Source organism: Ovis aries, chromosome 9, assembly GCF_016772045.2.
Source record: "Ovis aries strain OAR_USU_Benz2616 breed Rambouillet chromosome 9, ARS-UI_Ramb_v3.0, whole genome shotgun sequence".
In the NCBI taxonomy this organism is placed as follows: Eukaryota; Metazoa; Chordata; class Mammalia; order Artiodactyla; family Bovidae; genus Ovis; species Ovis aries.
The window spans coordinates 36501360-36573212 of record NC_056062.1 but is presented as its reverse complement, the minus strand read 5'-3'; the positions used below and the strand labels follow the sequence as shown (position 1 = coordinate 36573212).

At 43.8% G+C, this 71853-nt stretch overlaps 3 protein-coding genes across 3 annotated transcripts; 1 reads left to right on the top strand and 2 right to left on the bottom strand.

The window, feature by feature from the left end:
- Positions 1 to 20316: 20316 nt before the first annotated feature.
- PENK (proenkephalin) lies at positions 20317 to 24755 on the top strand. The gene is made up of 3 exons (XM_027972971.3): positions 20317 to 20483; positions 20917 to 21057; positions 23777 to 24755. The coding sequence occupies exons 2-3, from the start codon at positions 20920 to 20922 to the stop codon at positions 24428 to 24430; spliced, it is 792 nt and encodes a 263-aa protein (XP_027828772.1). The 5' UTR covers positions 20317 to 20483; positions 20917 to 20919; the 3' UTR covers positions 24431 to 24755.
- Positions 24756 to 51584: 26829 nt separating this feature from the next.
- On the bottom strand, positions 51585 to 58475 carry LOC132657170 (uncharacterized). Its single transcript, XM_060393425.1, has one exon. It carries the CDS (start codon positions 58473 to 58475, stop codon positions 57447 to 57449), a length of 1029 nt encoding a protein of 342 aa, XP_060249408.1. The 3' UTR covers positions 51585 to 57446.
- LOC132657169 (protein NYNRIN-like) lies at positions 53782 to 56127 on the bottom strand. The gene is given in 2 exon segments (XM_060393424.1): positions 53782 to 54347; positions 54350 to 56127. Coding segments are annotated over 2 exon segments (2337 nt in total). The 5' UTR covers positions 56121 to 56127.
- Positions 58476 to 71853: the final 13378 nt, after the last annotated feature.

The window sequence follows — 71853 nt, the reverse complement described above, 5'->3', positions numbered from 1 at the left end:
TGATGATAACAAGGTGTCTGTCAACTTTTGAAAAATTAGAGTCAGGAAACCCAAAAGGAAAGTTGAAAGAAGACAATTTAGGTTATATCAAGATTTGACACGTCACTGAATACCTGCTAATGAAAAAAGACTTTATTTTAGCTCTCTTATTGTCTTTATGAATAATACTTGTTAAAATCACATAACATTTTCATAAGAGCATCAAGAGCATGAAAAAATAACCTTGTTTTCAAGACGGAAGAGACTGTGACAGGCAGGTTCATTCTCTACAAGAGGCAGAAGCTCCTGCGTGCATCTATTTTCTTTTAATTTTCTAAAGCTTTACTGTACATAATTCAAGTGGAAGCAGAGAGAGAGGCTTTAAAATGTGCCAATTGTTGCTATTCTGCCAGAAGTTTTAAGAAACGGGGTGCAGTAGAGCCAGAGAGATACCTTGGGAGCAAAAGTGAGAACGATTTTCTGATTTGAGTATCTTCCTCGAGGGACTGAAATGCAATTTGTCAGGATAATAGACCACATTATTTTCTGTGGTCAGCAGACGTGACAAAGCTACATGGACAAATGGCTTTTTAAACTTGATTGGATATTTAATAATGCTAAAGTTGGTGATCATTTGGAAATAATTGGTGATTATTTTATGGATAGCCATGAAACCTCCCTGGAGGAGGTATGGCAACCCACTCCAGTATTTTTACCTGGAGAATCCCTCGGACTGAGGTGCCTGACCCTTACAGTCCATAGGGTCACAGAGTCAAACACAACTGAAGTAACTAAGCACACACATGAAACCTCCACATCCTGGAAGACTTGCTCAAAAATCTTCAATGTTAGTACATGTTTATATCCAAACCAGGGGCCAGAGCTTGGAGTACTGGCCACCAGGAGGCAGCCTAGGGTCCAGAGGCCCTGGGTTTCAATTCCATCTCCACCTCTTGTGAGTTGTTATTACTTGGAGCAATTACATAGCAATTACACGACTTCTCCAGACCTCAGTCTAGTGTGTGATGCTTAATAAAGAAACAAAACACTTGGTGTTGTTGGACTTAGCATCTTATAAATCAACTGAGGGAGAATTTCCATATTTACAACTTTGAGTTTTCCTATCAAGACATACAGCTAGTCTTGCCATTTTTCACTTAAACTGAAACCTTCAATTAAATGTTAAGAGAACTTTAGGGTAATGGCTTCTGGCTTTGGCAGAAAATGTGAGAAGAAGGCTTTCTCATCCAAGTTAAGTCCTTTACTCATCCTTTGTGCTATGCTGGCAAAATAAATCACTCAAGTTAAATATCTCCATAAACATGTGAGTTCTTGATGCTTAATGGGCCAATTATCTCAGCAACTCCCAAATAAGTGAAGCATTGAAATGCTGGCAATTAAATGATATGTTTCATGGGAACCATAGATACTCCCAGGTCTGAATGCCTGATTGCAAATTATCCAGGTTCCTAGTTTTCCTTTGTCTCCCTCCTGTTCAATGCTGGGAAATCAGCTATCTCCACACCTCTACTAGGAGGAGAGCAAATTGAAACTGGAAGAAAGGGTCACCCAACTGACTTCATTCTCTGTGAAGTGCTTTTTAAATAGCAATGGAGCTACTCTTGAATGCTGTATTGCTGATTTGGGCCAAAGTAATAAAATATAAGAAAACAAATTGTGGCATAAGAATTAAAAAGTAAGACATACATGTATATGATAACATTATATGCATGTGATAGAGTTATACATCTGTAATACTCTCCCCACAAGAGAAACCAGTGGAAAACTACTGCTAACAATAAGACAGTTGAGTGCAATTGATATTTTTTTTAAATAGCCTTCACATATAAAACAAAACTCAGCCAAGATATATAACAGAAAAGAAGGTCTAATTTACACTTAGAAAAAAAAATGAGCATAAACTTAAGATTAAGAAACATAAAATCTATGTAAGGAAAATCATAAAATATTCCTAAACACTAATAAAGTTAACTGAAAAATGGAAAGACCAGCAGTATGCCTCAAAAGGAAAACTCAGGGCTGTAAACATTTCAGTTCTCCCTCTGCTGATTTATCGCTTAATGCCATCTCCATAAAATATCAACAGACATTTTTCCTGGAACTAGACAAGGTGGGCATCAAGTTCATATAGAAGAAAAAACAAGCAAGAATAACTACAAACACCCTGGGAAAGGAGCCCAATAGGTCAGGCAGAGTGGAGAAACTATTCTTGCCATACATCAGATGACATTATAAAGTATCGCTGTGGTGTAAACGATAAAGTCTAACTAAAAGCAGCATGATGTGGGATCACGAATGTGCAGACAAGACTAACTGAACAAAACAGAAAATCCCCAAATAGACGCAGTTGCAGGTGGAAATGTAGAATGTACTTGGGAAGTACAGAATCTCAGATCGATGGGAAAAGAATATATTTCTTAATAAAGTGATATTGGACTAGCTGAATAATAATATGGAAAATGATAAAATAGTATCTATTTCTTTTACATTGGACACCAGGAAAATTCCAAACAGTTTAGATATTTAAATGTAGGAAGTAAAACCACAGAAGAAAAGACGAAAAAGGGTGAATTTCTTCATTGCCTGAAAATGCACAAAGCTTTCCTAATTATGATTCAAAACACAGAAGCAACAAGGGAAAATATTGATCAATTTAGCTACTTAAAATTAACATATTTGCAGAACCAAAGTATAAGACAAATGACAAAGTAGGGAAGTAGATTTATAACACCTATCACAGACACGGACAGAGCTAATAGTCCTAATGCATAAAGAGATTCTAAAAGTAGAGAAGATGAGGAACCTGACAGACAAACGGGCAAGAGGTAACAACAAAAAGAACTTAGAAAAAGAAATGCAGATGGTCCTTAAACATAGAACAAGATGCTCAATCTTGCGTATAGAAAATAAATGTAAATTAAAATCTACCCTTCTGGTGAAAAAAAACAGTATACCCACCACTACCTTGCCAATGTTGCATCAGTAGTTATGGCAGGTACAAGGAGAAATAAACAAGTACAAAGACCTAAGGAAATGTTTTAAATGGTTTTTTTTTTTACATGCCAGATGAATGCTTAATTCAAATGAATTCAGAACTGGCCAATTTCAAGCCTGCATTGGTTTCATGAAGTCCTACCCCTGGACTGCTCAATCTTCCCAAACATGTTTTGAAAGCTTAGAGAATCCCTGATTAAAATTCTTTCATGGTTGTTTCTTTTTCTTGGCCTTTTCATAACTGAGATTGTTACTGTACACTTCTTGCTTATTCTGGACCTACAACTAGACTTTTCTAGGCTCCCTGTGATGGTGTCTCTACCAGTAACCACAAAGTTGAGGGCTCCATCAACCCTGCCCCTCGAATGGCTCTCTGTTTGGAGCAGAAACAATTTTGACCTAGGTCTTGTCTACATCCACTGGCACTATAAAATCACACAGCTAGCAACAGATGTTATGTCCACGTGTCTTGCATCAGACAAGTCAGGTAAGGCTGTGGAGGGATATTGCTGACTCTGGTAGAAGGTCCTCCCAGGATGCCTCCCACTCCATTGCCAAAGGTGAGAGGCATTGTCAACAAAGCACCAGAAATGGGATAGTACAAACAGGCAAGAGGAAATATTTTCACTAAAAACACCCTACCTCAACTGGACAAATCGGGAATGCAAGGGCCATTTCCTGAAATACCCACTTCTGTCATTCCATCTGGCACAACTAATTGGAGATTTTCAGGATAAATTGGCTCTTTGGGACATTTAAAAGCAAAAATAGCCAGTTCTGTTAATGGAAGATCAGGTGTTGGGCCTTTCAAAACTATTATTCACAGTCGTTAAGACAGTTCCAGGAAAAGTACCACGGGACAATGTGGTGCCCGTTAGCCCCAGCTGCAAGATCGAACTGACAGCCATAGCACCTCAGGGTCCCCCAGCTGCTGCCACCAGAACTGAGGCTCCCAGAGTCTCTGCAGGGCTCCGTACAGAACCCCTGTCCAGGGCTCAGTCTTGGGACCAAGAAAGAGAAAGTTAGTCATTCAGTTGTGACTCTTTGTGACCCCATGGACTGTAGCCCATCAAGCTCCTCTGTTCAGGGATTTTCCTGGCAAGTATATTGGAGTGGGTTGCCATTTCTGTCTCCAGGGGATCTTCCCAACCCAGGGATGGAACTCGGGTCTCCTGCATTGCAGGCAGATTCTTTACCATCTGAACTACCAGGGAAGCCCCAGAAAGACAAAGAGGAAGTAAGATTTTATGTGAACTAAGGGATAGTCTGATGGTCCCCAGCTGATGCTGGGAAAGACTGAGGAGCAAGGGGGTCACAGAAGATGAGATGATTGAATGGCATCACTGATTCAATGGACATGAGTCTGAGCAAACTCTGGAAGATAGTGAAGGACCCGGAAGCCTGGCATGTTGCAGTCTCTGTGGTCGCAAAGAGTCGGACACAACTGAGCAACTGGACAACACCAGCTAGATGTGTTTGTCGCTTGAGAATTTCTTCTCTTCCCGAGTACAGGAGTTTTTCAACTGTGTTATCCCCTGGGGTGGAAGGAGGCAGACTTAAACCCACCTGAACAAAGAGATGTAAGAACAGATTGCCGGATGGCCTCCTGCTTGGCAGCTGAGAACAAAGGCTTTATTGTATTCTCCACTGATCATTATCCACATTTGCTCTTGATTGATCCCAGAGTTTGCCATCTTGACTTATCGCTGAGATATTTATTCTCTTCCAAACACTTCAGCCCCATGGCAGTAAGTAAGCAATTGTGACTGGAATCCAGGCATCTTGCAGACCTGGAGGCTGACAGCCGCAGAAGTAACAGAGATAGCAGCCTCGCTCTTCCTCTGGGGAGCAAACACCAGACAGACCCGTGGTGAGAAAAGCCCAAACAAACCTTTCTTCTGAAACACATTTTATTTATTTAAAGAAGTAGTTTCAGAACTGTTTATAACATATTTTGACAATTGTTCCTGACTTTCCTTATAGGGCTTGTTCTAAATCTTCAGAAATTCCTTTCCAGGGCTTTTGTACAGCAAGAGGCAAAACATTTCACATGAAGAATGTTGTCAGTCTGGGGGTGGAAGGGGAGGAACGCAGGAAAGTCACTCACAGGGCTACAGACCACAGGTAGTACAGGAAGTAAAGAATCCTCCTGCCAAGCAGGAGAGGTAGGTTCGATCCCTGGGTCGAAATGGCAACTCTCTCCAGTATTCTTGCTTGGGAAATCCATGGACAGAAGAACCTGGCGGGCTACAGTCCATGGGCTGCAAAGAGTCAGACATGACTGAGCGTGTGTGTGCGCGCACACACACACACACGCACACACACATACATCCTCCATGGAAATTCTCAAGTCTTGTCACTTTCACTGACACCACATCCTTCCTGCCCCACCAGACAGTGTGAAGGCAGGCACGCTTCCTTCTGAGCCATAATTATAGCTGTCAGGAATCCAAAGCAATCACTTTGCCTCTAAGGAGCTAGATTCATTTTCTTAAAAGTGCAATGGAGCTCTTTTTCCCTTTCATGTACGATCTTTTCCAGCAATGTCTATGATCTTTAATTCCTATTCTTACCTACTTACCATCCCTGGTTTAACTGTGGTGTCCACTGGGGCACTGCTATACAGAAGTTGATTAGGTCTGAACAGAGACTGCAATGTGTGTGATATAACAGTTCTATAAAGATGTGCCTGGATTGGCATTTGTAACTGATACGAGGAGCAGGAGGCACCAACTGGGTGGAAATTCCACCACATTTAATAATGTGAGAAGCAGATTTAGATGAAAGATAATTCAAGTGGCATTGGGAATATTTCTAGCTTTATCTCCAATTTGTTTTCTAGCAATCTTCATATAATCTTATGTGGAGATGCAATATCTATTCCTCTGTCTAGATGCCTGAGTAAGTTTCCTTCTAGAGATATGTTCTTATTTAAAAAGTCAGTGTTTTATCTTTTTATTGAAAGATACACAGTACAAAGAAAAACTGGCACTAACTCTAGACATATTCATCAGAAACACAATCAGGCTATTATTTCAAAGACAAAGCTGAAATCCAAATGGATGTTCTACAGACCAACACTTGCCAAGACGTGTTGAAAGTCCTCAGAACATTACTCTGGACTGAAGTAGCGATGCCTGTGCTTGTCAAAAAGATAAAAAGTATGTCAAGGTGCATTTTTATTGGATTATTTCTTAAGCACAGGTAGTAAAATGATTGTGCTGTGTGCTCAGTCATGTCAGCTGTGTCCAACTCTATGCAGCCTCATGGACTGTAGCCTGCTAGGCTCCGCAGCCCATGGGATTCTCCCAGCAAGAATACTGGAGTGGGTTGCCATGCCCTCCTCCAGGGTATCTTCCCAACCCAGGAAACGAACCTGCGTCTCTTGTGTCTCCTGCACTGAGCGGGCAAATTCTTACACCAAGTGTGTCACCTGGGAAGCCCATTACTTAAAGGCACTGGATATGAGTGCAGGAAAGAGGCTTTTAAATCCACCACCACTCCATGAGCCAGTGCTTCAGTCTCATTTTCAGAACTTCTGAGTCATTCATTTCAAGGGAAACAAGCTATGCCATTTAAAAATTCAATTCACTTTCCTACCATTGCTTTCCTCTGCCGCTTACACATTTTAAATGTTTTATTTGTACCAAACACAAACTCTTAAAAACAGAGTTTACTCTACGCATCACTTAAGAGAGAGAACCTCAATCATAAAACTACACTTTCTCACTCATTTTGGCAGCTTGATTTCTGGGAAGCGATCTCATCTAGGCTGGCTAATTACATGTCCTTAAGTATCTGGCATAAGATAATTGCTTTTTTCTGGTGTGTGGAAGAAAATCTAATCTTTAGGACAGCAGCCTCTCACACTTGCTATAAGTCTGAATGCCAAGTTTGCTACCAATTCATCTACTCACTCAGCACATGCTTACTGAGAGCCTACTGGCTCCCAGGCACAAAAATGGAATTGAGTACCAAGTACTATGACCGAAATACTATGAAGGAAGCTTGACGTGGAGGATACAGTGGCTCTAATCTAAGGCTTCTCCTATCCTGGCTGGCTCTGAATCCCTCCAGCGTGTGAGTGCTTCAAAGACAAAGTGAGGGACTTCTCTGGTGGCCCAGTGGTTAAGACTCCACGCTTTCCATGCCCGGGAAACGGGTTCTGTCTCTGATCTAGGAAGGTCCCACATGCTGCTCAGAGCAACTAAGCCCGGGCTCCGCAACTGCTGAGCCTGCATGCTAGACTCTGTGCTCCCCAACAAGAGAAGCACTGCAGTGAGAAGCCTGAGCACCACCACTAGACAGTATACCCCACTTGCCACAACTAGAGAAAGCCCACACGGCAACGAAGACCCAGCATAAACAGAAAAAGACGAAGTGGGATCCTAGTTAAAGCAGCAAAGTAAAAGTGTTAGTCGCTCAGTCAGGCCCGATCCCTGACTGCAGCCCCACGCCAGGTCCCTCTGTTCATGGAATTCTCCAGGCAAGAATACTGGAGTGGCTTCTCCAGGGGATCTTCCTGACCCAGGGGTCAAATCTAGGTCTCCCACATTGCAGGCGGATTCTTTACAGTCTGAGCACTTGTATCTATTCTTTTTCAAATTCTTTGATTGAGGTTAGTACAGAATATTGAGTAGAGTTCTCCATGATACACACTAGGACCCTGTTGGTTACCTATTTTATATACAGTAATGTATACATGTCGGTCTGTGGGGTTTTTATAAAAAACAAACAAACAAAAAAAATTTTAAAGGAAGATTCGGAATCTGACTTCTCTCTTCATTATAATAACAGGGTCTGCCCTTCAGTGAGAGTAGTTTCTGTGAAGGGTGGGGGATGGGCCCCTCCAATGACCTACACTTCCTTTTTCAGGATTTTAAGAAACTTGGGAAACTACCTTTGTTCTCTAATACTTGATAGTGTTGTCCTTGGGCTTTAAATGAAAAAGCAAAATGCATACGTATATGGTGTGTGGGGTGTGTGTGAGTGTGTTTGACTTTCTAAGGTGTCACTCAGAGCAAACCCCACAACCACACACCCTAAGATCCCAAGGTGAGATAATTAGCCAGGCTGCATCCATGTGCGTGATGTTCCTGCAGACACCGATTCTCTATAATTTGCTACACCAGCTGGGGACCTTGCAACTGCACACTCAGACCGTATACCATCAGACTGTCTGGACAGGGGCTTCGGGAGCTGCGCATTTCTTTAACAGGTGTTCCCATTGAGGTTAACACCCTTCTGTGAGAGAGTCACTGCTCTAAGCTATGGTTATACATATGCATATTCAGTTCAGGTATTTCAATTTTAGATACTAAGGATAAGAAAGGATATAGGCACAGTCCAATTTTCTCCTATGATTCTTGCATTAACTAAGTAACTGGGGCAAAAAGTCTTATCTTTCACTCCCAGTACACACACACACACACACTCACACACACTCACACACACAAGTCATCTTTATGCTCTCAGCTTCTAAATTTGTTTCCAAGTTGACAAGCACATAAAGACTTACCTGAGGGAGGCTCTGATTCTTTAGTTGAGGTTTGCAATGACATAGCATCCAAAAGCTAAATCAAAAACAAACTTTCTTTTCAAATATTGGGAACAGTTAACACATTTCTTTGTAGGCTTCCTTGGCTCAGAAACTCTGAAAATAATTATCACCAGTGTTGCAAATGAAGACTGTCTGAATATATGCTTTTGACCAACCAGTTCCTTCAGTGGGCAGTAGTTAGAGGTCTCCAACTGACACCCATCTCTTGAATACATTTATTTTAAAATTATATGGTCCTTTATTTGAAAGTTATTGATTTGAAATTTTATACTATCTTACATTTATGGTAAACTGCATGCACACTTATGGGAATAAACTAGTGAAAGAGAATCAAGATTAAAATCAAGAAGGAATAAAAATGAAGTGTACATCTCACTCCAGTTCAGTTCAGCTCAGTTCAGTCGCTCAGTCGTGTCTTTGCGACCCCATGAATCGCAGCATGCCAGGCCTCCCTGTCCATCATCAACTCCCGGAGTTCACTCAGACTCACGTCCATCGAGTCAGTGATGCCATCCAGCCATCTCATCCTCCGTCGTCCCCTTCTCCTCCTGCCCTCAATCTCTCCCAGCATCAGAGTCTTTTCCAATGAGTCAATTCTTCTCATGAGGTGGCCTAAGTACTGGAGTTTCAGCTTTAGCATCATTCCCTCCAAAGAAATCCCAGGGCTGATCTCCTTCAGAATGGACTGGTTGGATCTCCTTGCAGTCCAAGGGACTCTCAAGAGTTCTCCAAAACCACAGTTCAAAAGCATCAATTCTTCAGCACTCAGCTTTCTTCACAGTCCAACACTCACATCCATACACGACCACTGGAAAAACCATAGCTTTGACTAGACAGACCTTTGTTGGCAAAGTAATGTCTCTGATTTTCAATATGCTATCTAGGTTGGTCATAACTTTCCTTCCAAGGAGTAAGTGTCTTTTAATTTCATGGCTGCAGTCACCATCTGCAGTAATTTTGGAGCCCAAAAAAATAAAGTCTGACACTGTTTCCACTGTTTCCCATCTATTTCTCATGAAGTGATGGGACCAGATGCCTTAGGATCTTCATTTTCTTTTCCTTCCACTAGTGATCCACTTCCTATGTCCACATGTAACAATGATGCTCAGGAAAGTGCCCTTTATAACTCCAAAAATATTGCTACTGCCTTTTGGACAGAAAAGGGCTTTCCTGGGTGGCTCCAATGGTAAAGAATTCACCTGCAATGCAGGAGACCCAGGTTCAATCCCTGGGTCAAGATCCCCCTGGAGAAAAGCATGGCTACCCACTCCAGTATTCTTGCCTGGAGAATTCCATGGACAGAGGAGCCTGGCAGGTTACAGTCCATGGGGTCACAAAGATTCAGACACAATTGAGCACTAACTAACTAACTAACTAACTAAAACTTTGGACAGAAGATCTCTTCCTCCCCACATTTCCTACCCTCCACCGCTTCTCTCTTCCCATAAATGTTACCATCACATGGAATGCAGTGAATCCATGGCAGTAATCCATCTGAGAAATAGCAAGGGACTGAATAAAGGCAGTGAAGATGGGGAGAGAAGGAGGTGACAAAGTCAGGAAACAGCAGAAAGGTGGAACCCCTAGGGTGTAGTGATGAATGGGAATTAAGAGATTCAGGAAGATGGAGGGGGTCACAGATAACACATAAGTTTCTGATTTGAATTCCAAGACAACAGAGCTGCAAAGTCATCTGGGATGACTTCCAAAGTCCAGGGATCAAGGAGGTAAAACATATTAGTAAAACTTTTGAGTAGGGATGGGGTGGCCTTACTGGTGGTCCTATGGTTGAGACTCCCAGAGGTTTGATCCCTGGTCAGGGAACTAGATCCTGTGTGCTGCAACTGAGATCCAGGACAGCTAAAAAAATTAATAAATAAAAAGGTGAGAGGCCAGAATGGTGAAAATGTTGGGAGAGAAGAGAAGGTACATAAAGGGAGCAGCCCCACCTTGTTCCAACCAGTTGCTGCCGTTGTAGAACAAAAACCAGTGCCTTCTATACCTTCCAGTTTTCAAGACAACCCCCAAAATCTTAGTTTTCCTACAAAAAGTCTGAATTTAAAATCAGGAAAATTAATTTTTAATAAGTTGTTCATTTTTATTTTAAAATGTGGATTTTTAAAAAATTTAGAAATACCATACCAATAAAATAAAATCTAGGTGAGGAGGTGTCTAGATATACCTCAGAGTTTCCAGTTTTGAGCCTCCACAATAGATGATGCTGCAACCTACCAAAACAAGAAAGCTTTCTCTCTCTAAATGATGGATCCCAGATACCTCTAATTCTTCTCTTCTGCCTCTAAGACTGCTTGCAAGCTTGAGATCTTACTACTCTGTGATTGTTGTCATGGTCCCGAGCAGCACCAGCTCCCTACACTCTACATCTGTGTGCAATTCTGTTGCTTTAGGATGAGCCATTCCCTCTCCTTTTTCTCTTCTTATTAGACTTCTCTCCTGAGATAACATAATCTAGGATGTGATTTGACATTCATCTTGTTAAGATGAACAATGAATAATTTGGATGCCAATCAAGTGTAGAAAAAGTCCACATTTTTCAAATTAGTCAAGTAACTGTCAAATCACTTCATTTTACTTTTCAGATATAGTTCAAGCTATGAGAATCCCCAGAGTTTTAAATTCTGAGTGCTTTTTAATGGTCTTTTGAAAACTAAACCAAAATGAACTTGATCTTGAAAGTGATACTCTTATTCGAAAAACATTTATTGAGGCCTATTAAATGTAAGTCCCTGTGCCTACACATAAGAATTGAACAGTGTGAAATCACCTACAAGCTGGGAGCCGAGAAATGCACTATCAATTATAATCTAAGGTAGAATAAAATCAGGTTAGAACCTATAAGGGGCTTCCCAGTTGGCTCAGTGGTAAAGAATCTGCCTGCCAGTGCAGAAGACACAGGTTCGATCCCCTGGAGTAGGAAGTGGCAACCACTCCAGTATTCTTGCCTGAAAAATTCCATGGACAGAGGAGCCTAGGGGGCTACAGTCCACAGTGTTGCAAAGGGTCAGATACTACTGAGCAACTAAGAAGCACAGAACCCGAAAAGGTTTGTTCCTCTATGGGAAAAGGATCTTAAAAAGAGTGGATATAGAACAGATTCACTATGCTGTACACTTAAAATTAGCACAACATTTTAAATCAACTACACTCCAATAAAAGTAGAAAATAAAAAGTTTGTTCCTTTTTAAGAAAAATCAAACGACTGGAAAAGAGACTATAAAATAACACCATTTGAAAGAGATCAAAATGTATGAAATAAATGGAAAGATTTGCCAAGCTCATGGACTGACTGGGAGACAGAGTTGTTAAGATGTCACTTCTCCCAAAACTAATCTACAGATTTAATCAGTCCAATCAAAATCCCAACACGCTTTTCTGTAGAAATTGATGGACTGATTCTAAAATGTACATGGAAATGAGAAGAACTGTAATGGATAAAACAATTAGAAAAAAGGTAAAGAAAAGTTGGAGAATTTGTTTTATTTCAAGATTTAATATAAAGCTACAGTAGTCAAGGCAGCGTGGAATGTTAACACCATACTCATCGGTGGAACAAAGAATAGAACACAGAATTCAGAAATAGAGCCACAATTTTATGTCAATTGATTTTTAACTAAGTTTCCAGAATAATTCAATGGGAAAAGAATAGTCTTTTCAATAAATAGTGCTGGAATACTGGATATATAGTTTGAAAAACATTTTACTTTAAACCTTATCATCAATTCAGTTCAGTTCAGTCACTCAATCGTGTCTGACTCTTTGCAACCCTATGGACTGCAGCATGCCAGGCCTCCCTGTCCATCACCAGCTCCCAGAGTTTACCCAAAGTCATGTCAATTGAGTCGGTGATGCCATCCAACCATCTCATCCTCTGTCATCCCCTTCTCCTCCCACCTTCAATCTTTCCCAGCTTCAGGGTCTTTTCAAATGAGTCAGCTCTTTGCATCAGGTGGCCAAAGGATTGGAGTTTCAGCTTCAACAGCAGTCTTTCCAGTGAACACCCAGGACTGATCTCCTTTAGAATGGGCTGATTAGACCTCCTTGCAGTCCAAGGGACTCTCAAGAGTCTTCTCCAACACCACAGTTCAATATCCATTAGAATGGATAAATTTCAAAACTGGATAAATTTTAAAATAAAAAAAGAATGATTTTAACTGTCTGCCAGTCACTGAGAGTGAACACAGACTTTTTTAAAAATTAAACTCAAAGTTTCATTTTTTTAATTTAAAATAAAACATTTTTAAAAATCTGCAATGGCAGATTTTTAAAAGAAGAGATAACTAAAGCAACTGATCACATGGTAAGTTTGACATGCCTGGAGCACACAAACATTGAGGTACTCACATGTAGACAGAGAAGGCGTCAAAACTGCAGACAGAAACTCAGCAATAACTGATACCCAGATGAGAGACAAAGTCCTGCAATTGGTAAGTTTGCCCAAGCAGAGCATGTGTCTTGAAAACAGATGAGATGAAACCCAGAACAAAACCATAGGGAACATCACCACGTAAGGGACAGATGGAGAAAGAAAAGTCCAAGAAAGAGTACAGATGCTTGAGCAAAACAGGCAGAGGAGAAGTTTTAGGGGGAAATCTTAGAGGGAATGGACAACAGAATCTAATACTGTAGACACAACACATAATATAAGAGCTGAAGAGTTTCTTGGATTTTCATCTAAAAGTTAGTACTGACCTTAACAGATATGATTTCATGGGAGTGGTAAGAGCAACCGTAAAATAGCTGTGGAATAAGAAATTCATGGAGACGAGGAAGGGTCATAAAGGAGTCGGACCATTCTCCAACAATCTTCAATGCCAAGATAGTTAGATAGAAACTAAGCAGGGAGGAAAATGACTACAGATTTAAGAAAGTGCTCTTTTTAGTGCTTCTTTAATATGGTAAAAGTCACATAATATAAAACATACTATTTTTACAATATTCAACTATACAGTTTAGTGGCACTAAGTACATTCTCATGACTGTGCCACTCTCACCATATCCATCTCCCAAATTTTTCACCTTCCTAAACTGGAACTCTGTCTCTGTTAAACACTAACTTCTCATTCACCCTCCCCACCTCCTCCCCCTGCCAGTCCTTGGTATCTACCAATGTATTAAGAAAGTGCTTATTTAAAAAACAAGAAAAATAAGCAAGTTTTTATGCTTTATGAGAGTATATGAGGACTAAGAAGTAACAACTAAAACTAACAATACTAGAGAGAAAGCAGTGAAGACACAGGCTTCCTGAGGGTTAGGGGGATGCTCCATGCAAAATCAGAGACGATCTACATAAAAGAGGCAAGTACGTTTGGAAGACACATGGCAAGAAGCTAAAGGAGAACTTGTCTTGGAGAACTCTATTAGTGAAGCCTGTGTGGTCCTTTAGGGGGATGATGGACTGGGCTAATGATAGATGATCCCAGCAGCTCCCATTCTGTCTTATTCCCACATCTTCTCTAGGGAGTATGAAGTTAAAAACACAGACATATTCTACATGAGGGACAAAATAATTTCTTCTTACCCCATCTCTAAGCAGATCTCCTGGGATGATCTAACTCCTTAGGGAGCTCACTGTGGGAGTGGGCATGGCAGAGAATGTGGTGGCTCACGGGAGCCAGTGCTCGAGCCATCAGGTGCATCTGGGTGACCCGCTGCTTCCCCCAGTCCCCTCCAAGAGTGCTTCCCCCTTCCTTCCTGCTTCACCCCCACTATCCCTCAGCCTCCTCCATCAAGGCTTCCAAAGCAAGTCAGTTCCCCATTCACACTGCACGGCACTCTGACAGCTGTCTCCATCCACAGGCTCCTTTCTCCCTCTCTGCCTTGTCCTCTGACTCTCTCTCCAGCCTTTTCCACTCGTTCGAGGAACCCTGCCCTCCTGGGTAGCCTGTGAGTGTCCCAATCCAAACACATCTACATCTTACCTCCTCTAATTGGCTCTGCCACACGCAGAAGTGTTAAAGATTAATCTACAAAATCTATCCCAAATAAAACAATTGATGACTGTGCACGTCATGCCCAAGTCCTCTTTTCTAGCAATATCTTATAACATTATGAAGCACCTTGCTATCTGCAGTCATTATAAATTGCTCTACCTCTGTGATTTTTAATTTGGAGCACTAGATCCAGGTAGATAAATAGCCCATTTCCTTCAACCATTATCAAAATGTTCACTTATTTTCTTTATCTGAACACTCCACTAAGGCAGCCAAATTATAGCTCCAAAAATAAGAAGCCAAGTACATGACAATCCAGAAACTGAGAAGAAGAAAAATAAATTCTACCTCAGAAATGCAATTTAACACAGCCCAACAACAACACACAAAAAGAAGGCCATTAATAAAAATTGAATCCCTACACAGTATGTGTGTATACACATATTCGTTTCTCATTTAATCCATGCAACAAGCTAGTGTGGTTCGTTTTGTTTTCCCCATTGTGCAGATGAGAAAAATAAGGTTTAGAGACTGACTTTCCCAAGTTTACACACTCGAGAACAAAATGGAAATTAAAATTAGTATTTTGTGATCCTAAACTCTTAACAGCACAATAATTGTTCTCCTGCATGAAATTGTGTATCTTGTTAGATTCTAGGATTTCCACTGAGGTATTTCTTGGCATTGCTCTTCCACTAAATGTATAATCAGATAACAATCCTAGAGTAGGGAAAAAAAAAAAAAAAACATATAATTTGACCTAACTGTTCTCCTTCAATTCCATTTTGCGCCACACAAGATCACTTCTCCTAGACTGATTTTCACAAGGTTCACACACATAAAAATAACATTTTTGTCTAAGCTCTAATATCTGAGAAATGGAGTATTTCCTGCCATATCTGTAAATAAGGATGTCACAGTCATCAGCAATTCCAGCCTTTCAGGGCACTCAGGAAGGAGAAAAATACCAGGGATCTAACAGCCACCAGGTTACAGCCACTTCCTACGGTGAACCCAAGGGAGCTCAGGATGTGAAAATACACAGGATACTGGCTCCAGAGAGTTGAGATGCATATGACAGGAATGATTTCAGTGAGGCCAGACTCTTGCATCTTCCTATACAAACAAAACTGTTCAATTCCTTAACTTGGAGTATCTGGTTTCCTTTAATTCACAATAATCTCTTGATGTTCAGGCTCCCTGCCCTTTGTTGTAAAACATCTCTGTAACCTGACTCTTCCCATTGCCTCCTCGGAGCAGTTCTCTCAGGGTCACAGGAGATGCTGTCTCTCGGACCTAAAGTCTTAAAAACTCCCAGTGAATAAAACATAACTCTCAACTTTCAGCTTGTGACTATTTTTTAAGTTGACATGTCTATATACAACAAAGTAGATACCAAGAGAGTAATGTGTGAGAAGTGAGCATCTGCAGGGTTTAGCTCTTTCTCCATAAAATTTTATGACAACAGTTTGACTTCTGATGTCCACCCCACGAGCACATGAGCTATGGGTGATGTAGCCACAAGAGGAACGTGTTTTACAAAAACAACTTTCCTGAAGACTTATCATGTGTAAAGCTTGTGCTGTGGGTCGCGTGCAGAGGGTCCCCTCCAGAAGTAGGGTACCTGGAGCTATAGATTTCATGTCAGTGATTTCTTGTTACCCAAAACCTGTTTTGATTTCCTCTTCTAGCATTGCCTCAGTGGTGGAAACTGCGTCCTTGGTGGATGTCTTCATTCGTTCAGTTAATACTTTTGATCGCCTTTTCTTCAGGTCCTGCAGGTGGGATCTAGAATTTGATTTTAGAAACCACCCAAAACAAATCAAAGTCAAGTGATTAAATACAGTTTAGGTTCAAAGAGGCAATACAACTTTTTAATATGACTGGTTCTCTGGAGTGGCTGTTAAATTCCTCCAATGTTAATCCCATTCCAAAGTCATTTCAAAAGTCAAACAGCCAAAGAATCTGTTTGGCTGATCTCTATCTTCTTTCAGTCTGAGTCGCAATGTGACTTGCTTTATTCATGGTCTAATTACCTGTGCTTAACACTAAAATGTGGCTTCCCCAATGGCTCAGTAGGTAAAGAATCCGCCTGGAATGCAAGAGACTCAGAAGACCGTGGTTATCCCTTGGAGGAGGAAACAGCAACCCATTTCAGTATTCTTGCCTGGAAAATCCCAATACTAAAATGTGTATTTCCTTTCCTGGCTCTTTTAATATTTCCTCATTGTCTTTCTCTCTTGCTTGCTTTCTCTCTGTCTCTGTGATACATTTTCTATTATTTAAACTCAGTTTCGGGCAACTCTGTACCAGGTTCCTTTTTCTTCCAAGGGGTTTATTTTGCTTCCTGACTGTTTGAGGATGACAATGTGCCAGAATTCATGCTCCTTAGAATGTGGATTTATTACATCACAAGTCATCTTCCCGGGAACTTTGCTTACTGCCTCTCTGCCAGGATGCTTTTTCTGCTCCAGTCTGAAGAAAATGCTTTAGTAGTGGTCCTTCACGGCAACATGCCCAGCTCACAGAATCCTATCTCGCAAAGCCGGCGCTTTACACTGTAACTGAAGAGGGGCAGGTCTGCCGTGCTCTGCCGTGACTCCAAACATCAGAAGTGTGAGAATATGGTGCTTTTACTCTGAAGCATTACACAATCCCCAGAACGAGGAACTGCCTTCTACCCCCTGCTGCTATTTTATTGCTACAGAAGAGAAGAGCAGAGAAACCAGTTTCCATAATAAAGTATGTGTGTTTGGGTGGTGGGAAGGGGAAGCAAGAAAAAGAACAGGCACCTGAATGATATTGTTGAACTTAAGCATCTTCCATCCTGGAAATGACAGGACACTGAGAAGACATTTTAAAAATCCCTCCTTTTGGGCTCCCAGAATACATAAGAACTGAGTAAAATACTACTCATCATCAGGGTTTTACAAGCCACATTTGTTGGTCTCTAGAATGAATCTCTTCTGCCTGATGTCAAGGACCTTAGGATTAGAAGGCAAGGTCTTGATCCTAACCTGGGAACCCGAATTCTCTAGGTTAGCTGCTTTAGGAGAAGGTTCTCTTCTCTTTTTTTGAGTCTGATTACAAGGGCAGCTTTTCTCCAGAAGATAACTGCAAAAATCTACTAGTTCCTGAAATATTTAAAGGATCATGAAAAGATGAATCCTTTGCAACCCGCTAGCAACTGTTCAAATACAAAGAAATGAACACAAAAATGTATGACCTGAAGCCCCCGGGTAGACAAGGAGAAGGTGGTAGGAAGAGATTCTGGCTGATTAGGGCACAAAAATAGACCCACCTGTCCCCACCTCATTCCTTCAGTCAATCGATCAACACACATTTCATTCAGCACCATCTACACCCCAAGTACCCAGGCAGGTGCTAGGGAATGGCCTCGGTTTCCTTTCCTCTCTCTCCTGACATTTAAAAAGCCTCAGAGAGGACTTCCCTGGTTGCACAGTGGTTAAGAATCCACCTGCCAGTTTGGGAGGTTCAATCCCTGGTTCCAGAAGATCCCACATGCCTCGCAACAACTACTGAGCCACAATATTATAGCACCCATAGCCCTTGCTCTGCAACAAAAGAAGTCCGACTTGCTGCCACTAGAGAAAGCCAGTGCAACCAAAAGTATATAAAACTATACATAAATATGCAGATGCAACAAGAGAAACTAACTCAGAGCAAACAGTAATTGTTCCAACTGAAACAAACCGAGCCTGATAGGGTGGCATGATTCTCCCTAGAGACGCGTGAGATGATCTGGTTCTGCCTGGTTATGTCTGGGTGGTCATTTGGACGCTCTGAGCCTCGGTTTCCCATCTTGAGAATAAAGATTGAAATAACTTATCCCCAAGTCCCCTTTCAGTCTTCAGCTGCAACTTTTCCAAGATTCCAAGGGGCCTTTGGGGGAATGCACCCCATGGTGCAGTCATTCACACTAGGGTCTCAGCCTCCAGTCTCCCGTTACGAGTTTCAAGTCTCTTCCAGAGTGATCCCAGGTATGCCTGTGCTAAGATACAGCAAGTATTCTCTCCCCTTAAGCCCGGAGTGTCCGTGCAATCCTTTCGCGCTGAGCGCTACTGTGTAGTTGCTGCCTTTCCAAACCCCAGGCAGCAGGGGGAACCCTCGTTCCTATTGGGTGAGTGGTTGGAGGCATCACCAGCTCTCCACCAGCGTCCCTGTGAAAAGCCTAAAGCGTCAACGGGGAAGCGTTCTGCTTTTCTGGCTAGATGTCAGTCTGGCTCCTTCGGGCTGTCTGGGGCGTTCTGTCGCCGCAGCCCCGCGCTCCGCTTCCCCGCCGGGTGCGGGGCTGCCCCTGTCCGGGAGGCAGGCGGAGCGCAATGCTGCTCCGCGGGCACTCGTGTGCGTATCCGCTGCTGGCGCGCTACTCTTCCCCGGTGCCCAGACCTACGCAGGAGAGCGCTGCCCTCTAGTGACCAGAGTGGAAGACGCAATGCCGCCCGAGCTCAGAGGAGCCCTGTGGCGGCTGGTCCACGCAAAGGTCTAAGGGCAGAAGGCGGTTTGGCTGGGAAAGCACTGGGATTCTTTCTCCGTCTGCCAGCTTTGGTACTCTGTGACTTCCCTCTAGGACCAGGATTGATAGATAGGTACATGGATGGATGGAAGGATGTATGGATGGATAAGTAAACAATAAACGAAAGATACGTTAATGATAGACAACCTAAAGGCATATGGATGTCAGGATTAGAAGCACGTTCTTAAGGCTTGCTAAGGCTAAGTGCTTTGGTCCATTATTTCATTTGTGTCTCTCCGGAACCCTATGGATAGCCTTCGGCCCTATTTTGTCCCATTACCTCCGTACCAGTTTTCCAAATGGGGACACTGACAAGGTAAATGGTTGCATCTTGGTAATCTTCCGCAGAGCCAAGGTGGCTAGCGAGCCTCAGTTGAGAGACAGCCCGCGCCTCCGCCATCGGCGCTCCGCCCCCTCCCAGCCAAGCCGAGGTACGCGCCACAAGCGCGGGACGTCCTGGGCACCGAGTCCTCCCACCTCGCTCTCTCGCCATCACAGTCCCAGCTTTTCCCCAGAAGATAACTGCAGAAATCTACTAGTTCCTGAAATGGATGGTCCTGAGACCATCCCCACCCCGTACCCCCTCTCACTAGCCTAAATCCCCCAAGACACTCTGGTAGGACAGAAAGTCGTTCCGGAAGCGTGGGAACTTGGCAACCGCGTGCGCGCTTGGCAAGGGGGTCTCAGTAATACAAAAAGGGAAAGCGCCCTCCGGAGATGTTAAGATTCCCGGAAAGTTTCAGTCATTCCCTTAACCATTAACTGAGCGCCTACTACGCGCCTTGCTGTCAGCAAGAAGTCTAGTGCGTTGGGGACAGATGGGTGGACAAGTGACGACATTCCGGACGGCTGTGCCGGATGCCCACCGGGACGGCGGGGGCGCTCCAGGAGGAGGCGGGGCGGGGTAGTCTCAGCACTTACTCCTAGGGTCTCCAGCACATTCGAGAATCTAAATCAATCTATCTACCCGCTAACTCCCACCTGGGCTCTGATGCTAAGCGCGCTCCCCGCGGAGGGCAATTGCGGTGACTTTACGCAGGGGGACTTGATCTCATCGCACCCTCTCCCCAACTTTCCTAACTGCCTCGGTGTGTCACCCGGCCGAGGGGTGCGCCGCCACGCTGGTCCCCCGCCCGGGCCCGGACCCCTCTTCCGGCGGGGGCGGTGCGCGGCCGGCGTAGGGCCTGCGTCAGCGGCAGCCCGCCGGCGATTGGGGCGCGCTCGCCTCCTGCGCTCCGGGACGAATTATAAAGTGGCTCCTGCCGCCGCAGCCTGGACGGCCAGGGAGGCTGGCGAGGACGGAGACCCGTCTCTGCGCTGCAGCCGCGGCGACGCCGAGGACCGCGAGGGTGAGGTCCGCCCGCTTTCGTGGCTCTACCCCCACCGAGTCGCCCCGGACCCGGTTTCCCCGACCGACCTGCGTGCCCCGAACAGCGGCAACGTGAGTGAACTCAGCCGAAGCCCACCTTGCTGCGTGGGTTTGGGGCGCTCAGCCAGCTGCGTTTTATTCCTCGTTGCATTGCATGGGGGCCCCCAACTTTCTTCCGCTCCTTGTATGTGACCCGGGTCAATGTCGCCAGGCCCTGGGCTCCCGGGCTCTCAAATTTGGTCTCCGTAGTCCCCTCCAGAATCCTGCCCTGCAGAGAGCCAGTGCCTGGGGCCGACCCGGGCTCCGGGCCACAGGGACCACTCGGGAACCGAAAGGAGATCTGAGCGGTCCCCCGGGCGGGCGGGGGAGGGCAGGAAAGAGGGTCCCGTGAGCTCTGGTTCGATGAAGCACCCTCATCCCAGTTGCGGCGGCCCGGCTCGGAGCCCTTCCCAGGGCCCCGCTGGGCGCGCGGACAGGCTCGGAGCTCTGTGCGCTCTCCCCGCAGCCCATGGCGCGGTTCCTGGGACTCTGCACTTGGCTGCTTGCGCTCGGCCCCGGGCTCCTGGCGACCGTGAGGGCAGAATGCAGCCAGGACTGCGCCACGTGCAGCTACCGCCTGGCGCGCCCGACCGACCTCAACCCGCTGGTGAGTGTTCCGCGCGGTGCGGGAGCAGCTAACCCGGACCCTACGCGCACAGCCCGGGCCCGCTGTGCTCCCAGTCGGCGCTGACCCCAGGTGACCCAGGTATCCCGACTGCTCCCCGAACGCTGACCAAGGTCCTGCTTTGGTTCTGAGTTTCGGGTCCCCGCAACTAGCTAGGGACCAAAAGGGCGGCGGTGTCGCCACGCAAACCTTGTTCGTTTTCACCCCGGGGAGGTGGGCGCCCCGCTGGTGCGCTCTCTCTCTCTCTCTCTCTCTCTCTCTCTCTCTCTCTCTCTCTTCAGGACCTCGGAGAGCTCCGGCTGTCCCCCTCACCTGCCCCAGGGAAGATGCTCAGTCACCCACCTGCTCACATAGCCCACCTAGGGCCCCTTCCACTCACAAGCATCTACCCATCCTTCCCGCGAATAACAGTGATTTATAATCTCGCTGTCTTTGAATTTAATTTCTCTAGCCCTTTTAACCTCAGGTCTCTCAGACCATGCGCCTCACTTGTGGGGAGGGGTGGCGGGGGGAGGCGCGGGGACGGTTCAGTGTGGATGAAGGGAGAGGAGGCAGGGAGAATGCAGTGGACAGGAGAGATGGGTCGGCGACTGTTCTGCAGGTGAGTCCCCCTGGAATTCAACTTCTGTCCTGCCTAGAAGGTACTATCGTTAATAGTGCAATTTATTAATTAAACTAGTAAGACAACAGTTTAATTTGGCTGTGAAAGGGGCACAGGAGAGGTGGCCGAGTCCAAAGAGGTGGCCTATGATCCAAAGATAAATTATACAGGGGCTTGGTGGTGTTGGGGGAAAGGAATCTAAGTGCAAAAGAACTGTCATTCTAATGGTAATCCGATGCTCCTAAATCACTCTTGCTGCCCCCACTGACTCAGAATCGCTGAAGTGGGGGCCCAGGAAGCTTCATTTTAACTAGCTCCCCCAAGGGTTCATTTGCACTGTCTTCTCAATTTGTTGAGATTCTGTGATGACTTAAAAAGTTGGGCAGAGCATATGTATTAATCCAAAGAGACAAGTACCTCTCCAGACCTTCTGAAGCAATTCTCTTACCTAGATACACAGAACAGGGACAATCACTAAGGGAAGGATTCTACAGAACCCAAGACAGTATGTTTCAGGTTAAATGTTTGTTTTTTCCATTTGGATTGCGCCATCCTCTCCACTTGACAAATAGGTCTTTATATTTAAAGTCTGAGAAAAAATGTTGCATCTTTAGTAGAGGTGACAATCCCCTGCATCCATATTTTTCTTTCTTATTTGTGTTTTACTGATTGGTTTTCTCTTGGGACTTGCATATAGGATAGTTATTTTGTCTGTGACAAATGGCTTGTTAACCACTATATTGTTAGAATTACGGCAGCTCTGGAATTTTAGCTTGGATGAAAAAGACAAATTAAAAAAAAAAAAAGAAAAAGAAAAGATACATGAGAAATAAGCTTGCCTAGCTAGAACTATGTAGTAAAATCAAGTAACAAATAATTGTGGAATTTGCACCATGTGAAAGACACTTGCGCTTCATTCTATGATGGATTTAAAAAAATGAGCAGCCATGCCATGACTGATGTCCAAACTGAATTTACTATCCAACACAAAGTATGAAAAATAATACAAGAAAATGTATAGATGACTATAGGAATATCAGTTTCCCAGGTGGATATTACCTTCCCAGTGGCAGGTAAATCGCCTGCCAATGCAGGAGATGCAGGTTCAATCCCTGGCTCAGGAAGATGCCCTGGAGGAGAAAATGGCAGCCTGCTCCAGTATTCTTGCCTGGGAAATCTCATGGACAGAGGAGCCTGGTGGGCTACAGTTCATGGGGTTGTGAAGAGTCCGACATCACTGAGCATGAGAGAGAGAGGCTATAAGATATAAATTAATATCACTTCTGTACTAATGACTGTTATTCTAGTTATTTGACATTATTTAAGAAATGCCAATATTAAAGTAGCCTTTGGTAATAGTATACAAAATATTCAACATAAATTTTTGGCAAATGGTGTGTTTAAATTTCACTTTAGGATGGAAATAGTCTTGAAATCTGAACATCTTAAATTTTTAATAATGATTAGGTTTCTTAATCAGAGATAAAAATAAAACAGGACCATTATTTTTATCAGATCTATAGATTTTTATTTTTGCATGTATTTAATTTTCTTAGACACAAAACTTAAATAATTAGTAAGAGCTGATTAACTATATACCAGAATTTTGTTGCACTAATAAAATGCTTCTTTTCTTTATGAAAAATAATATGTATATATTTCATATTAAGTAATATACCAATATATTTTAAATCTCAAGAAAGGGCCTAGTTTTTATGTCTAAATCAAGAGTTAATAACTGAGTTCTACAAGTAGAACCATAAAAAAACTGAAATGCTAAGAAAAATATAGGTTAAAATTGAGTGGGAAAATATCTTTACAATATTACAATAGTACAGCATAGTACAGTCTGTTAAAATTCAAAGACAAATTCTAATTTGATTCAGTTAGTTCTCCACAATCTCCCCTTCTGATTTTCCTTCGATCTGCCTATTCAGTACAACTAAAATTTGTAAGAAAAATGAGATTATTAAGTGGCAGTTTCTTCATCAAAGCAAGCATAGAGTGGCCCAGTGGGGCGGGTGGTGGGGAGTGAAAATGTGTTTACTGAGTGAAATCAGAAAAGCCTCTTCTGTCATTAAATCAGATTATTTTCCCTAGGCTTGCACTCTGGAATGTGAGGGGAAACTGCCTTCTCTCAAGACCTGGGAAACCTGCAAGGAGCTTCTGCAGCTGACCAAACTAGAGCTTCCTCCGGATGCCACCAGTGCCCTCAGCAAACAGGAGGAGAGCCACCTGCTTGCCAAGAAGTACGGGGGCTTCATGAAGCGGTATGGGGGCTTCATGAAGAAAATGGATGAGCTGTACCCCCTGGAAGCGGAGGAAGAGGCAAATGGAGGTGAGGTCCTTGGCAAGAGATATGGGGGCTTCATGAAGAAGGATGCAGAGGAAGATGATGGCCTGGGCAACTCCTCCAACCTGCTCAAGGAGCTGCTGGGAGCTGGGGACCAGCGAGAGGGGAGCCTCCACCAGGAGGGCAGTGATGCTGAAGATGTGAGCAAGAGATACGGCGGCTTCATGAGAGGCTTAAAGAGAAGCCCCCACCTGGAAGATGAAACCAAAGAGCTGCAGAAGCGATACGGGGGTTTCATGAGAAGAGTGGGTCGTCCGGAGTGGTGGATGGACTACCAGAAAAGGTACGGTGGCTTCCTCAAGCGCTTTGCCGAGCCCCTACCCTCCGAGGAAGAAGGCGAAAGTTACTCCAAGGAAGTTCCTGAAATGGAGAAAAGATACGGAGGATTTATGAGATTTTAAGCCCCTTTCCCATCAGTGACCTGAAGCCCCACCAAGCCTTCCCCCACCCCCAGTGAGAGACTGCTGCGCTGGTGTGTTGTGTCGTCTCGCGTCGCTTGCATTATATAGTTGACTTGAGAGTCCAGGTAATTAACTATACAAGCTGAAAGCTGTGATTCCAGGTTCTGTGTTCTGAGAATCTTTAAGCTTTTAAATATTGGTCTGTTGCAGCTGTCTTGTTTTCATGCTCAGTTTTTGTTATCACTTTGTCCTTTCTTTTTGACACAATGCCAATAAATGCCTACTTGTATGTAGATATAATAAACCCATTACCCCAACTGCATAACATTCTCAAGTTTCTTCTCCTTCAGAGGTCTCATTTGCCCTTCAGTTTCTGCAGCAAATCACAAACTCAGAGACAGTGAAACCATCTGATTTTGACAGAAGCATTACTGGTCCCCTCCTCTTCCTACAGCTAAACCTGTAAAAACATTTTTCATTTGATTCTCTTATATATGAAATGTTGGGCTTACCTGGTGGCTCAGCAGTAAAGAATCCACCTTCCAGTGCAAGAGATGTGGGTTCAATCCCTGGGTTGGGAAGATCCCTGCAAGAGGAAATGGCAACCCACTCAGTATTCTTGCCTGGGAAATCCAATGAATGGAGGGGCCTGGTGGCTATAGTCCTTGGGGTCACAAAGAGTCGGACACAACTTAGCAACTGAAACAACAACAGCAATATGAAATCAAAGATGAGTGAACACATTGAAGCAAAACACAATGTATTGTGACTCTCATTTCGAATTCACATCCATAAAGAAAACAAAAGCCTAACCAACTATGCCCTTACGTATAAGAAAATCTACATTTTACATTCAGATGTGTATGTCTCTTTTCTTCAGCAAAGTATTTTAGAAGTTAATAAAAAAAATCACAGATAATTTAGCCCCATTTTACAAATAAGAAAAGTGGAGCCCAGAAAGATCTAGTCATTGGCCCAATATTACCCAGGAGTTGAAGGACAGAAATGGAATCAAGACCCCAAATTTCTTGCTCCCAAGCAATGTCCTCTCCACTCCAGCTCCAGATCTCTCATCCAGATCGCCACAAGACTCGGAAGAACTGGAGATGCTATCTTGCTCAATGTTGTCCACTCTACATCACAACCATCGTGGGTCTTCTGATATCTGATGAATGGATAGATGAGTGAATGGAGGGAGTGATTTGGTGACCACATCCCTGGGCAAGGTACTATGAATGTTTTGGAAGGCAAATTCTCATCACATAAGGGGTTTATGACTACTTCATTAATTAAGCCATTTGGGACAACATTCAGGTACCAAAAAATGTAACACGTCTTTGTGTTTCTAATTGAAACCACCTGTAGCTAAAGTCTGTCCACTGAGTCATTTTCCCAGGACCTTCACTCATCCATTCCTTTGAGTTCTTCCCCCCAGGATCAAAGGTGAGCCACAGAGGAGCAGCCTCTGCTCTGCAGTGCAGTGCTGTGCAATACCACAGGCTCCAATCCAGCAGGGCCGTAGCACTCTGCATCCGGCCCCACTGGCTTCCCGGGACATCCCCACAGCCATGCATTGTCCTCCCAGCCAGTGCAAAGGGTCACAGGTCCCTGCTGCTCACCGAGCGCCCCCACCCCTGCCCGCTATCTATCTCCCTCATCCTTGACAGACTAAATTCTTCCAGGCCAGCGGCCCCCTCCTTCTGAGCTAGAGATACAGATAATATAAGTGTGTGAAGCAGACTGGGAAGGAGCTGATAAACAGCAGCAGGCCTCTGGAAATCCACGCCTGGAGCAGTCAGACATGATGGGGCCGAAGCACATCAGAGATCCTGTGTCTCTATTCAGCCTGAGTCAATTTCTTCCCTGGGAATTGCCAGCCAGTATTGCCAGACTTTTCCAAAGAAATCTGAAACCTCCATCTTCACGACAACATCTCAAGTTTTTCATTTCAGCCATTGATTCCATTTAAACCCATGTGGCCCAAATAAAACCCACCTGTAGGTCAGATTTGAGAGACATGGGGCTAGTGCTTTGAGGAATAAAGAAGTCATTTAATTCTCTCCCCAGGAAGTAAGGATTGCCAAATCTGAGAAACAGAAATCCGGCCTACACCCAAGGATAAGAGTAGCATGTCTTTTCCCTTCCTGATAATAACCTAATTATTATGTTACAATAAAGCAATATGTGTACATATGTATCTCACCCAAGACGTTTGAGAAAATGTAATCAAATAGATACACTTTTTTCAAACCAGCCACCATTCTTTATGAGGAGCCCTTTTATTTCTGCTTAGGGTAGCTGTGTAGTCAGAGCTCAAACATTCAGAGTGGTTAACAAACCAATACATTCAGAGTGGTTAACAAACCAATGCCTGGCCTCTGCTTCACCATTTGGTGTCTCTGCCAAGGACCCAGTAATAGTGTAGCCAGCTTTCTTATTTGCTCACCCCTCACACCCGCTGGTGAGTTGAGGACCTAGAGGGCACGCCACAAACATTTAGCGGGGAAGGACCTGAGGCGAGAGAATAGAAGGGAAAGATCATGGGAAGAGATAACTCCTTCCCTTTAAGTGAACGTGGGGCCGCCAGCTCCTCTCAGAACAGCACAGAAAGCAAGACACCCACCCAGGCTGACCTTAACCAGTGAACAAGGGCAACTTTACACAAAATGGGACTCATGTGCCCCGGGGGCTCCCATGTCCCCAGATACCCCTGAGCTGTCCTACCTTCAGGCTGAGCTTCTGTCATCAGAATTTTGCAGCTTTATCTCTTAAAAGTTTGAATTTTCAAGACTCCTATTTAAATGTGCTGGGGTGCTTGCCTAAGAGACCCCTGGGATGCTCTTTTATTTTTTTATTTTTTTTTGTTATTTTTATTTTATTTTATTTTTTATAATTTTAAAATCTTTAATTCTTACATGCGTTCCCAAACATGAACCCCACCTCCCCCCTCCCTCCCCATAACATCTCTCTGGGTCATGCCCATGCACCAGCCCCAAGCATGCTGTATCCTGCGTCAGACATAGACTGGCGATTCAATTCTTACATGATAGTATACATGTTAGAATGCCATTCTCCCAAATCATCCCACCCTCTCCCTCTCCCTCTGAGTCGAAAAGTCCGTTATATACATCTGTGTCTCCTTTGCTGTCCTGCATACAGGGTCATCATTGCCATCTTTCTAAATTCCATATATATGTGTTAGTATACTGTATTGGTGTTTTTCTTTCTGGCTTACTTCACTCTGTATAATCGGCTCCAGTTTCATCCATCTCATCAGAACTGATTCAAATGAATTCTTTTTAACGGCTGAGTAATACTCCATTGTGTATATGTACCACAGCTTTCTTATACATTCATCTGCTGATGGACATCTAGGTTGTTTCCATGTCCTGGCTATTGTAAACAGTGCTGCGATGAACATTGGGGTACACGTGTCTCTTTCAATTCTGGTTTCCTCAGTGTGTATGCCCAGCAGTGGGATTGCTGGGTCATAAGGTAGTTCTATTTTCAATTTTTTAAGGAATCTCCACACTGTTCTCCATAGTGGCTGTACTAGTTTGCATTCCCACCAACAGTGTAGGAGGGTTCCCTTTTCTCCACACCCTCTCCAGCATTTATTGCTTGCAGATTTTTGAATCACAGACACTCTGACTGGTGTGAAGTGGTACCTCATTGTGGTTTTGATTTGCATTTCTCTAATAATGAGTGATGTTGAGCATCTTTTCATGTGTTTGTTAGCCATCAGTTTGTCTTCTTTGGAGAAATGTCTATTTAGTTCTTTGGCCCATTTTTTGATTGGGTCGTTTATTTTTCTGGAATTGAGCTGCAGAAGTTGCTTGTATATTTTTGAGATTAGTTGTTTGTCAGTTGCTTCGTTTGCTATTATTTTCTCCCATTCAGAAGGCTGTCTTTTCACCTTGCTTATAGTTTCCTTTGTTGTGCAGAAGCTTTTAATTTTAATTAGATCCCATTTGTTTATTTTTGCTTTTATTTCCAGAATTCTGGGAGGTGGATCATAGAGGATCCTGCTGTGATTTATGTCTGAGAGTGTTTTGCCTATGTTCTCCTCTAGGAGTTTTATAGTTTCTGGTCTTACATTTAGATCTTTAATCCATTTTGAGTTTATTTTTGTGTGCGGTGTTAGAAAGTGATCTAGTTTCATTGTTTTACAAGTGGTTGACCAGTTTTCCCAGCACCACTTGTTAAAGAGATTGTCTTTACTCCATTGTATATTCTTGCCTCCTTTGTCAAAGATAAGGTGTCCATATGTGTGTGGATTTATCTCTGGGCTTTCTATTTTGTTCCATTGATCTATATGTCTGTCTTTGTGCCAGTACCATACTGTTTTGATGACTGTGGCTTTGTAGTAGAGCCTGAAGTCAGGCAAGTTGATTCCTCCAGTTCCATTCTTCTTTCTCAAGATTGCTTTGGCTATTCGAGGTTTTTTGTATTTCCATACAAATCTTGAAATTATTTGTTCTAGTTCTGTGAAAAATATCGCTGGTGGCTTGATAGGGATTGCATTGAATTTGTAAATTGCTTTGGGTAGTATACTCATTTTCACTATATTGATTCTTCCGATCCATGAACATGGTATATTTCTCCATCTATTAGTGTCCTCTTTGATTTCTTTCATCAGTGTTTTATAGTTTTCTATATATAGGTCTTTAGTTTCTTTAGGTAGATATATTCCTAGGTATTTTATTCTTTTCGTTGCAATGGTGAATGGAATTGTTTCCTTAATTTCTTTTCTACTTTCTCATTATTCGTGTATAGGAATGCAAGGGATTTCTGTGTGTTGATTTTATATCCTGCAACTTTACTATATTCATTGATGAGCTCTAGTAATTTTCTGGTGGAATCTTTAGGGTTTTCCATGTAGAGGATCATGTCATCTGCAAACAGTGAGAGTTTTACTTCTTCTTTTCCAATTTGGATTCCTTTTATTTCTTTTTCTGCTCTGATTGCTGTGGCCAAAACTTCCAGAACTATGTTGAATAGTAGCGGTGAAAGTGGGCACCCTTGTCTTGTTCCTGACTTTAGGGGAAATGCTTTCAATTTTTCACCATTGAGGATAATGTTTGCTGTGGGTTTGTCATAGATAGCTTTTATTATGTTGAGGTATGTTCCTTCTATTCCTGCTTTCTGGAGAGTTTTTATCATGAATGGATGTTGAATTTTGTCAAAGGCCTTCTCTGCATCTATTGAGATAATCATATGGTTTTTATTTTTCAATTTGTTAATGTGGTGAATTACATTGATTGATTTGCGGATATTGAAGAATCCTTGCATCCCTGGGATAAAGCCCACTTGGTCATGGTGTATGATCTTTTTAATGTGTTGTTGGATTCTGATTACTAGAATTTTGTTGAGGATTTTTGGATCTATGTTCATCAGTGATATTGGCCTGTAGTTTTTTTTTTTTTTTTTTTTGTGACATCTTTGTCAGGTTTTGGTATTAGGGTGATGGTGGCCTCATAGAATGAGTTTGGAAGTTTACCTTCCTGTGCAATTTTCTGGAAGAGTTTGAGTAGGATAGGTGTTAGCTCTTCTCGAAATTTTTGGTAGAATTCAGCTGTGAAGCCGTCTGAACCTGGGCTTTTGTTTGCTGGAAGATTTCTGATTACAGTTTCAATTTCCGTGCTTGTGATGGGTCTGTTAAGATTTTCTATTTCTTCCTGGTTCAGTTTTGGAAAATTGTACTTTTCTAAGAATTTGTCCATTTCTTCCACATTGTCCATTTTATTGGCATACAACTGCTGATAGTAGTCCCTTATGATGCTTTGTATTTCTGTGTTGTCTGTTGTGATCTCTCTGTTTTCATTTCTAATTTTATTGATTTGATTTTTCTCTCTTTGCTTCTTGATGAGTCTGGCTAATGGTTTGTCAATTTTATTTATCCTTTCAAAGAACCAGCTTTTGGCTTTGTTGATTTTTGCTATGGTCTCTTTTGTTTCTTTTGCATTTATTTCTGCCCTAATTTTTAAGATTTCCTTCCTTCTACTAACTCTGGGGTTCTCCAATTCTTCCTTTTCTAGTTGCTTTAGTTGTAGAGTTAGGTTATTTATTTGACTTTTTTCTTGTTTCTTGAGGTATGCCTGTATTGCTATGAACTTTCCTCTTAGCACTGCTTTTATAGTGTCCCACAGGTTTTGGGTTGTTGTGTTTTCATTTTCATTCATTTCTATGCATATTTTGATTTCTTTTTTGATTTCTTTTGTGCTTTGTTGGTTATTCAGAAGTGTGTTGTTCAACCTCCATATGTTGGCATTTTTAATAGTTTTTCTCCTGTAATTGAGATCTAATCTAAATGCATTATGGTCAGAAAAGATGCTTGGAATGATTTCGATTTTTTTGAATTTATCAAGTTTAGATTTATGGCCCAGGATGTGATCTATCCTGGAGAAGGTTCCATGAGCACTTGAAAAAAAGGTGAAATTCATTGTTTTGGGGTGAAATGTCCTATAGATATCAATTAGGTCTAACCGATCTAATGTATCATTTAAAGTTTGTGTTTCTTTGTTAATTTTCTGTTTAGTTGATCTGTCTATAGGTGTGAGTGGGGTATTAAAGTCTCCCACTATTATTGTGTTATTGTTGATTTCCCCTTTCATACTTGTTAGCATTTGTCTTACATATTGCGGTGCTCCTATATTGGATGCATATATATTTATAATTGTTATATCTTCTTCTTGGATTGATCCTTTGATCATTATGTAGTGGCCTTCTTTGTCTCTTTTCACAGCCTTTGTTTTAAAGTCTATTTTATCGGATATGAGTATTGCCACTCCTGCTTTCTTTTGGTCTCTATTTGCATGGTATATCTTTTTCCAGCCCTTTACTTTCAGTCTGTATGTGTCCCTTGTTTTGAGGTGGGTCTCTTGTAAGCAGCATATAGAGGGGTCTTGTTTTTGTATCCATTTGGCCAGTCTTTGCCTTTTGGTTGGGGCGTTCAACCCATTTACGTTTAAGGTAATTATTGATAAGTATGATCCCGTTACCATTTACTTTATTGTTTTGGGTTCGGGTTTATACACCCTTTTCATGTTTCCTGTCTAGAGAATATCCTTTAGAATTTGTTGGAGAGCTGGTTTGGTGGTGCTGAATTCTCTCAGCTTTTGCTTGTCTGTAAAGCTTTTGATTTCTCCTTCATATTTGAATGAGATCCTTGCTGGGTACAGTAATCTGGGCTGTAGGTTATTGTCTTTCATCACTTTAAGTATGTCTTGCCATTCCCTCCTGGCCTGGAGAGTTTCTATTGAAAGATCAGCTGTTATCCTTATGGGAATCCCCTTGTGTGTTATTTGTTGTTTTTCCCTTGCTGCTTTTAATATTTGTTCTTTGTGTTTGATCTTTGTTAATTTGATTAATATGTGTCTTGGGGTGTTTCGCCTTGGGTTTATCCTATTTGGAACTCTCTGTGTTTCTTGGACTTGGGTGATTATTTCCTTCTGCACTTTAGGGAAGTTTTCAACTATTATCTCCTCAAGGATTTTCTCATGATCTTTCTTTCTGTCTTCTTCTTCTGGGACTCCTATAATTCGAATGTTGGAGCGTTTCATATTGTCCTGGAGGTCTCTGAGATTGTCCTTATTTCTTTTAATTCGTTTTCTTGTTTCCTCTCTGATTCATTTATTTCTACCATTCTATCTTCTATTTCACTAATCCTATCTTCTGCCTCCGTTATTCTGCTATTTGTTGCCTCCAGAGTGTTTCTGATCTCATTTATTGCATTATTCATTATATTTTGACTCTTTTTTATTTCTTCTAGGTCCTTGTTAAACCTTTCTTGCATCTTCTCAGTCCTTGTCTCTAGGCTATTTATCTGTGATTCCATTTTGATTTCAAGATTTTGGATCATTTTCACTATCAATATTCGGAATTCCTTCTCAGGTAGATTCCCTACTTCTTCCTCTTTTGTTTGGTTTGGTGGGCAACTCTCCTGTTCCTTCACCTGCTGAGTATTCCTCTGTCTCTTCATCTTGGTTATATTGCTGCGTTTGGGGTGGCCTTTTTATATTCTGGTAATTTGTGGAGTTCTCTTTATTGTGGAGCTTCCTCACTGTGGGTGGGGTTCTATCAGTGGCTTGTCAAGGTTTCCTGGTTAGGGAGGCTTGTGTTGGAGTTCTGGCGGGTGGAGCTGGGTTTCTTCTCTCTGGAGTGCAGTGGAGTGACCAGTAATGGGTTATGAGACATCAAAGGTTTTGGAATAATTCTGAGCTGCCTGTATATTGAAGCTCAGGGGACTATTCCTGTGTTGCTGGAGAATTTGAGTGGTATGTCTTGTTTTGGAACTTGTTGGCCCTTGGGTGGAGCTTGGTTTCGGTGTAGGTATGAAGGCATTTGATGAGCTCCTATTGCTTAATGTTCCCTGAATTCAAGAGTTCTCTAATGTTTTCAGGCTTTGGATTTAAGCCTCCTGCTTCTGGTTTTCAGTTTTATTTTTACAGTAGTCTCTAGACTTCTCCATTTATACAGCACCGATGATAAAACATCTAGGTTAAAGATGAAAAGTTTCTCCACATTGAGGGACACTCAGAGAGGTTCACTGAGTTACAAGGAGAAGAGAAGAGGGAGGGGGTAGTTAGAGGTAACTGGAATGAGATGCGGCGAGATCAAAAGAGGAGAGAGCAAGCTAGCCAGTAGTCACTTCCTTATGTGCGCTCTATAGTCTGGACTACTCAGAGGTTTTTACGGAGTTATACAGGGAAGAGGAGAGGGAGGAAGTAGACAGAGGTGGCCAGGAGGATAAGAGAGAGGAATGAGAAGGAGAGAGACAAATCCTGCCAGTAACCAGTTCCTTAGGTGTTCTCCACCATCTGGAACACACAGAGATTCACAGAGTTGGATAGAGAAGAGATGGGGAGAAAAGAGACAGAGGCCACCTGGTGGAGAAAAAGGAGAGTCCAAAGGAGGAGAGAGTGGTCAAGCCAGTAATCTCGCTCTCAGGTAAACTTGGGTAGTGAAGTTTGGGTTTTTAAATGTACAAAATTGACAACAAAAACCTAAGAGCAAAGATTAAAAATCTAGAGTAGAGGTTGGATTTTCAAAAATACAATATTAAAGAAAAGAAGCAGAAGGAAAAAGGAAGAAAGAAAAAAAAAGAAAAAAAAAAGAATTATTAAAACAAAACAAAACAAAACAAAAAACCACCAACAACCGTCCAAAGAGTATATATGGTGTTTGCCTTAAAAAAAAAAAAAAAGTCTTTTTTAAAAAAAATAGTAATAGTAGGTTATAGAAATAAAAATTAGAGGAGAAATAGAAGACTTAACAATTTTTAAAAAGTTAGAAAAAAAAAAAGAAAAAAGAAAAAAGAAAGGAATGATTTTAAAAATAGTAAAAATATATCCAGCCCTTCTCCGATGTTGTGGGCCGTGTGGGATCACTTCCAAGGTGGTTCCCTCTGTTTAACTTCTTCTGTTTGCTGGTTTTTTAGGCTCACTAGTTCAGTCGCGCTGTGGGGAGGGGGAATGCTGCAAACAAATAGCACTGTCGTGTGCACACAGTGTCTCAGCCCCGCTTGATCTGTCCCTTCTCGCGGCGCACAAACCGCTCCGGCTCTACGATGCTCAGCCGGGAACCGTCTGGGGCTGGCCCTAGGCTGCATGCACTTCCCCGGTCCAAGCCGCTCAGGTTCGGTGCTCAGGCAGCCCTCAGAGGCACAGATTCGGCTGGGACTGCGCTTTGTGCCCTTCCCAGGTCCAAGTAGCTCAGGAGTTTGGCGAGCGCGATCGCCGCGGCTTGTCACCTTTTCTGCCGCTGCTGCTCAGCTTTCTGGGTGGACCGCTGGCACCCCCCGTGAGGCAGATTGTGACTGTCCAGCACCCCCAGAAGTCTTAGCAAAGAAGCCTGCTTGCAGTTAGGTAAGTGAAGTCTCTCCGGGTCTGCAAGTGCCCCTTTCCGGTCCTTACAGCTCTGGCTGCCTGTCCCCGGTGGGGAATGGTCTGCAGCCAGCTTTTTCCATTCCGTCCTTTGTTCTGTGCTTGGTCCTGGCGGTGTCTTATGTTCGAGCTTTTCGTGCGGTAGCTATCCCACAGTCTGGTTTGCTAGCCCAAGTTAGATCGTTCTGGTTGCACGTGGGGCGTTCCTGCCCGATTCTTACAAAGCACTGCAGCCTGCGCCTCCCGCGCGTCCCTGCCCTGCCCCCACTTCCCAGTGGCGGATGCAGGCGTCTGTGCTGCTTTTCCGCTGGGGGAGTTACTGTTGGGCTTGTAATCTCTTGGTTTTAATTGTTTATTTATTTTTCCTTCCTGTTATGTTGCCCTCTGTTTCCAAGGCTCGCCACAGACTCGGCAGGGAGAGTGTTTCCTGGTGTTTGGAAACCTCTCTTCTTAAAATTCCCTTCCCGGGACAGGCTTCCCTTCCCGGGACGGGCTTCCCTTCCTGGGACGGAGCTCCCTCCCCACCTCCTTTGTCTCCTTTTTCGTCTCTTATAGTTTTTCCTACCTGTTTTTGAAGACAATGGTCTGCTTTTCTGGTTGCCTGATGTCCTCTGCCAGCCTACAGAAGTTGTTTTGTGGAGTTTGCTCGGCGTTGAAATGTTCTTTTGAGGAATTTGTGAGGGAGAAAGTGGTCTTCCCGTCCTATTCCTCCGCAATCTTTACTCTTCCCCCTGGGATGCTCTTTTAAAACAGATCACTGTGCCCTGGCCATGGTGCCCAGCTTGCGCTCAGCACAGGTGCTCTGGGTCCCATAACCTCAACCTAGGGCGAGGGCAAGCCCAGACAAGGACTTAGGGTTGATGGGCTAGAGTCCAGGGTAAGATGAGCTCAAACTCGCGGCTCACTGAGAGTCTCCGGGAAAACTCTGTGCCTCTGAGAATGACCCCCACGTACTGCAGAGGGTGCTGCTGCTCCACCCCGTCCCTGTCCTGGCCCTCTTTTCCTCCTTCACCTCCCTTCCCTTCCCCAGTTCCACCTCCAAGCCTGAGTCCTGATCTGGGTTCCTCCTGGGTTTCCCAGGTGGCCCAGATGATAAAGAATCCACCTGCCAACACACAAGACACGAGAGAGGCAGGTTCGATCCCTACGTCGGGAAGATCCCCTGGAGAAGGGAATGGAAACCCACTCCAGTATTCTCGCCTGGAGAATCCCAGGGACAGAGGAGCCTGGTGGGCTGCATACAGTCCATGGGGTCACAGAGAGTCGGACATGACTGAGTGACTAAGCATGCACGCCGCTGGGTTCCTCCTAGGAGGTGATAAACTGTGACCTTCAGGGCCAGGCTGCCTGAGTAGAAATCCCAGCTATGGTGTAAGGGGAAGCTCTCCTGCCACACTCTCCTTGTCTGAGCCTCGTTAGGTGGTGGGAACAGATTAACATAAGCTGCTTCAGCCTCGCCACCACAGAGGCAGCCTGGGCAGGATTAGCTACTGCCTTCTAAAGCCCCTCAGCTCTTACTAGTGGGTCTTGGCTTTTCTCTACCTCTTTCTGCCTCACCTAGTCCTCTCAGGGACAAGGTACACCTCACCTCATCCTCTCAGGAACCAGGTGTCCCTCACCTGGGCCTCTCAGGAACTGCAAACATCACATCAGCAAAGGGAGCGATGCAATAGCTTAGACATACCATGCCATGTGGGCTTCCCAGGGGCACTAGCGGTAAGGAACCTGCCTGCTGATGCAGGAGACTAAGATGCAGGTTCAGTCCCTGGATGGGGAAGATCCTCCTGGAAGAGGGCATGACGACTCATTCCCGCATTCTTGCCTGGAGAATCCCATGGACTGAGGAGCCTGGCGGGCTACAGTCCATGGGGTGGAAGAATCAGACATGACTAAACAAGCATGCACACACCTGCTCCCCAATGGTAGACACTCTCCTGACTTGTATAACCACAGATTAATTTGCATATTTTTAAACTTTCCATCTATGTGGCTAGAGTTATATTTATGGAATTCAGTCATCCTGTTGCATAGAACCATCATTGGTACATTATTTTTATTGCCATATGGTATTCCATTGCATGAAAATACAACCAGACCCATTGTATTATTAATGGGGGCTCAGGTTGGTTCCAGTTTGGGGTTATTGCAAATACTGCTCTGACCATGTCGCTCATCACAGTGAGATAGTTCTCTTGGGAATATAATCAAGAGTAGATTTTCCAGATATTAGAATGTGCATATGTTCAAATGTACCTTGTCACACCAGTTTTTAAAGAGTTTGTATAATTTGGAATCCTAACATCAGTGTACGTCCCACCAATTCTTCATATTGTCTTTTTGTAAATTTTGTTTTAATTTACATTTTCCTAATTACTAATGAGATCAAACATCATTTTATGTGCCTATTGACCACTCGGGTATTCTAAGTTACGCTTTTACTTTTCAAATGGATTTATTTTTCAAGTGAAGCATCCTAACTATTTTCTGCTCTGTGGTGAATGGCCTTACACCACGAAATAAATGCAGGAATTTTTTTTAAACTATAAAATGCCTTTAGGAGACTTCCCTGGTGGTCCAGTGGCTAAGACTCTAGGCTTCCAATGCAGGGGGCCTGAGTTCCATCCCTGGTCTGGGAACTGGATCCCACATGTCACAATTAAGACCAGGAACAGCCAAATAAATAAATAGATTTTTTTTAACATAAAGGACTCCTCAAGGGACAGTTTTTATCTCCCTGTTTCAATCTCCACTGTATGCTCATAACCCTGCCTGTAGACAGACTCCAGGGCATCACTGGCAGTATACTTGATGTCTCAAGCTGAACCCGACGTGTTCTTCCCTGTTTGGAACACAAGGTGGAGTGTCTGCTACAACAGTGCCCTCCCCACTGGGTGCCTGCCGGTCTCTGCTGTTCCCCCACAGGCTCCCTGCCATTAGTAGAAGGTCCTCAGCCAGATGAGGAGGACAGACCACTTTGTAGGGGAGTCACCGGTTTTGATGGGAGAGCTGTTTCAAGGAGCTCCCTCATTGAAGGGACAGGAACACCCTCCTCCAACAACACAAAAGAGGGCTCTACACATGGACATCACCCAATGGTCAGTCAGTACCAAAATGAGATTGATATTATTTTTTGCAGCTGAACATGGAGAAACTCTATATAGTCAGCAAAAACTAGACTGGGAGCTGACTGTGACTCAGCTTATGAGCCTCCTTATTGCAAGATTTCAGACTTAAATGGAAGAAAGTAGGGAAAACCACTAGGCAATTCAAGTATCAGTTCAGTTCAGGCGCTCAGTCATGTCCGACTCTTTGTGACTCCATGAATCACAGCACGCCAGGCCTCTCTGTCTATCACCAACTCCCGGAGTTCACTCAAACTCATGTCCATCGAGTCGGTGATGCCATCCAGCCATCTCATCCTCTGTCGTCCCTTTCTCCTCCTGCCTCCAATCCCTCCCAGCATCAGAGTCTTTTCCAATGAGGCAACTCTTCGCATGAGGTTGCCTAAGTACTGGAGTTTCAGCTTCAGCATCATTCCCTCCAAAGAAATCCCAGGACTGATCTCCTTCAGAATGGACTAGTTGGATCTCCTTGCAGTCCAAGGGACTCTCAAGAGTCTTCTCCAACACCACAGTTCAAAAGCATCAATTCTTCCACACTCAGCTTTCTTCACAGTCCAACTCTCACAACCATACATGACCACTGGAAAAACCATAGCCTTGACGAGACGGACCTTTGTTGGCAAAGTAATGTCTGCTTTTTAATATGCTATCTAGGCTGGTCATAGCTTTCCTTCCAAGGAGTAAGCGTCTTTTAATTTCATAGCTGCAATCACCATCTACAGTGATTTTGGAGCCCAGAAAAATAAAGTCTGACACTGTTTCCCATCTATTTCCCATGAAGTGATGGAACCAGATGCCATGATCTTAGTTTTCTGAATGTTGAAATTTAAGCCAACTTTTTCACTCTCCTCTTTCATTTTCATCAAGAGGCTTTTGAGTTCCTCTTCACTTTCTGCCATAAGGGTGGTGTCATCTGCATATCTGAGGTTATTGATATTTCTCCCAGCTATGGCCTGAATCAAATCTCTTATGATTATACAGTGGAGGTGACAGATTACAGAGGCATCATCTCCCATCATCACTGGGTGCTCGCCTTGCACCCAGGCTGAGTGACATGAGACTCCACTGCTGTCTTCCCTGGAAAACCCCAGACAATTCAAGGATCTCTGTCTCCCCATGTCGGGGGACTGATCTACAAAAGAAATCGGAACGAGGGGTTGCAGACAGGAACCAAAAGAGCCAACCTTCTCCAAGTCCCTTTTCAATTTCTCATTCTTGTAAAAGGCTAGATCTTCTATGGACAGAAAAAGTGCTAAGACTAGGGGAGACGCCATGAAGAAATTCACACTTTGAAATCAGCATTTAAGGACTTACCCGCTAGTCCACTAGTTAGGACTCCATGCAGGAGGCACAGGTTCAATACTTGGTTGAGGAAGTAGGATCCCACATGCCTGTGTGGGCACAGCCAAAAAAAAAAAAAAAAGAAAAAAAATCAGCATTAAGATAATAGAGATTCAACTCTGGCTAAAGAATTGCTGGATGGCAGGACCTTAGGTGAATTTGGGTGGGAAATAGAGAATCTACACAGCAAGACATTTTTTTTTTCCTTTTCATTGCTCAAATTATTCATTCATTAAGCATTTATGGAGCATATTCTACAGCGTATACAATATTCTAGGCCCAGGAGCTATAGAAAGTAAGAGGTCATCTACTTCTCTGCTTTCTCAAATCTTACATTCTAATGTGTAGAGAGAGACAATCAACCACACAAAAAGAAAAGGGGAAATTTCAGGTAGTTGTAAATGTGACACGTCCTTTGTAAGAAAATTCAAGCAAATGCAGAACTGTACAATATTAAAAGTGAAATTTTTCTTTCACCTCCTATAACTTGCATAACTTTTAAGTGTTATTAAAAGTCCTATGTTTACTCTAAGTAAACATTTTTTTCATTAATGAGTATACACACACACATGCATGGACATACACAGTTGTGCAGCCTTTTTTTTAAATTTTTATTTTTACTTTACATTACTTTACAATACTGTATTGGTTTTGCCATACATTGAGATGAATCCACCACGGGTGTACATGAGTTCCCGAACATGAACCCCCCTCCCACCTCCCTCCCACAACATCCCTCTGGGTCATCACCGTGCACTAGCCCCAAGCATGCTGTATCCTGCATTGGACGTAGACTGGCGATTCAATTCCTACATGATAGTATACATGTTACAATGCCATTCTCCCAAATCATCCCACCCTCTCCCTCTCCCTCTGAGTCGAAAAGTCCGTTATACACATCTGTGTCTTTTTTGCTGTCTTGCATACAGGGTCGTCATTGCCATCTTTCTAAATTCCATATATATGTGTTAGTATACTGTATTGGTATTTTTCTTTCTGCCTTACTGCACTCTGTATAATCGGCTCCAGTTTCATCCATCTCATCAGAACTGATTCAAGTGTATTCTTTTTAACGGCTGAGTAATACTCCATTGTGTATATGTACCACAGCTTTCTTATCCATTCATCTGCTGATGGACATCTAGGTTGTTTCCATGTCCTGGCTATTATAATCAGTGCTGCGATGAACATTGGGGTACACGTGTCTCTTTCAATTCTGGTTTCCTTAGTGTGTATGCCCAGCAGTGGGATTGCTGGGTCATAAGGCAGATCTATTTTCAATTTTTTAAGGAATCTCCACACTGTTCTCCATAGTGGCTGTACTAGTTTGCATTCCCACCAACAGTGTAGGAGGGTTCCCTTTTCTCCACACCCTCTCCAGCATTTATTGCTTGCAGATTTTTGGATCACAGACACTCTGACTGGTGTGAAGTGGTACCTCATTGTGGTTTTGATTTGCATTTCTCTAATAATGAGTGATGTTGAGCATCTTTTCATGTGTTTGTTAGCCATCAGTTTGTCTTCTTTGGAGAAATGTCTATTTAGTTCTTTGGCCCATTTTTTGATTGGGTCATTTATTTTTCTGGAATTGAGCTGCAGAAGTTGCTTGTATATTTTTGAGATTAGTTGTTTGTCAGTTGCTTCATTTGCTATTATTTTCTCCCATTCTGAAGGCTGTCTTTTCACCTTGCTTATAGTTTCCTTTGTTGTGCAGAAGCTTTTAATTTTAATTAGATCCCATTTGTTTATTTTTGCTTTTATTTCCAGAATTCTGGGAGGTGGATCATAGAGGATCCTGCTGTGATTTATGTCTGAGAGTGTTTTGCCTATGTTCTCTAGGAGTTTTATAGTTTCTGGTCTTACATTTAGATCTTTAATCCATTTTGAGTTTATTTTTGTGTGCAGTGTTAGAAAGTGATCTAGTTTCATTCTTTTACAAGTGGTTGACCAGTTTTCCAGCACCACTTGTTAAAGAGATTGTCTTTACTCCATTGTATATTCTTGCCTCCTTTGTCAAAGATAAGGTGTCCATATGTGTGTGGATTTATCTCTGGGCTTTCTATTTTGTTCCATTGATCTATATGTCTGTCTTTGTGCCAGTACCATACTGTCTTGATGACTGTGGCTTTGTAGTAGAGCCTGAAGTCAGGCAAGTTGATTCCTCCAGTTCCATTCTTCTTTCTCAAGATTGCTTTGGCTATTCGAGGTTTTTGTATTTCCATACAAATCTTGAAATTATTTGTTCTAGTTCTGTGAAAAATATGGCTGGTAGCTTGATAGGGATTGCATTGAATTTGTAAATTGCTTTGGGTAGTATACTCATTGAGGAACTGGTTACTGGCAGGATTTGTCTCTCTCCTTCTCATTCCTCTCTCTTATCCTCCTGGCCACCTCTGTCTACTTCCTCCCTCTCCTCTTCCCTGTATAACTCCATAAATACCTCTGAGCGGTCCAGACTATGGAGCACACATAAGGAAGTGACTACTGGCTAGCTTGCTCTCTCCTCTTTTGATCTCACCGCATCTCATTCCAGTCACCTCTAACTACCCCCTCCCTCTTCTCTTCTCCATGTAACTCAGTGAACCTCTCTGAGTGTCCCTCAATGTGGAGAAACTTTTCATCTTTAACCTAGATGTTTTATCATCGGTGCTGTATAGATGGAGAAGTCTAGAGGCTACTGCAAAAATAAAACTGAAAACCAGAAGCAGGAGGCTTAAGTCCAAAGCCTGAAAACATCAGAGAACTCCTGAATTCAGGGAACATTAAGCAATAGGAGCTCATCAAATGCCTGCATACCTACACCGAAACCAAGCTCCACCCAAGGGCCAACAAGTTCCAGAACAAGACATACCACTCAAATTCTCCAGCAACACAGGAACAGTCCCCCGAGCTTCAATATACAGGCAGCTCAAAGTTACTCCAAAACCTTTGACGTCTCATAACCCATTACTGGTCACTCCACTGCACTCCAGAGAGAAGAAACCCAGCTCCACCCGCCAGAACTCCAACACAAGCCTCCCTAACCAGGAAACCTAGACAAGCCACTGATACAACCCCACCCACAGTGAGGAAGCTCCATAATAAAGAGAACTCCACAAATTACCAGAATATAAAAAGGCCACCCCAAACGCAGCAATATAACCAAGATGAAGAGACAGAGGAATACTCAGCAGGTGAAGGAACAGGAGAGTTGCCCACCAAACCAAACAAAAGAGGAAGAGGTAGGGAATCTATCTGAGAAGGAATTCTGAATATTGATAGTGAAAATGATCCAAAATCTTGAAATCAAAATGGAATCACAGATAAATAGCCTAGAGACAAGGACTGAGAAGATGCAAGAAAGGTTTAACAAGGACCTAGAAGAAATAAAAAAGAGTCAAAATATAATGAATAATGCAATAAATGAGATCAGAAACACTCTGGAGGCAACAAATAGCAGAATAACGGAGGCAGAAGATAGGATTAGTGAAATAGAAGATAGAATGGTAGAAATAAATGAATCAGAGAGGAAACAAGAAAACGAATTAAAAGAAATAAGGACAATCTCAGAGACCTCCAGGACAATATGAAACGCTCCAACATTCGAATTATAGGAGTCCCAGAAGAAGAAGACAGAAAGAAAGATCATGAGAAAATCCTTGAGGAGATAATAGTTGAAAACTTCCCTAAAATGGGAAGGAAATAATCACCCAAGTCCAGGAAATGCAGAGAGTCCCAAACAGGATAAACCCAAGGCGGAACACCCCAAGACACATATTAATCAAATTAACAAAGATCAAACACAAAGAACAAATATTAAAAGCAGCAAGGGAAAAACAACAAATAACACACAAGGGGATTCCCATAAGGATAACAGCTGATCTTTCAATAGAAACTCTTCAGGCCAGGAGGGAATGGCAAGACATACTTAAAGTGATGAAAGACAATAACCTACAGCCCAGATTACTGTACCCAGCAAGGATCTCATTCAAATACGAAGGAGAAATCAAAAGCTTTACAGACAAGCAAAAGCTGAGAGAATTCAGCACCACCAAACCAGCTCTCCAACAAATTCTAAAGGATATTCTCTAGACAGTTGTGCTTCTTTTTAACTGTTAGTATTAACAAAATAATATATCTTTATATATTCCACCACCTTTTTTTCACTTACTATATTTGACAGTATTTCTACATCAACATGTAAATCTTTCTTTACTATATAATATTACATAACATGTACATTTTGCTCTCTTTTAACAGCTCTACTAGAAATTTAATTTTTCACATTGGAACAAATGGTGCAGTTAACACTCTTATATTCATGCACTGTCTGTCCTATACTATATAAAAAACATGTATACATGTGTGCAAGTAATAGTAACTGTCTAATATAGCACCCTACTGCTCCAGGGCAAGGTTTGAAACTTCTGCCTGCTTTGTCTTGAATCCACCTGCAGTGCAGGAGACATGGGTTCAACCCCTAGGTTGTTCCATTTTTTGACTATTTGTTAATTTGTGTGGTTGATTTTTGTCTCAACAAGTAGACAGTTATCCCTAGGAACGTGGAAACTGTTTCTGTTTTTCTTGTCAGAGGCATTCACAAAAAATAATATGAGTCTATGCTCCCATCTAAACACATTGAGTGTAAGCTTGCATGCTAAGTCGCTGCAGTAGTGTCTGGCTGTTTTCAATCCCATGGACCGTAGCCCACCAGGCTCCTTTTTCCCTGGGATTCTCCAGGCAAGAATACTGGAGTGGGTTGCTGTGCTCTCCTGCAGGAGATCTTCCCAACCTAGGGATCAATCCCATGTCTCTTAAGTCTCCTGTGTTGGCAGGTGAGTTTTTACTAGTAGCGCCATCCAGGAAGCCCAAACTCATTGCAAAGATGCGTAAATCATTTTAATTTAAATACATAATTATGCTCAGAAAATTATGAGCCTGTATGTAACTTAGCACCATATTAGAGACACTGCATGAAGTGGGAGCTGCAAACTGAGCTCCCAGGCTCTGAGTCTGGAGTCTGGTGGAGGCAGTCTCCTCTTTATCTCATGATAACGGGGGTTAGGAGGGGACTGTGAGAGCCGGGCCCATTGCAAGGACCTCAGTAGGGGCAGGTCTCGCCCATCTATTGAAGATGGCAAAAAAAAAAAAAAAAAAAAAGCCAAGACTGCTGACCAGGACTCCTGGATAGTTGAGGTGGGAAGGGCAAGTAGATGCAGTGGAAGAACCAGTATCTGGGCAAAGTGAAGTGAAGTCGCTTGGTCGTGTCCGACTCTTTGCAACCCGGTGGACTGTAGCCTACCAGGCTACTTCGCCTCCATTGATGAGATTCTCCAGGCAAGAATACTGGAGCGGGTTGCCACTTCCTTCTCCAGGGAATCTTCCCGACTCAGGGACCGAACCTGGGTCTCCCACATTGGAGGCAGATGCTTTAACCTCTGAGCCACCAGGGAAGCCACCTATTTATTGAAATAAGATTGACTTTATGGTGGAGAAGTGGTTCAAACCGCCAATGTAAATTCTCTTTCTGAACCAAAACTGTTAAACAAGTAAGAATAAGGAAAGAGAGTGAAACAAATACTTTGGTTTGACATGAGTAGCACTACAGAATTCCACAGTATATAAAGAAAATAGCATTAATAAAGCCAACATGCATATACCAAGAGCTGATTCATGTTGGTATATAGCAGAAACCAACACAATGTTATAAAGCAATTTTCCTCCAATTAAAAATAAATATTTTTTAAGAAGAAAAAGAAAGCCAAGAAATGCAACTACTATCACTTCACTCTCAATGAAAAGCAAATATTAGGACCACCTAAAAAGGAATTTTACAAGCATTTCAAGATTTTCAAGGAGATAAAGACAGGAAGGTCTTCCATAAAAAAAAAAGAGCAAGAAATTTTGAAATTAAAATATGTTAGCAATAAATGAGGCATATTGTTATTAGGAAAAAACTAATTAAACAGGATAGATACTAGACCAGATACAATTAAAGATTGCTTTATCTAACAGAAAGTTAACAATGAGGAATTCATCCACAACAAAACACAGAAATTTTTTTTAAAAATTGAAAATGAAATTAACTGACAAGAATCAAGTAAATGCATATAGCTGATTCACTTTACTATACAGTAGAAACCAACACAACACTGTAAAGTAACTATACTCCAACAAAATTAATTTTTATAAAAAGATGATACTGCAAAGAATGACAGAGAAGAAATAGTAGCCTTTTATTCTCACTGGAATGGCTATAATAATTTTTTTTTTAAAAAAAGATGGTCAACAACAAGTGTTCTTAAGGATAAGGAAAAGTTGGAACCCTCACACATCGATGGAAAACAATTGGGAAATTCCTCAAAAAGTAAAACATACAGTTACCATCAATTCAGTTCAGTCACTCAGTCGTGTCTGACTCTTTGCGACCCCATGAACACCAGGCCTCGCTGTCCATCACCAACTCCCAGAGTCCACCCAAACCCATGTCCACTGAGTCAGTGATGCCATCCAACCATCTTATCCTTTGTCATCCCCTTCTCCTCCTGCCCTCAATCTTTCCCAGCATCAGGGTCTTTTTCACATCAGGTGGCCAAAGTATTGGAGTTTCAGCTTCAACATCAGTCCTACCAATGAACAACCAGGACTGATCTCCTTTAGGATGGACTGGTTGCATCTCCTTGCAGTCCAAAGGACTCTCAAGAGTTTTCTCCAACATCACAGCCCCAAAGCATCAATTCTTCTGTGCTCAGCTTTCTTTATAGTCCAACTCTCACATCCATACATGACCACTGGAAAACCATAGCCTTGACTAGACAGACCTTTGTTGACAAAGTAATGTCTCTGCTTTTCAATATGCTATCTAGGTTGGTCATAACTTTCCTTCCAAGAAGTAAGTGTCTTTTAATTTCATGGCTGCAATCACCATCTGCAGTGATTTTGAAGTCCCCCAAAATAAAGTCAGCCGCTGTTTCCCTATCTATTTGCCATGAAGTAATGGGACTGTTTTAGCCACACGTTCTGGGAAACAAACTCACTCAGAAGGACAATGCAGATAGTGGAGTGCAGTTTATTACACCGGCAGGCCCAAGGCGGAGTCTCCTCTTAGCCAAGGACCCCGATCAGTTTTTGTGAAAACCTTATATACCCTAAGTGTAAGTGCCCAAACCCACCTCTCCAAATTCCCTGAAACTAGTCTGAACAAAGGAAAAGAAAGATACAGTCAAAGATAACCCATGATTCATACGCCTTAGGCCTAGGTAGTTAACAGTGGACAATTATCAATAGGCCTATGATCATACCCCAATAAGCATAATAGAATTTACGATTCTATTCAGTTACACCGATAATTGGGGTATTCTTTTAGGAGTCTAGGTATGAGCCTTGGGGCTCTTCCATCTGGGGGATCTGGTTTTCCAATTGGTATGTCATTTCCATAGGTACTGGGCATATAGATCAAAGTCCATAGTCCAGCCCAAGATGGAGTCCTGCTTTCAAGATGAAGCCTGTTCTGTCTGTTTCCTCCTTCAGGACCAGATGCCATGATCTTAGTTTTCTGAATGTTGAGCTTTAAACCAACTTTTTCACTCTCCTCTTTCACTTTCATCAAGAGGTTCTTTAGTTCTTATTCACTTTCTACCATAAGGGTCATGTCATCTGTATATCTGAGGTTATTGATATTTCTCCCGGCAATCTTGATTCTAGCTTGTGTTTCTTCCAGCCTAACATTTCTCATGATGTACTCTGCGTAGAGGTTAAATAAGCAGGGTGACAATATACAGCCTTGATGTACTCCTTTTCCTATTTGGAACCAGTCTGTTGTTCCATGCCCAGTTCTAACTGTTGCTTCCTGACCTGCATATAGGTTTCTCAAGAGGCAGGTGAGGTGGTAAGGCTTTGGCATAGTCAATAAAGCAGAAACAGATGTTTTTCCTGGAACTCTCTTGCTTTTTTGATGATCCAGAGGATGTTGGCAATTTGATCTCTGGTTCCTCTGCCTTTTCTAAAACCAGCTTGAACATCTGGAAGTTCACGGTTCATGTCCTGTTGAAGCCTGGCTTGGAGAATTTTGAGCATTACTTTACTAGCATGTGAGATGAGTGCAATTGTGCGGTAGTCTGAGCATTCTTTGGCATTGCCTTTCTTTGGGACTGGAATGAAAATTGACCTTTTCCAGTCCTGTGGCCACTGCTGAGTTTTCCAAATTTGCTGGCATATTGATGACCCAACATTTCTACTCATAGGTACATGCACAAGAGAACTGAAATATATGACTGCGCAAAAAACAGGAACACAAATGTTTATACCAACATTATCCATAATAGCCAAAAAAATGAAAACAACCCAAATACCATCAGCTGATGAATAGATTAAATAAAATGTGGTCTCTATACAATGGAATATTATTCAGCCTTAAAAATGAATGACACACAGATGCATGCTACAACATGGATAAACCTTGAAAACATTAGGTTAAGTGACAGGAGCAAAACACAAAAGGTCCCATATTGTATAATTCCATTTGTATTAAATATCCAGAATAGATGCGTCCATAGAGACAGCAAGCAGATTAGTGTTTGCTAAGGTCTGAGCTTCATATTCCAGTTGATGAAAGTGTCCCAGAATTAAATAGCAAGGTGGCTGCACAACTTGGTGACATACAGAAAATGACTGAACTATACACTTAAAAATGAATTTTATGGCTTGTCAATTATATATCAATAAAGATGTTATTTAAAAATACAATGGCTGCAGATTTCATGGGATTGAAGAAAGATTTTAATCCAAAAATAGAAAACACGAAGGTGGTGCCAACAAGGTTACATAAAAGTAAATCCATATCTAACTACACCGTGGTGAAACGTACATCATCAGGAAAAAGAAATCTTAAAAAACTACCACAGGAAGAGGAAAATTATCTACAAAGGAATAACAGGCAGATTGAAGGTTCCATGTAAGACATAATGTACGCTAGGAGACATCAGAAAATAACTTTTAAAAACTACTGGCAGTGTTGGGGAAGGACTGAAGAAATTCAAACCAAAGCCCTATATTTAATTAAATTAATATTACGAGTATGAAACTGAGACATTTTGACTAACAGAAATATTAATAAAAATAGTGAAAGCTTTTTTGGCATATAATTGATAACAATAAACTGAACATATTTAAGGAGTTTGAAAGATATCACTTCACAGTGCTCAGGACACATGTTATTACAGGAAGGAGCTGCTGCTGCTGCTCAGTCATGTCCGATCTGGGGTGAGGACTGAGAGTGGCACCAGGGAAGGTTTGGAGCCCGTAGATGATGCTGTTAGCATTGAAAGTGAAAGTGTTAGTCAGTCACTCAGTCGTGGCCGACTCTGACCCCATGTCAGAGGGGTCACCCCATACCAGGGGTGACCCCATACCTGGTCACCCCACACCAGGCTCCTCTGTCCATGGATTTCTCCAGGCAAGAATACTGGAGTGGGTTGCCATTCCCTTTCCCGAGGTATCTTCCCCACCCAGGGATCCAATCCAGGATTCAAACCCTGTTCCCCTGCATTGTAGGTGGATTCTTTACCATCTGAGCCACCAGAGAAGCCAAGACACCGTGAATGTTTCCGGAAGAACAGGACAGAGCCTCGGGAAGCATGCTTATGCATTATGGTCACACTTCCCTTCCAAGGTATGTTGAAAGATAAACACACCCAAGGCAAAGAAGAGAAGCAGGGAGCAGTTGATTTCCACATCTATATGAGATGTGATCTGTGTTCTATTTTGCTATGAATAAAAGAAATCACAAGCCTTGAAAGTGGACCGCCTAGGTTAGAGTGATCATATTCCAATGACTAAATCTGTGTCATCTTGACAAGTTACCTACCGTTACGTGCTGTAAAGGGGGTGATAATACTGCCTAACCTGAATGCCTGTTACGAGAGAAATCAAGATAATATAGGTTCAGTGCCTAACAGGGATAAAATCCCAAAAAAAGACCCCAGTGAACTGTGGGACAACTTCAAGGAGACAGATGTATGTTTGTTTGGAGTTTCCAAAGGAAGATGGGTGGCAGGGGGTGGCGGGGAGCAGGTGGCGGTCATAATAAAATATTTGAAGATACATTGGCCAAAAATGGTCCTTCTCTGGTGAGAACTATAAACCCATAGTTTCACTGAATGCAACAAATGCCAATCACAAGAAAAATGAAGAAAAACACCAAAATACATGGAGGCCAAATGAAAGGTAAGCAGAGGAAAAAAGACATATTCAGAAGAAAGATAAGGGTGCCAGCATGCTTATTGTATGGAGGAAGAAATGGCAACCCACAGCAGTATCCTTGCCTGGAGTATCCTATGAACAGAGGAGCCTGGTGGGCTACCAGGAAGAGCTGAAAGAAGAGCAGGAGTCTGACTCAGCCCATACCAGGCTCCTCTGTCCCCTCTGACCTCCCCCGGAACCGAGCCAACTCTAGACTTTTCCTTCAGTTCATTACCATGAACAAACTAAATCCCGTATCAGAAAATGTGAGGGTTCAGTGTTACAATCCATATCCACCTCCTTCTTTCTTAAGACATATTTCGACATTTGTCCCACTTTAAAAGTTCAGAAAGGAGATTCTGTCTGGAACAAGAAAGTGTATGAGAAAAGGTCTCAAAATGTATAGGAAAACATTCAATATCAGCCGCAGCAGCATCTTCCAGACAAAGATATTGACATAATTGTTACACTGAAAATGGGCTTCCAAAAGTAGGAATCTGGGGAAGTGGGCAAACAATCTTAAAAGAATAGAGGGGGGAAAAAAAGAGTAGAAAAGCCAATGTTTCTAGGACTTCGGTCTTCTCAAGTGCATCCTACCCAGAGTGATCGCTTGACACCCAATCAAGACAGGGACAGAATAAAAACATAGAACCCAAAGAAAGCAGCAAGGACCGCCAACAATGAAGGAAGAAACAGTTACAAGAACCAAGAGTGCTGATCATAGTGACAGGCTGAACAGAGAATTAGTCAAGACAAGACTAAGCTGGTTATGCCCACTCATGTCCTTAACAAATGCTTATTAGGTCCTCTTCTAAGTTGTGCCTACTTGGAGAGGAATTCAAAGCAATAGCACAAGGGTGCAAAACTAAAACCATGCTTGCTCAACAGATATGGGGATGGTAGGGCAAAGGGAGATCCAGAAGCTGGAGCTGAGGCAGAGCAAAGTGTCTCAGAGTTCAGAAGCCATTCTGTTGAAACATCAACCTTTGCCCAGTCTGATGGCCACAACTTGCATCTCTTCAAATTCCCAGGTTTTGCTGCGCCTATGTGGCTAACTGCGTTACTAAGTCACTGAATGAGAGATGAGGTTTTGAGGCAAGGAATACGACTATATTCAGGGAGCCTGCACATCAAAAAGATGGAAGACTAACATCTCAAAACTGCCATCTTCTGGGTTCTGGTTGCCTGGGTCTTTTATTGATCAGAGATGCGGGGGCGGGGTGGGGGGAGGGTCAGGAGGGGCTGAGTGGTGCAGGAGTCAGGTGGGGGTTGGGGGGTTGGTGAGGAAACAAAGTAAAAAGCCCAGTTAATCTTGCAAGTCTCTCCTAGAATGGCAAGCCTCAGGTATGGGGATGTGTTAATTTCTTCCTTCCTGCCATATACAGGTGGACAGGGTTCTGAACAATGGCACTTTAGTTCAACAGTCAGGCAGAGTTCTCTGAAACAGGCCATTATATGTAATTATAATGACAAAAGCAACGGAAAGCAAGTCAAAGAAACAGTTCCAGCAGAGTCAGAATTGACTTCTCCCTGCAACAACTGTCTGATAAACATCCTCCTTGCTAGCTCTTTCCCCTTTCCCTCCACCTTCTCCTCTCTGGAGGCCAGCTGAAAGGATTCCTTCCTTCCCTGGGAGGCATTGCTCCCTGGCTTCCTGCTGGGCTTCACCCTCAGAAGCACCTGATGATGAGAGTAAGTGGTGGATGATTCACACCTCCAGCTTCCTCCTTTCCTGGGGCTAAGGTCTCGGATGGCAAAACTCAGCCCTCTCCCCTGGTCTCTGCCTCCTGCCCTGGTAACCTCCCTCCCTTGCTCCTTCAGATCTCAGGGTACAAAGTGCCTGCTGCTTTCAACCACTGAACTCAGCACTCTGCCACATGGTTTTCTCAAGCCCTGCCCATGTCTCTGTAAATAGGCTTTTTATTCAACTCCCCTTAAAGTATCCTAATTTTGAGCATTTCCTGCTGGGACTTTAACCATGCAGTTGCTGGTACCCAGGCTGCAAAGGTGTGAAAATAGAAATCCCTGATATACAAAAATAAATGTGAAAAAAAAGAAAAATGAAGTAATATTTTTAAAAAAGAAGAAGGAAGAATTGGGGAAAGGGAAGACTGGAGGAGGTGGGGGAGGGAAGGGGAGGAAGGAAGAATTCCAGAGACTGCAGAGAAAAGACAACACAGAAGCAGCTTTCATGACAGGGCTGGCACTGCTGCTGCTGCTGCTGCTGCTGCTGCTGCTGCTGCTGCTGCTGCTGCTAAGTCGCTTCAGTCATGTCCGACTCTGTGCAACCCCATGGACTGCAGCCCACCAGACCCCTCCATCCATGGGATTTTCCAGGCAAGAAAAAATCAATCTGTATGCCTTCTCCAAGGCACTGCAGTAAGAACAAATCAATCTGTATGACTCTATGGTTCGCCATCTCCATAACTGTCCTCATCAGGAACTTGGGGAAAATGTGACTGTGAGATGACTGTGGGGTCAGAGGAGATATGAAGTTCATCTGACACTCAATCTTCTGGTGGCTCAGCAGTAAATGTTATGCTCCGTGTCCGTGTCCCCTACCCGACCGAATGAACAAGTCCACCAAAGTAATGCAAAAGGCATAAAGGGAGTTTATTTCTGGCGCGCCAGGGTCCTAGCCTCTCTGACACAGCAGAATGCGGCTGGACCCCGAACAAAGAGGTATGGCGGTTTATATACAGTTTGTCCCTTAGTCCAGCAACAGGCATAGTTGGCACTACCTGATTGGTTACATGCGAAGCTGAGCTCATACATTCCCCTGATGCTGCTTCCCTATAGATTTTTCTTATTTGGTATGGAATGTTTAGCGCAGGAGCTACTGACCTCCTTATTTGGTTATGGAATGTTTAGCGCAGGAGCTACTGTCCCAGGTCCCTGATGTAGTTACACACCTCACTAAGTCTTCCGATAACCTAACATTCCCCCCTGTTCTTTGATCATACAGAGGAATCTTCCTCTGTTCCCGGTGATATAGTTTGATATTGTTGCCGTAGCACAAACAACTGCACTGTGTTAATACGTTCTTTTACAAAGGCTACAAGTCTGTTGATGATGCAGGGACCGAACGTGAGCATTATTAGAAGGATTATCAAGGGTCCTAGTAAGGTTGAGATTAAAGTAGTCAGCCAAGGGGATTGTTGAAACCAAGACTCAAACCATCCTTGTTGGGCCTCCCGCTCTCGTTTACGCTGGGCTAGCCCCTCTCTCACTTTGGCCATAGATTCTCTAACTATACCCGTATGGTCTGCGTAAAACAACATTCCTCTCCCAGGGTGGCACAAAGTCCCCCCTGTTGTAGAAATAGCAAATCTAGCCCTCTTCTATTTTGCAAAACTACTTCAGACAAGGAAGTTAAAGAAGACTCTAAATGACTTATAGACTGTTCTAGTCGGGTGATATCTTCATCTATCGCTGCCCTTAAAGAGTTAAATCCTTGACTTTGCATAGACAAAGCTGTAATTCCAGTTCCAGCTCCGGCTATCCCTAAGCCAAACATAGTGGCTATAGTAATTGCAGTAAGGGGTTCTCTTTTAATTCTATATGCTCTTTCTTGCTGATTGAGGGTTGACCTATGGGCCCAATAGTCGTACACAGTTTCTTCCGACCTGTATATTATTTTAGGTACTACTGCTACCATGACACAAAATTCTTCTTTGGGATCAAAATTGACTCATGTACACAAGGGGTCAACCCGGTTCTGGAACATACCCACCATCCTCCCATCTGGGGAATCATCCAGCTAGCCAGAGGCCCGTTTACAGATCTTGTGACATTGACACATAGGGAGGTTTTATCTGACGGCACTGTGCCTATACATAGCCCCTTTCCCCATACCTGCCTCATCGTGAGTCCTACCTTGCGGTCTCCCCATTGACACTGGTAGGGATCTGAGGCGTTGACCAAGCTGTAAGAAGCATTGAGGCCTATGGCTTCATAGTATGGGGGAGCTACGTTGTAACATAACCAACAGGATCTAGTTGCCTCAGGATGAGTCTGGTTTAAGGTGGTGTATGCAGCCTTGACTAATTTCCACAACGGGTCTGTCTCAGCAAGAGCTTCATCCTTGTTAGGTTTAGTTAAAGTCAACGAAGTTGGGTGGGGTGTGGTTGATAGGGTCACAGCACCTAATTTCTCTACCTTATTAGGTCCGATACTGTGTACTAATATCGGTTCTATTGTCTGACTAATAACCAGAATTCCCCAGGCTTTGCTTCAAACCACTCAGCGTAGAGTTGGAGGCCCCATGATAGCCCGGAGACCCAAGACCTCTCCAGTTTAGCCGCTTCCTGGTTGAACATTACTTTCACCTGAGCAATTGGGCTCCAGTGCTGTTCCCATTGCCGCCCGACATAATCTCCGAACAGGTTTTGGTAATCTTGGTTCCAGGGCCCGCGATAGGGCTGGACAAACGAGAAATTGACTAAGTCCCGGTTCCCGACCTCCCATTTCCATCTCCCATCATTGGAGGTCACACAGCTCCAGGACCAACAGAAATAATGTTGCAGCCCCCCACAAGTCTCCCAATTATGTCTCTTCAGGTGTCCGGGACATGCCGAGAATCCAAAGTTTCTGGTCTGGGCCGCTGTCCAAGTAGTCTTTATAAGGTCTTTGAGGTTGAAATACAGATCCGGCCACCACGTATTAGGGGGGTGAATTCCGGTGGTCAAATTGAGTACCTCTCGAGTCAGTCCGTTCCAGAGCGTCCAGGTGATCTTAACAGGTTGGTGGGGGTTCACACTGGCAGTCACAGGACAAAGCAACACAGTCATCCAGATGACGGTCCAGATGAGTCTCGTCGGTCCTGCGGCCGGCGCTGGATCTTCAATTTTAAAGGGTTGGACGGGTGTAGAGACGCTTCCCATTGTCTTTTCGCGTCTTCTTGTTCGGCTGAAGTAGCTGGGCGTACGTGATTGCAATGCACCCAGGGCCCGATACCGTCGACCTTCAAGGCAGTTGGGGTGGTAAGAAGAACAACATAAGGACCTTTCCATCTGGGTTCTAGTGCCCTGGCGTGGTGCCTTTTGACCCACACCCAGTCCCCGGGGCCAATGTTATGTGAGGGGCTAATTCCCTCACCTTGACCCTCATGTACCTCTCGGAGTAGTTTCCAGACGCGAGAATGTACTTTGCCCAAAGCCATCAAAGCCTCCTGGAATTGTCCCAAGGTGGGAAGTGGAAACTTTTTCCCTTCAAATTTTGGACATACGGGAGGGTGGCGCCCATACAGAATTTCAAATGGGGTCAAATTGAGCTGATAAGGAGTATTACGCACGCGAAAAAGGGCGAAGGGAAGGAGAGTCACCCAGTCCCCGCCAGTCTCCATAACCAAAAAGTTTCTTTTAGGGTCCGATTCATTCTTTCAACTTGCCCCGAGCTCTGTGGGCTGTATTCACAATGTAATTTCCACTTAGTTCCTAGAGCCCGGGCAAGGTTCTGTATTATTTGGCTCACAAAAGCAGGGCCATTATCAGAGCCAACGGTCACCGGCAGGCCAAACCTGGGTACTATCTCTTCTAAAATCTTTTTAGCCACTACCATTGCAGTTTCTCCCTTAGTAGGAAAAGCCTCTACCCACTCTGAGAAGGTATCTACCAACACTAGCAAGTAGCGGTAACCATACTTGCCTGGCCTTACCTCAGTAAAATCTATCTCCCAGTGCTGTCCTGGGCCTTCCCCTCGATACCTCAGTCCTGCGTGTTGCCTCTTTCCTGGCTTCATCTGTTGGCATGCCTTACAAGCTTGTACTATGTTTTTTACGGTTGTTTGGTGCCGGGGAAATCGTAGGCGCGCGGTTTGAAAAAGCAGCAGAGTCTTTTTCTCTCCCAGATGAGTAGATGAGTGCAGATGTTCACACAGTTGTCGTCCCAACTGAGCAGGAAGTATCAAGTAGCCATCGGAGTCCCGGTACCATTTATCCTTTCCTAGTTGGAGGTTGGGATATTCCTGGATCCAGGCCAGGTCTGTGGACGAATACTCAGGGGTTGGGGGCAAAGTTCCCATACCTGGGGGCGGAAGTCCGATTGCCAGCACTGGAGCGGTGTACTCTTTGTCAGCCGCCTTCCGAGCCGCCAAATCAGCGGCACGATTTCCTCGGGCTGTGAGGCTGTCCCCCTTTTGATGTCCAGGTACATGTACTATTGATACAGCTCGAGGCAACTGCACAGCTTCCAGAAGTCGACGGATTTCTGGTAAGTTTTTGATCTCTTTTCCTTCAGCTGTTAAAAACCTGCGTTCCCGATAAATCGGGCCCTGAATGTGCACCGTGCCAAAAGCATAGCGACTGTCAGTGAAAATAGTTATTCTTTTACCTTTAGCTCTCTCTAATGCCTGAATCAGGGCAATTAACTCTGCTCTTTGGGCTGAGGTGTCTGGGGAAAGAGTCTCTGCCCATATCGTCTGTCCAGAGTCATCTACTATTGCGGCTCCCGCCCGTCTCTGTCCATCTCTAACATAACTGCTTCCATCTGTGAACCATATTAGGTCACTGTTATCCAGTGGCGTGTCTGTTAAGTCCTTTCGTACTGCTGTTACTCCGGGTAGTATCTCGTCACAATCGTGGAGGGGGCTATCTATTTCCGGATTGGGCAAAAGAGTAGCTGGGTTTAGAGTGCAGGGTGTTTGAAAATGAATCCGGGAGGTGTCGAGCAGCAAGGCCTGGTAGTGTGTTAAGCGGGCATTGGAAATCCATTTGCCCGGAGGTTGTTTCAGGACTCTCTCTATAGCATGAGGAGTGTAAACCAAGAGTTTCTGGCCATAAGTCAGCTTATCAGCATCATGAACTAGAAGCGCGGTGGCTGCAATAATTCGGAGGCAAGGTGGCCACCCGGCTGCCACTGGGTCTAATTTCTTTGAAAGGTAGGCTATGGGACGCTTCCAAGGTCCCCATTTCTGTGTTAGTACCCCTTTTCCTATCCCTCGCTTTTCATCCACAAATAATTGGAACGGCTTAGATGGGTCAGGAAGGGCCAGGGCAGGAGCTTCCAGCAAGGCACGCCTGAGCTCCTGAAAAGCCGTTTTCATTGATTCAGTCCATTTCCAGTTTTTGTTTTCTTTGGTCCCTTCATATAAGGGCCTGGCTTTTTCTGCAAACCCCAAGATCCACATCGGCAATATCCTACAGTTCCCAGAAACTCTCTCACTTGCCTAGGAGTGGTAGGTTCAGGGATCTGAAGGATGGTGTCTTTCATAGCCTGTGTTAGCCACCTCTGGCCCTGTTTTATCTTGTAACCAAGGTATGTAACCTCTTGCTTGACGATCTGGGCCTTTTTGGCGCTAGCCCTGTAACCTAAAGTCCCAAGGGTTTGGAGAAGGTCACCTGTTGCCTCCTGGCACTCTTTTTCTGTAGTCGCCGCCAGCATAAGGTCATCAACATATTGTAATAAAACAATGGTAGGGTGTTCAACCCGGTACTCACGGAGGTCTTCATCTAAGGCCTCGTTAAACAACGTGGGTGAGTTCTTAAACCCCTGTGGTAGGCGAGTCCACGTCAGCTGCACAGGAGTCTGTCCACCGTCTTCTAGCCATTCGAAGGCGAAGATTTCTTGGCACGCCAGGCGAGAGGCAGACTGAAAAAGGCATCTTTAAATCTAAAACAGTATACCATACGTAGCTTGGTGGCAAACTGCTTAGCAATGTATAAGGGTTAGGAACCGTAGGATGGATGTCACTCACCCGCTTGTTGACCTCTCGCAGGTCTTGAACTGGTCTAAATCAGTTCCCCAGGCTTCTTTATGGGAAGCAGGGGGTGTTCCATGGGGACCGGCATCTCTTTAAGACCCCAGCGTCTGTGAGGCGTTGTATGTGAGGAGTGATTCCTCGCCGGGCTTCTTGACTCATGGGATATTGCTGTACCCTCACTGGTGTGGCACCCGCTTTTAACTCCACAACAATAGGGGGTCTCTGTCTGGCCAATCCCATTCCTGCTGTTTCAGCCCAGGCCTGAGGGTATCTTTGAACCCATGGCGGTACTTCAGGACTTACTGTCGCTGGGGCCTCTGGCAAGTACAGTCTGTATTCATCCTTCAATGCCAGAGACAGAACCTGTAGAGGGTGCCCAGTTCCATCTAAAACTGACACTTGTCCATGGCCAAAATGAATTTGGGCATTCACTTTAGACAGTAAATCTCTTCCCAGCAAGGGCACTGGGCATTCGGGTATCACCAGAAAGGAATGAGTTACTTGGTGGGTCCCCAAATTCACATGCAGTTTTGTAGTCCATCCATATCGCTTAGTCCCGGTTGCTCCCTGTACCCAGCTACTTTTCTTAGACATAGGCCCATCTCTTTGGTTTAAGACTGAGTATTGAGCTCCCGTGTCTACCATAAAGCCAACCGGTTTCCCCTCCACATTTATAGTTATCCAGGACTCGGGGGAGGGCGTCGAGCCTTGACCCCCTAGTCACTATCCTCTCCTGCGTAGAGGATATGACTGTCAGGAGGGGGTCTCGTTCTTGGAATTTTTTGGCCCCTCTTTTAGGTTTTTCTTGGGGCATTTATCTTTCCAATGTCCAAACTCTTTACAAAATGCACATTGGTTCTTTTCAAGCTTGCGCCTTGCAGGTTTCTCCTCAGTTTTTGAATCTGGCTTTTTCCCTTTTTGGGATCTATTTTTGTTTTCAATCCCAGCGAAAAATATCTGAGCCAGCTGCTTTTGATTTTTACGGTTTTCTTCAGCCCTAAATTCTCTGTCTTCCCTTCTAATGCGGTCCTCTCTTTCTTCCGGGGTCTCTCTATGATTGAAAACCCTCTCTGCTGCCCTCACTAAATCTTGTAGGGACTGTTCACCGAGCCTCTCTATCTTTTGTAACTTTCTCCTAATATCGGGGGCTGCCTGATTTACAAATGCTAGCATGACTGCTGCCCTAGACTCATCTGCCTGGGGGTCCATGGGGGTATACTGTCTAAAAGCTTCCATTATCCTTTCAAGGAAGGCTGCCGGGCTCTCATTTGGCTCTTGCCTCACCGAATTTACCTTGGCCAAATTAGTTGGTTTTCTGGCGGCTGCTCTAAGGCCAGCCATGAGGATCTGACGGTATACTCGGAGACGCTCCCTACCTTCAACGCGTTCGAAGTCCCAGTTGGGTCGCACCAAGGGGAACCCCTCTTCAATGAGGTGAGGCTGTATTGTGGGCCTCCCATCTACCCCCGGCACATTTTTCCGGGCTTCTGACAGGATCCGTTCATGCTCTTCTGTAGTGAAAAGTACTTGTAGCAGTTGTTGGCAATCATCCCAAGTGGGGTTGTGAGTAAAGAGGATAGATTCTAAAAGATCAATAAGACCTTGAGGTTTCTCAGAGAAAGAGGGGGTTTGGGTTTTCCAATTGTACAAATCACTAGTAGCAAAAGGCCAGTACTGATATGTGCGTTCCCCACCCTCTCTGGCTGGCCCCGCCCGGACCGGAAACGCATGAACAGTGGAGGAGGGCAATTCCGGGCCTTCCTCCTCCGCTGCGCTAGCCATCTCCCTTGCCCTTCCCCGAGTTCCCTGGGCGGGGCCTCCTCCCCTAGGGGGAGCTGAGGGCTCGGCCCTCCTCTGGGCTTCTCCCGACGAGACTTGAGGAACCTGTGGAAGCAAAGGTGGATTTGGATCCGCGTACGGGGGGTGGGGACAGTTCGGTTTCCAAGTCAATCAAATTAGGGTACAGAGAGGAAGATTCCTGGAACACCGGCTTGGGTCGTTTTCGTCCTGGTTTTCTTTCGTTTTCTCAGACGCTTTCATGACTAGCACCTGTGGGTTTAGTAAGGTTGGAGCCGGGGAAGAGGGACGGGGAGGTTTAGGAGAAGCAAGAACGAAGGGTTTAAGCCATTCCGGTGGGTTCTTCACTAGATCCTGCCAGACCAGAATGTAGGGAGTCTGGTCTGGGTGCCCAGCAGGACCAGGAGTAAGCACCCTCTCTTTAACTGCCTGGATGATCTGGGGATTGAAGGTTCCCTCTTGTGGCCATCCGACATCAAAGGTGGGCCATTCGGCGGAACAGAACGTCACCAGTTTGCTCTTCTTTACTAGTAACGAAAGATTCCGAGCTCTAGACTTAAAATCAGAAAAATGGTCAGTCATCAGGGACAGCGGAGTAGAAGTAGATTGCCCCATGGGTACAGAGAACACAGACAATGACAACAAGACACTCACACAGACAGTGCCGGCACACAGAGTCACAAAAATGACACAACAAACAGATTCCAATTCAGTCTCTTTTAGCACTAGAGACCCCTTTTCTATTTGCAAATGTCTTACCGTCAGGACGTCCTCAGTGCCAGCCGCCTTCCCGGTACGCTACCGGGGACTCGGCCTTACGCTGGGCTTGCCTTGTCTCTCACACCTAGATGCCTCCCCAGTACGATACTGGGCCCCGGACTTAATCTAGGCCTGTACTATTAGCACCGGTGCTTCGGAGTTCAGAGCTCTTGCCTCTCAGCGGGCTTCTCCCTCTTACCAGGGGAATTATTCCTCCGGTGGGGCGGAGATCCCGGACGAGCCCCCAAATGTTATGCTCCGTGTCCGTGTCCCCTACCCGACCGAATGAACAAGTCCACCAAAGTAATGCAAAAGGCATAAAGGGAGTTTATTTCTGGCGCGCCAGGGTCCTAGCCTCTCTGACACAGCAGAATGCGGCTGGACCCCGAACAAAGAGGTATGGCGGTTTATATACAGTTTGTCCCTTAGTCCAGCAACAGGCATAGTTGGCACTACCTGATTGGTTACATGCGAAGCTGAGCTCATACATTCCCCTGATGCTGCTTCCCTATAGATTTTTCTTATTTGGTATGGAATGTTTAGCGCAGGAGCTACTGACCTCCTTATTTGGTTATGGAATGTTTAGCGCAGGAGCTACTGTCCCAGGTCCCTGATGTAGTTACACACCTCACTAAGTCTTCCGATAACCTAACAGTAAAGAATCCACCTGCCAGTGTAGGAGACAAGGGTTCAATCCCTGGGTGGGAAAGATTCCCTGAAGAAGGAAATGGCAACTCACTCCAGTACTCACTCCAGTATTCTCGCCTGGGAAATTCCACGGACAGAGGAGCCTGGTAGGCTTTAGTCCACGGGGCTGCAAAGAGTCGAACATGACTGAGTGACTCTGAAACCCACTCTGAGTCAATTCTCAGGTTCTTAGAAGGCATCAAAATGAACGACGGGGAGGAATACTCAACTCTAGGAAAGAGATCCTATTTTCTGAATAAAAACACACATGCGGTCATTTTAGTAGATTATTTTAATGAAACAACTCTCGAATGCCCTAAAGCTCCAGGTTTCTTATGGCCCATTAGGGATGGATGGCAGCAATCAGACTCATTTTGAACATTCTTATACTAAAGTCTTCATTTTGGTTCCACTCGCTCCTCCTCGTACTCTGCATAAAATGGGATCCTGTGTAAATGTAAAACCTAGTATTCTGGTAAGGGAGAATTCCTTTGTAAATTGTTTAAAGTGGGTCAGATGTATATTTCTATTGTCAGCTAAAAAATGCTTCTTGAAAATGAGTTGTTGGAACTGTCTGCTGTCACTATCAGTTTATACTAACTTGAGCAAAATACATTTGTTATAACTAACTTTAGACCTATTAGTTGTAAGAATTTCAGAAATGACTTGTGCAATCATGAAAATACACAGCTTCCTCAAATGCTGAGTGTTCAGCCAAGACTTCTATGTTTTTCTTCATGTGACTATTGAATTTTATCTGACTTATCTTTTCTTATTTGACTATTGAACTTTAACCTGATTTTTCACATTTGTGGCACAAAATCAGCTTATCTTCAAAAGACCAATCTCTGTCCTGTAATTCCAGGTAGAATCACAGGACATACTTCAGTAAATTCCTGAAAACAAAAGCAAATCACACACCCACATATACTAAACTTTTAAGTATAAGAAATACTCAAAGTGTTTATCTTCAAATCTATCATCATTTTTTTTCTCTATTTATCAACCAGAATTAGGTTTTCCATGCTTTATGGATGATACAAACTCTGATTCACTCATTAATCAATTATAAAGAACTATTAATACTATCATGTGAAAGATGCTACAGGATAACAAAGTACATAAATATTACCAGGGAAGATCTGTTTTAGAGTTTCTGAATATCACGCCTCTTTCCTCTGTCACATTTAACTGTTTTTGGTCAATTCACGTTGTTTTATGTTTGACTTCCACTCAACTGCCAAGAAAATATAATGCTTGATGCTTTGATATAACTGTATCTGAGAGCCTACACACAGGTCTCAAACAAACAAGTGTTTGAAAATACTTGTTGAATAAATGAATGACTTACAAATTAGTTGGGAGGATGTTGACCACTTATATTTAGAGTTAATTATCAATGCAAAGGGGGAAATGATGGGCTCAAACAACAACTCAGAAAAAGAGGCATCACCATGGGCTGAATGAGGGAGATGGAACCTGAGTCGTGATTGGACAGAGGACCTACCCATCCTGGGATGTGGGTTGAGGGGCTGGCAGGGTGGGTGCTGGCGAGAGAATCTGGCCTGGGTCTCATGTAACTAAGTCTTAAGTATTTTCATTCATAGAGGTCCATCCTAACTTCTGGAAGTAGATTATGCTTATTACTGTTAGGATCAAACAGACGCCATGACAGGCTTCAGGGGGCCAAGGTAGGCCTAAGTCTCCTTCACAGAGGGGCTGAGTTATTGCCAAGGAGGAGCTGAGATCATCCTCTGCCAGCGCCAGGACTCGACCAATCAGTGTACTCCCTGTAGCCTGGTTCAGGCTTATCAGGATGAGGATGAAAACCCCCTGAGAAAGCCCACGTGCACGAAAATCCAGCCAATTAGTAGATGCTAAGGAACCCTTGCACCCAATCCGCCCCTGCCAATTCCCTGTCTTTGTCTTAACCCTATAAATACTGCTGTAATTCAGGGCTTGGGGCCCTTGTTCCACTCCACTGTGTTGGATGACACTTGGGCCCTGGCTCGAGCTAGCAATAAATTCCCTTTTTGCGTTTGCATTGCTGTGGATGTCTTGTTCTCTCAGTTCTGGGGATTGGGACCTTGGGCATAACAATTACAGGACACATTGCCCAACCAGCATCGAGAATTGGTATTTTTTAATACGTTCAGTATTTGTGTCATTATCAAAATGGTACTTCAGTGTGTCTTCTGGGTTATAAAGATGACCCTTTAAGTGCAATTTTGAAGCCACAGCTTGGGTTTAAGTGTGGGATGGCACATAGATGTCAGCCCAGGTATCAAGTGTGGTTAATATCTAATGAGGATTGGGACTTCACCTTCCGGTGCAGGGGCTGAGGATTTGATCCTTGGTCAAGGAACTATAATAAGCTCCCACAAAAGCCTCTCATCAAAAAACCAAAGCATATTATAACAAACTCAATAAAGACTTTTTAAAAAGTGGTCCACATTTAAAAAAAAAAAAAGAAAGAAAGAAAAGAAAAACTAGTAAGCGTTAAAAAGATCTAGTCCATACCAGGGTTCAGTAGCTACTGGACAGTGATACATGTCATGGTGTGGGTTGGGGGAATGGCTACCAGGCACCCCTTATTTATTTACTTCAAATCTCAGATTTCTTTTATTTTTTAGTTGCGGCATGTAGGATCTAGTTCCTGAACAGAAATTGAACCTGAGCCCCCTGCATTGGGAGTATGGAATCTTAGGCAATGGACCCCCAGGAGGTCCTAGGACCTCTAATTTAGATCAGAGGCAAGCTTGCACATGTGAGGAATGTTGGCAAATCACCCAATGGAATGGGAAGGCAAGACAAGAACAAGACAAGAATGCCCACTAGCATCACCACCATTTACCAGTGTCCTGGCGGCAGCAGTCAGTGCATTTTACAAGAGAAATCACAAGTGTGAGAACTGGAAAGAAAGAGATGAAACTACACATATCTACAGATGATAGAAATGCAAGGGACTTTCCTGGTGGTCCAGTGGTTGGGAATTCACCTTGCAATGCAAGGGACACGGGTCTGATCCCTGGTCGGGGAACTAATATCCCACATTCATTGGGTTAACTAACAGGGAAGCTCACATGCCTCCATGAAGATCCTGTGTGTCAAAATCAAGACCCGACATAGCCAAATAAACAAATATTTTTAAAAAAGAGAGAAAGAAATGCACGGATGTCAACCGAAAAGCGACAGGAAAGTCACTAAGAAAAAAAGCATATAAAGTTAATGTAGAGAAATTTATACTATAATACAAAATCTGTTAGAAAATGTCACTAAGAGAATACAGGCCTCACATAGGAAAACTAGACATCCCAGCTGTTCCACAGGGGGCAAGGCCAGGGGACTAATTCCAGTGCAAGGTCAACTGTGCATGACTTTATTGATGGTGGCACCATCGCAAAGAATCAGCCTGGCCCGCTGAGTCGCCTGACCCACCTAGGTCTTTGCAAGAGTGATAGACAGGTCTTAACTGTATTTTTGTGACTAAGCTGTGCGGCTTACTTTTTTTCATAGTACAGCCTAACTTTTTATAGTTCAGTCACTCAGTCATGTCCGACTATTTGCGACCCCGTGGACTACAGCACACCAGGCTTCCCTGTCCATCATCAAGTCCTAGAGCTTGCTCAAACTCATGTCCGTTGAGTTGGTGATGCCATCCAACCGTCTCATCCTCTGTTGCTCCCTTCTCCTCCTGCCCTCAATCTTCCCCAGCATCAGGGTCTTTTCAAATAAGTCAGTTCTTCACATCAGGTGGCCAAAGTATTGGAGCTTCAGGTTCAGTATCAGTCTTTCCAATGAATATTTAGGGTTTCAATCAATATTCAGGATTTCAACTGAATATTCAGGAATATTCAATCATTCATTCAGGATTTCCTTTAGGATTGACTGGTTTGATCTCCTTGAAGTCCAAGGGACTTTCAAGAGTCTTCTCTAACACTGCAGTTCAAAAGCATCAATTCTTCAGTGCTCAGCTTTCTTTATGATGCAACTCTCATATCCATACAGGACTACTGGAAAAACCATAGCTTTGACTAGATGGCCCTTTGTTGGCAAAGTAATATCTCTGCTTTCTAATGTGCTGTCTAGGTTGGTCATAGCTTTTCTTCCAAGGAGCAAGCGTCTTTTAATTTCATGGCTGCAATCACGATCTGCAGTGATTTGAGAGCCCCCCAAAATAAAGTCTGTCACTGTTTCGATTGTTTTCCCATCTATTTGCCACAAAGTGATGGGACCAGATGCCATGATCTTTGTTCTTTGAACGTTGAGTTTTAAGCCAACTTTTTCACTCTCTTCTTTCACTTTCATCAAGAGGCTCTTTGGTTCTTCTTCACTTTCTGTCTTAAGGGTGGTGTCATCTACATATCTGAGGTTATTGATATTTCTCCTGCTAATCTTGATTCCAACTTGTGTTTCATCCAGCCCAGCATTTCACATGATATACTTTGCATAGAATTTAAATAAGCAGGGTGACAATATACAGCCTTGACATACACTTTTCCCAATTTGGAACTAGTCTGTTGTTTCATGTCTGGTTCTAATTGTTGCTTCTTGACCTTCATACAGATTTCTCAGGAGGCAGGTAGGGTGGTCTGGTATTCCCATCTCTTGAAGAATTTTCCAGTTTGTTGTGATCCACACAGTCAAAGGCTTTGGCATAGTCAATAAAGCAGTATATGTTTTTCTGGAATTCTCTTGCTTTTTCTGTGATCCAACGGATTTTAGCAATTTGATCTCTGGTTCCTCTGCCTTCTCTAAATCCAGCTTGAACATCTGGAAGTCCTCGACTCACACAATGTTGAAGCTTTACTTCGAGAATTTTGAGCATTACTTTGCTAGCATGTAAAATGACTGCAATTGTGTGGTAGTTTGAACATTCTTAGGCATTGCCTTTCTTTAGAATTGCAATAAAAACTGACCTTTTCCAGTCCTGTGGCCACGGCTGAGTTTTCCAAATTTGCTAGCATATTGAATGCAACACTTTAACAGCATCATATTTTAGGATTTGAAATGGCTCAACTGGAATTCCATCACTTCCACTATCTTTGTAGTGATGCTTCCTAAGGCCCACTTGACTTTACATTCCAGGATGTCTGGCTCTAGGTGAGTGATCACAGCATCGTGGTTATCTGGGTCATTAAGATCTTCTTTGTATAGTTCTTCTGTATATTCTAGGCACCTCTTCTTAATATATTCTGCTTCTGTTATGTCTGTACCATTTCTGTCCTTTATTGTGCTCATCTTTGCATGAAATGTTCCCTTGGTATCTCTAATTTTCTTGAAGAGATCCCTAGTCTTTCCCATTCTATTGTTTTCCTATATTTGTTTGCACTAATCACTAAGGAAGGCTTTCTTATCTTTCCTTGGTATTCTTTGAACTCTGCATTCAAATGGGTATATCTTTCCTTTTCTCCTTTGTCTTTGCTTCTCTTTTTTTCTCAGCTATTTGTAAGGCCTCCTCAGACAACCATTTTGTTTTTCTTTTTCTTGGGGATGGTTTTGATCACGGCCTTCTGTACAATGTCACAAACCTCCATCCATAATTTTTCAGGCACTCTGTCATTCAGATCTAATCCCTTGAATCTATTTGTCACTTCCACTGTATAATCATAAGGGATTTGATTTAAGTCATACTTGAATGGTCTAGTGATTTTTCCCTACTTTCTTCAATTTAAGTCTGAATTTTGCAATAAGGAGTTCATGATCTGAGCCACAGTCAGCTTCTGGTCTTGTTTTAGCTGACTGTATAGAGCTTCTCCATCTTTAGAGACATCCTTCAAAAGGACTTATGCCAGCACTGTTGTATTCTTGGAGGGAAGAAACAAATCCTTGTGCACACCAGGACCCAGGAGAAAAGAGCAGTGACCCCCACAAGAAGAGACTGAGCCAGAGTTGCCTGTGAGTGTCTAGAAGTCTTTGGTGGAGGTGTGGGTCGACAGTGGCCTGCAGTGGGGTCAGGGGCACTGAATAAAACAGTGCTGGCATTAAGTAAGTATACTCTTATGAAAAAAAAGAAAAGGAAAAAACAGTGACAGAGAGGTGTGCCCACCATGTAAGGTATAGTCTGGGCTGAGGCAGAAAAAGGAGAGACGACCTCAACAGAAGTCCGTTACCTTTATTCAGGCAAGGAGGGGTGACAGTTGGCCTAACGACCAGACTGAGCATGGAGAGGGATCAGGGAGGCTCCATATTTATAGAGAGGTTTGTGGAAGCGATAAGGGAAACATTAATCAGGCGGGATGTTTTGGGTATTCTTCAGTTGAGATGGCATTTGTAGTTGTGCAGGGGGTGATAAGTCTTCTGGGCAGGTGTAGTGAGTGGAAGGTTTCCGGACAGGGGGTGATAAGTCCCAGATAGATGCAACTGGCCTGGAGCATCAAGGAAGGACCTAAAGTTCTGTTTTGTATTCTCCAAAGTTAAATGATTCAGCAAGGGACTTTGAGACTGTTGTTTTCTTTTCTAGGCCCAAAAGACTTCTTCATTCCAGACCCTGAAATCATAAAAAAGTGGGAAAAGGGGCGCTGTATCTCTCTGGTTACTTTCTGCTGAATGGGGCAACAGTTTTGGGTCTGGAATGGAGGATCGTCCTAGGGCCCATGGTTTCCTTTTTCCTGAGCTTGGGATGAGGCTCTTGAGAAGAATGGTCTTGACCTAATCTCAAGAGATGGCCTGAATCCGTTCTTGGAGAAACCTTTGAAAGAGATTGAAGAGACAGTGTTCAAATAAGAGGAATAGAATAGTAAGTACCAGGGGTCCCAGGGAAGGGAGCAACCAAGGGGGGGCCTGTTGGAACAGGTTTTCAGGACTGTAAAGATTTTGTAACTCTTTTCTGAAGCATTCAATTCTGTCTCTAAGTTCTTTGACTCTGCCCTGGATTATGCCCGTTTCATTAACAAAATAGCAGCAGTCCTCTCCTAGGAAAAGGCAGATCCCTCCCTTTTCTGCGTTGAGAAGGTCCAGGGCTCGCCTATTTTGTAGGGCCACAGAAGCTAATGAGTTAATTTGTCTTTGATTGAAATGAAGGACTCCACTACCTGCTCCATGTCTTCATTAAGTTCTTGGGACAGCTTATAGTAGAAATGGGCAGAGGTCGAGATGCCTCCAATCCCAGTGCCTAGGGCTGCTGCTATGCCAGTCCCAATCAGGACGGGGGCTATGACGGCTCATCTCTTCCTGTGGGAAAGTTCCCCTTGGGGGTAGACTATTTGTTCTACCTCTTCTTCTTTGAGGAATGTTAGGCCCGGGGTCAGGAAGACCAAGATGCAAGGTCCGGGGGGTCCGAGGGGAGACATGAATATGCATAGGTCCCGCAGAGAAGAAGATTCCTGGATTGATGCAATTATTGGTGCTGTTCCAGAGAACCCAAGTGGAACAGAAGGAGGGAGCGGAGTTTGTAAGAAGAGTGTAGTTGGGACCAGAGTAGTTAATACAGGTTAGGTTTGAAGGGGTTGAGAGTAGGACATTGTCAGAGACTGGCCCAATGAGTTGTGTAGATTTTGTTGGGAAGGGGAGGCATAGCTGCCCTGTAACAGCCAGGTTGAAGGTAAAGGAATCGCTATGTGCGGTGAGGGAGACAGTGGCATGCATGTCCAGCACTGGGATGTGTGTTGTGTGCACTGGAAGAATTGGAAGGAAGAGTTGAGAAGGTGGGTAAGGTGTTGGTTGCCAGAGGAAGGTTTTAGGAGAGGCCGTAATTGGGAAAGTAGGTCAGGCATTTATAAGGCTCAGGGGTCGCCTGTAACCAGGAAATTATGTTCTTTATGACTTGTTCTTGTTTCTTTTCCTGATTTTGATCTAGTACCCCACCCTTGTCTGTGTACCCCCAGTGGGTAATGGGATAGAAACATATGTTTCTTCAATTTGGCTTATGCCAGGTATTCACAAAACTCCTTCTCTTTCGTACTTTAACAGGGAGTAAGGATTTGGACTGCCCGCCCCCGAGGTTCATGGTGCATGGTTTTGGAGTTGTATTATAACATGAGGAATGTACATAGGAATAAATGTCAGAGCAGGGGCAGGGAGCAGCCAGAAGGCTGCGGAGTGCAGCAGGGATAAGGAACAGAGGAGTCATGGGGCTGTTAGATGGGCAGCACAGAGGAAATAGCACCCTAGGAGTAGAACACAGCTAGCAACATAGGCGATACCCACGGAAAGAAGAAGGATAGGTGGCCAGTCCTGAGGGGAGACAGTTACTAGGCCTATAGCAAGGATTAAGATTAAGCATGCAGTTATAGTTAGAGAGACAGGGAGAGGTCAGTTAGGGCGAGGAGCAAAAGGCCCCAAGTTGGTGGTTGTTTGAATCTGAGGAGGAACAGTGTTCATTAGGATGTAGAATGAGGTAGAGAATGAGAGTAAAGAAATCAATTTCATCTGGAGCCACAGTTGAGACTTCAGTGTAGTCAGGTCTTTGAAGGAGGTTCCTGTCGGGGCGCTGGTCCAGAGGTCTTATAGTAGTTCGGTCGGGAACAGTTGTAGTTAAGGAGTGTCCAGGTAATTCAGTGTCCTCTCGGATGGTTGACAGAGGTTGTCACCGGGTGAATTTTAAGATAGGTCCTGTGAGGGAGACCTGTCATTTAAGGCAGGCAGTGCAGGATCGGAGGTGACCCGTTTCAGGGGAGAGAGGTGTACCCTGGAGGTGACCTTCTCGAGTTTAGCTGCAGTTGGGGCAAGGAGGATGATTTTGAATGGTCCCTGCCACTTTGGGGTTAGGTCACCCTGGGGATTATCAGACAGACAGACCATGTCCCCAGTTTGTAAAGGAGGCAGGGAGGCTTGGGGGTCAGGGGCAGGCAAGTTGTGGTTGACATATTTCCAGAGGGCATTGCAGAGTTCCACCAGCAGAGGGGGGAGTAGGAAGCTTGGTATGGGAGGAGGTTCGGGGTGGGGGGAGTCCAGGAGGGAGCGTGGGCTTTCCATACATCACCTCAAAGGGGCTCAGCCCCAGGGGCTTTCTGGGCAAAGCCCGTATTCTGAGGAAAACAACTGGCGAAAGTTTAGTCTAATCAAGATGTACTTCGAGGGTTAGTTTGCTAAGGGTTTCTTTGATTATTCTATTCGTCCTTTCTACCTTTCCTGAGGACTGGGGACAGCACGGAATGTGTATTTTCCAGGGGATCTGTAAGAACTGGACAAGTTGTTGGGTGACCTTGGGTGTAAGTTCCAGGCCATTATCAGACTGTAGGGATGAAGGCAGGCCAAACTTGGGGATAATTTCTGTGAGGAGGATTTGGGCCACAGTGTGGGCTTTTTTGTTTGTAGTGGGAAATGCTTCTACCCATCCCGAAAAGGTGTCTACAAGGACCAGGAGGTATCTGACTCTCCAGACCGGGGGCATATAAGTAAAGTCTATCTGCCAATCCTATGCTAGGAGGCTGCCTTGCATTTGATGGGTTGGAAAGGATGTCTGTTTAAGGTTGGAACTGGGGTTAGTACGTTGACATGTTTGACAAGGGCGAGTTCAGTTCAGTTCAGTTCAGTCCCTCAGTCGTGTCCAATTCTTTGCGACTCCATGAATTGCAGCACGCCAGGCCTCCCTGTCCATCACCAACTCCCAGAGTTCATCCAAATCCAAGTCCATTGAGTCGGTGATGCCATACAACCATCTCATCCTCTGTCGTCCCCTTCTCGTCCTGCCCCCAATACCTCCCAGCATCAGAGTCTTTTCCAGTGAGGTGAGTCTTTTTCAACTCTTCACATGAGGTGGCCAAAGTATTGGAGTTTCAGCTTCAGCATCAGTCCTTCCAAAGAAATCCCAGGCCTGATCTCCTTTAGAATGGACTGGCTGGATTTCCTTGCAGTCCAAGGGACTCTCAAGAGTCTTCTCCAACACCACAGTTCAAAAGCATCAATTCTTCGGCACTCAGCCTTCTTCACAGTCCAACTTTCACATCCATACATGACCACAGGAAAAACCATAGCCTTGACTAGATGGACCTTTGTTGGCAAAGTAATGTCTCTGCTTTTCAATATGCTATCTAGGTTGGTCATAACGTTTCTTCCAAGGAGTAAGCGTCTTTTAATTTCATGGCTGCAATCACAATCTGCAATGATTTTGGAGCCCCCAAAAATAAAGTCTGACACTGTTTCCACTGTTTCCCATCTATTTCCCATGAAGTGATGGGACAAGAGGCCATGATCTTCGTTTTCTGAATGTTGAGCTTTATGCCAACTTTCTCACTCTCCTCTTTCACTTTCATCAAGAGGCTTTTAGTTCCTCTTCACTTTCTGCCATAAGGGTCATGTCATCTGCATATCTGAAGTTATTGATATTTCTCCTGGCAATCTTGATTCCAGCTTGTGCTTCTTCCAGTCCAGCGTTTCTCATGATGTACTCTGCATAGAAGTTAAATAAGCAGAGTGACAATATACAGCCTTGACGTACTCCTTTTCCTATTTGGAACCAGTCTGTTGTTCCATGTCCAGTTCTAACTGTTGCTTCCTGACCTGCATACAGGTTTCTCAAGAGGCAGGTGAGGTGGCCTGGTATTCCCATCTCTTTCACAATTTTCCACACTTTATTGTGATCCACACAGTCAAAGGCTTTGGCATAGTCAATAAAACAGAAACAGATGTTTTTCTGGAACACTCTTGCTTTTTCGATGATCCAGCGGATGTTGGCAATTTGATCTCTGGTTCCTCTGACTTTTCTAAAACCAGCTTGAACATCTGGAAGTTCACGGTTCTCATATTGCTGAAGCCTGGCTTGGAGAATTTTGAGCATTACTTTACTAGCATGTGAGATGAGTGCAATTGTGCGGTAGTTTGAGCATTCTTTGGCATTGCCTTTCTTTGGAATTGGAATGAAAACTGACATTTTCCAGTCCTGTGGCCACTGCTGAGTTTTCCAAATTTGCTGGCATATTGAGTGCAGCACTTTCACAGCATCATATCCCAGGATTTGAAATAGCTCAACTGGAATTCCATCACCTCCACTAGTTTTGTTCGTAGTGATGCTTTCTAAGGCCCACTCGACTTCACATTCCAGGATGTCTGGCTCTAGATGAGTGATCACACCATCATGATTATCTTGGTTGTGAAGCTCTTTTTTGTACAGTTCTTCTGTGTATTCTTGCCACCTCTTCTTAAATATCTTCTGCTTCTGTTAGGTCCATGCCATTTCTGTCCTTTATCGAGCCCATCTTTTCATGAAATATTCCCTTGGTATCTCTAATTTTCTTGAAGAGATCTCTAGTCTTTCCCATTCTGATGTTCCCCTCTATTTCTTTGCATTGATTGCTAAGGAAGGCTTTCTTATCTCTCTTTGCTATTCTTTGGAACTCTGCATTCAGATGCTTATATCTTTCCTTTTCTCCTTTGCTTTTCACTTATCTTCTTTTCACAGCTATTTGTAAGGCCTCCTCAGACAGCCATTTTGCTTTTTTGCATTTCTTTTCCATGGGGATGGTCTTGATCCCTGTCTCCTGTACAATGTCATGAACCTCCGTCCATAGTTCATCAGGCACTCTATCTATCAGATCTAGTCCCTTAAATCTATTTCTCACTTCCACTGTATAATCATAAGGGATTTGATTTAGGTCTAGTGGTTTTCCCTACTTTCTTCAATTTAAATCTGAATTTGGCAATAAGGAGTTCATGATCTGAGTCACAGTCAGCTCCCAGTCTTATTTTTGCTGACTGTATAGAGCTTCTCCATCTTTGGCTACAAAGAATATAATCAATCTGGTTTCGGTGTTGACCATCTGAGTAAGGTTATCTAAATATTGCTGATCAGCATTGGATATGGGTAAGTGGTTATGGAGGAACTGTTGGAGTGTCTTGAATGAGGGATGAAAAAGCGAGTGTAGATAAGAATTCTCTGGTGGTGGGAGGGTTAGGTGGAGTCAGAGCTAAGATGACAGGAGACTGGAGGGAAGGATGCCTTCTGGTCCGCAGCATTGTTGGAGGATGATATGAGTCT

Bases quoted from the DNA above. Each gene is read 5' to 3' on its own strand.
- PENK (XM_027972971.3), top strand. From the start codon at position 20,920: ATGGCGCGGTTCCTGGGACTCTGCACTTGGCTGCTTGCGCTCGGCCCC. The intron at 21,058-23,776 runs GTGAGTGTTCCG...TATTTTCCCTAG, and splicing joins CGACCGACCTCAACCCGCTG to GCTTGCACTCTGGAATGTGA.
- LOC132657170 (XM_060393425.1), bottom strand. From the start codon at position 58,475: ATGGCTAGCGCAGCGGAGGAGGAAGGCCCGGAATTGCCCTCCTCCACT.